Source organism: Garra rufa, chromosome 13, assembly GCF_049309525.1.
Source record: "Garra rufa chromosome 13, GarRuf1.0, whole genome shotgun sequence".
Taxonomy (NCBI): Eukaryota; Metazoa; Chordata; class Actinopteri; order Cypriniformes; family Cyprinidae; genus Garra; species Garra rufa.
This window is the reverse complement of record NC_133373.1, coordinates 36,559,111-36,624,118: the sequence shown is the minus strand read 5'-3', so window position 1 is coordinate 36,624,118 and position 65,008 is coordinate 36,559,111. Positions and strand designations below refer to the sequence as shown.

Genomic DNA, 65,008 nt, shown 5'->3' with positions numbered 1-65,008 from the left:
TGTCTGTCTGTCTGTCTGTCTATCTATCAATCAGCCAATGCATGTTTAATAGCTATTCAAATCTCTTTAAGCTCATTCCTGATTCACCTCCATGTAATCATAACATTATAAACAGCGATAACATGGTACTGAATGCTTGTTAATACAAATGGATTATTGTAATTGTCTCGCTCTCTGTCATTCGGCGGTGATTGAATTCTGACAGCTCATTGGCCAAGAGAAATAACCCCAGCAGTGTGTTAGTGCGTGCGTCTGTAACAGAGCTTTTGATTGGCTGTTAGGATAACAGACACTCCATCACTGTCTGTCGTTGCTATAGTGAGGAGCTCAGAGTGGTGGAGGATGAACGCTGGAGGGAGAGAGAGACACCGGGAGAGAGAGAAGAGGTTAAATGGTGTCTCATCAATCTTAATGAAATGCAATTATTTCTGCCCGTATTAATCATTTTTGCGCGTTTGCTGCTGGCCACTTCAGTTAGCCATCCATCTCTCTCTCGCTCGCTCTGTCTTTCTCCGGATAATTCTGTTTCTTCTGCTGCAGTTGTTTGTTTACTTGGGGTCGTTTTTAACTTGTGCAGTCCCATCAGTTCCCATTAATTTGGTCTGTGTGTGTGTGTGTGTGTGTGTGTGTGTGTGTGTGTGTGTGTGTGTGTGTGTGTGGGTGGGTGTGGATGTGGGTGCAGTTAAAGTGAGATCATTGCTGTCAAATGGCAAGTTGCGTTTCTGTGTGTGAGCTGCGGACATGACTGATGTTCATTGTAAGTCTGGTGGGTTTAATGTGTTGCTTGTGTATGTAACAATCTTGTTTATTTGTTATAGTTTTCTCTAGGTCACAGAACATCATAATATACTAAATTTATCCCTTCTGTCTTTCTCTCTAATCCAATAAAATCCACAGCAGAAATTGACTAGATTGACTGCGAGTTTGAAGATGGGCTGATTGTACAGCGACCTCTGCTGACAGATTAAAGTAAGTACACTTGATTGTATATAAACAGAACTATTAATGCACTACCAGTCCAAAGTTTTTGAACAGTAAGATTTTTAATGTTTTTTAAAAGTCTCTTCTGCTCACCAAGGCTGCATTTATTTGATCTAAAATACAGCAAAAGCAGTAATATTGTAAAGTATTTTTACTATTAAAAATAACTGCTTTATTCCTGTGATTCAAAGCTGAATTTTCAGCATCATTACTCCAGTCTTCAGTGTCACATTATCCTTCAGAAATCATTTTAATATGCTGATTTGTTTATTATTATTATTATTATTATTATTATTATTATTATCATCATCAATATTTAAAACATTTTAAAACAGTAAAACATTTTTTCAGGATTCTTTGATGAATAGAAATATCCAAAGATCATCTGAAATAAAAAGTTTTTGTAACATTATAAACTATACCATTCAAAAGCTTGGAATCAGTATCATTTTTATTTATTTATTTATTTATTGTGGAAAGAAATCATACTAATTAATACTTTTATTTAGCAAGGATGCTTTAAATTAATCAAAAGTGATGATAAAGACATTTATAATGTTACAGAAGATTTCTGCTGTTCTTCTGAACTTTCTATTCATCAACGAAACCTAAAAAAAGTATATTGTCTAGCTGTTTTCAAGATAACAATCATAATAATAAATGTTTTTAGAAGCAATTTAGAATATTGGAATGATTTCTGAAGGATCATGTGACTCGAGTAATGATGCTAAAAATTCAGCTTTGAAATCATAGGAATAAATTACATTTTAAATATATTATATATATTTATATATGTATATATAAAGCAGATATTTTAAATAGTGCAAATATTTCGAAATTGTACTGTCTTTGCTGTACTTTGGATCAAATAAATGCAGGCTTGGTGAACAGAAGAGGCTTCTTTAAAAAACATAAAAAATCTTACTGTTCAAAAATGTACATACAGCATATATTGCGAGTTAAAGTGATATACAAAATAATAACTTTTTTGTTGTTTAAAATAAATTAAAAATAGAAACACACTACTGTTCAAAATTTTGGGGTAAGTGAGATTTTTTTCTTTTTCTTTTTTAGGAAATTAATCTTTTTATTCACAAAGGATGCATTAACTTGATCAAAAGTGGCAGTAAAGATATTTATAATGTTAACAAATATTTACCTTTCAAATATATGTTTATTAAGATATTCATATAAAATATGAAGCAGCACAACTTTTTTTACATTGACAATGTTTCTAGAACAGCAAATCAGTACATTAGAATGATTTCTGAAGGATCATGTGACACTGAAGACTGGAGTAATGATGCTGAAAATTCAGCTTTGCATCAAAGGAATAAATTATATTTAAAAATATATTTAAATAGAAAACAGTTATAAATTTAAAAAAAGTTTACTGCATTTTTAATCCAATAAATATAGCCTTGGTGAGCATAAGAGACTTCTTTTAAAATATTTTGAATGAAAGTGCATATTAATTTTAGGTCTCTATTGTATTTGCACTATTGATTTTCTTTCACACAAATTCACATTAACAGCACAAATGTGCAGTTTTTGTCATTGCAACAAAGCACAATTAAATTCCATCTAAAATCATTAACTCATACCCATAGCAAACGAAGTAATCCCTACTAAGTGACAGGTTATTTTTGGCTAAATGCAATCCTGTCAACCATTCTGTCATCTTTTATGTTTGATTTTTATTTTATTTTTTTCCAGAAAATAGCATCTTGGATTTTAAACTCTAATTAATTAGCTTATGTCATAGACCAATTTCTTCATGAAAGATACCAGAGTTTCCCCATGTTTTCTTCTGAAATAACGACTTCAGTCGAGAACTTTTATGCAACATATTTAATGTTGATATAATAGGTTTAATATTAATCAAGTAAAACAGTTAAACATACTCAAAAGTCCTAAATTCACAGACAAAAAAGGCAAAATGCATATAAATGTGGTTACAATGAATGATATGCTCTTCAAATAATATCATAAGAGGCAATCAGTGCTTTAATGAAGTTAAAACTCATACATGACCGCCGCTCTGAATACATCTCGACAGCAGAACTGAGAACTAAAGTACGACACTGTTAAAAAATGAGGGTTAATATACCAAAGGACCCGCCGTCGCACCGCCGCGTCTCCCCCTCATATACAAGACATCACTGACTTCATGAGTCATAGTTTAAATACACACAGGGCATAAAACAAACCAGATATCACACATCTCTGAGAGACAAAGTTCAGCAGCCGCACGGCAGAGGTATGTGTCAAAATAAAATCAGACTCATCGGAACGTCATTCGATTGATTGTTAAGACTGCAGTGATTCATTAGGAGTTACAGACTGTTATGTTCATTAGTCCCGGGCTTTGGTCAGTTTCATACATTCAGTGCTAAAAGTGAGGCAAAATAAAACAAGCATTGCTTGATCAACAGCATTAAATCAGTAGTTATAACATCATATGGATATTTAATACTGCTGCCAAGTCCTTCTCTAGTACTGATGTTACAAATAAACACAACCGGAATGATATTATAGCAACTAATGCCCCACAATAATAACATAGTAAATAAAGGCACAAAACGCTAAACAATCTTTGCACTGAGCTGTCACGGAGAACATTTCGAGCGGGTTACGCCGGGCGAGTCTGTGTTAGAACCGTTACACATTCGTAAACTACTTGAGTTACTCTTTAAAAAAAAAAAAAAACTGAGAGAGAAACAAGCAGATGATTTCTATTTAACAACATAGAAATAAAATAACACGAGGTGTCCTATTTTCAGCAGAAGTGTTAGGAAACTCAAACTGACCCCAGACCAGCAGCTGGACCAGAGTGAGTTGAACTGGAGATGAAGAGAAGAGAAAATGAGGTAGACTTCTGTGTAAACATAAAGCAAATTATTACTTTTCTCAGACTAATAAAACAAACGAACGGAAATAGTGTGACTACGTGTAACCGAAGGAGGTAGTTCTAACGTACGAGAACGAGAGTCTTGAGTGAGTTTTGATGAGCAACAGTCGATAGGTTCGGTTAATGGTCAACGCTTCCCTACGGAATAACATCAAATACACTTATTTGGTTCGTTCCCTGAGAGAAGTTCATCCTGAGAAGAATTGTGGGTAGAAATGTACAAAAATACACTGTATAAATCTGCATGAGGTTTGGGATCTGAGTCTGTGCTATCGATGTCTGTTCATTTGGTCAGTTTTCTTTTCTCTCAGATTGTTTTTCTTCGTCTGTGCACTTGATTAAATAGGATGCGCGCACACATTCACACACACACATTCGCGCCTAACGCCGTCACACGTCTTATGCCTTCAAACTCAGCCGGTCTTTGGTATAAAGGTCTATACCAAAGTACAAACAGCCCTCCGATGAAACCACGGCTAGTTTGATTTGTCAAAAATCCAGCAGAGCCGACGGCCGGGAACAGTCATGTAAGCTCGCTTTCAATCTTTTACACATTCAGTATGGTCAGAGAGGCGTCGTCTTGTCTTTAGAGACCTCAAATGGAGGATGAGCGCCGGTTCAAGTCATAATGTGAGGCTGAAATCTCTGCCTGAGCGCACACACACATACATATACACACACACGTCTGCTCGTGGTATGGACATACAGAAACTTAAGACTGTTCAAAGCTTTAAATCGACAGAAGACGTTCATTTTTGATTGGTTCCCTGACGAATCTCATGCACATGCCATATTTTACCTTAGAAAGTCAAAATAAAAAACAGGGTTCGTGCAGATACTGTATAATGAAATACCAGAACTTGCACTACTTTTTTGATTTTCAAGGACTTCAATCAGAGATCTCACTTCTTTCAAATTCGAAATATACTAATATAACAAAATGCCTCCGAAAATGTTCCGAAATCTTGACCTGAAACAAATGCGATACATTTGCGATACGGGCTCCAAAGTCCCAAACTGAATCAAATGATTTTTTTGAAGTTCTTATCTGAAGCAAAAGGATTGCAAATGTGCTACGAAGTCCCGATCTGAATCAAATGATTTGTGAACCCGCACTGAAGTCCCGATCTGAATCAAATGATCCGCAATCTGCACTCCGAAGTCCCGATCTGAATCAAATGATTTGTGAACCCGCACTGAAGTCCTGATCTGAATCAAATGATTCGCAATCTGCACTCCGAAGTCCCGATCTGAATCAAATGATCCGCAATCTGCACTCCGAAGTCCCGATCTGAATCAAATGATTCGCAATCTGCACTCCGAAGTCCCGATCTGAATCAAATGATTCGCAATCTGCACTCCGAAGTCCCGATCTGAATCAAATGATTCGCAATCTGCACTCCGAAGTCCCGATCTGAATCAAATGATTCGCAATCTGCACTCCGAAGTCCCGATCTGAATCAAATGATCCGCAATCTGCACTCCGAAGTCCCGATCTGAATCAAATGATTCGCAATCTGCACTCCGAAGTCCCGATCTGAATCATATGATTCGCAATCTGCACTCCTAAGTCCCGATCTGAATCAAATGATTCGCAATCTGCACTCCGAAGTCCCGATCTGAATCATATGATTCGCAATCTGCACTCCGAAGTCCCGATCTGAATCATATGATTCGCAATCTGCACTCCGAAGTCCCGATCTGAATCAAATGATCCGCAATCTGCACTCCGAAGTCCCGATCTGAATCAAATGATTTGTGAACCCGCACTGAAGTCCCGATCTGAATCAAATGATTCGCAATCTGCACTCCGAAGTCCCGATCTGAATCAAATGATCCGCAATCTGCACTCCGAAGTCCCGATCTGAATCAAATGATTCGCAATCTGCACTCCGAAGTCCCGATCTGAATCATATGATTCGCAATCTGCACTCCTAAGTCCCGATCTGAATCAAATGATTCGCAATCTGCACTCCTAAGTCCCGATCTGAATCAAATGATTCGCAATCTGCACTCCGAAGTCCCGATCTGAATCAAATGATTCGCAATCTGCACTCCGAAGTCCCGATCTGAATCATATGATTCGCAATCTGCACTCCTAAGTCCCGATCTGAATCAAATGATTCGCAATCTGCACTCCGAAGTCCCGATCTGAATCAAATGATTCGCAATCTGCACTCCGAAGTCCCGATCTGAATCAAATGATCCGCAATCTGCACTCCGAAGTCCCGATCTGAATCAAATGATCCGCAATCTGCACTCCGAAGTCCCGATCTGAATCAAATGATTCGCAATCTGCACTCCGAAGTCCCGATCTGAATCAAATGATTTGTGAACCCGCACTGAAGTCCCGATCTGAATCAAATGATTCGCAATCTGCACTCCGAAGTCCCGATCTGAATCAAATGATTCGCAATCTGCACTCCGAAGTCCCGATCTGAATCAAATGATTCGCAATCTGCACTCCGAAGTCCCGATCTGAATCAAATGATTCGCAATCTGCACTCCGAAGTCCCGATCTGAATCAAATGATCCGCAATCTGCACTCCGAAGTCCCGTTCTGAATCAAATGATTCGCAATCTGCACTCCGAAGTCCCGATCTGAATCAAATGATTTGTGAACCCGCACTGAAGTCCCGATCTGAATCAAATGATTCGCAATCTGCACTCCGAAGTCCCGATCTGAATCAAATGATTCGCAATCTGCACTCCGAAGTCCCGATCTGAATCAAATGATTCGCAATCTGCACTCCGAAGTCCCGATCTGAATCAAATGATTCGCAATCTGCACTCCGAAGTCCCGATCTGAATCAAATGATTCGCAATCTGCACTCCGAAGTCCCGATCTGAATCAAATGATTCGCAATCTGCACTCCGAAGTCCCGATCTGAATCAAATGATTCGCAATCTGCACTCCGAAGTCCCGATCTGAATCAAATGATTCGCAATCTGCACTCCGAAGTCCCGATTTTCAGTTTTCAGGCCTTAAATTTCAAAAAGTCAAATTCAAATAATTCAAGCACTTTAAACACCTTGTAAGAACCCTGAAGAAATAGGATTTTATATATTGTAACAATATAGTCATGAAAAATAGGCATATTTTCACTTCAAATGGTCACCACCAAAAAATCTCATGTATTCACATTACTGTAATTCAATGTATTTTTTAATTACTGAAAAAGCAATGTATTACTCAAATCAGCACTACCATGAAGTATAAACACTTTAGAAATGTTATATTAAGTTTTATTTCAAATACTCACATTACAGTAATGAGAATAGAAGTGCTTAATTACAAAGAAAACAATGTTTTAAAATGGTCAAATATGCCTTTTTTCATTTCTCATTTAAAAATGTTGCTGGATTCTGAGGTAAAATATGACTCTGACATGTTTCATGAGATTCGTCCTCCCATTTCATCCAGATCAAGACAAAACGAGAGACGTCAAGGAGATGAAGCGCTGCCGTAACACTCTTTAAACCTTTTTGTGTTACTGGAAATCTTTTCTTAGATTTATAAAGCTCATCAGTACTTAAGGTCGACAGAATGAAAAGGGTCTGAAATTATTGCTGCCAGTCACTTCACTGGAGCTTTCAACGGCGTTAAGACGTGAAACAGCAAAACCTCCACAGCGTGGCATTCTGGGTAAACAATGCTTACTTTGTTCAAGTGCACTTTTGTTCAGTTTTTCACTGTTCAACAGATGATTGTAGCAGATTTGCTCTTAGCTTTCACATCTCCGCCAGCAGCTTTAAACAATCAGATCTATCTAAGGCTTCAGTTGATCTACATTCATTAGCTGAATGGAAAAAATAAAGGCAATGTGATTTTTATTTTTACTGGACCCTGTGACATAAAAATTTAGTATGGACTGCTTAAGGGTGCAACACCTTGTTTAGGAGTACATGAGCATGGCCTCAAAATGAATAGATATTGAACCATAAAACTCTGATCGTGAGTTCATAAAGGCAAGAATAGGCATTTAAAACAAAAAAAAAATAAGCCAAACTGGATTTTAGTAAAGGTCTACAACGCCCAACAGCTGTCATTGACAGACAAAATATTAATCAATGAAAACAATGCTGCAGATGATAAACAGTTTTGGATCAAATCTACCTGTCAATCGATTAGACTTAAATGTTGCTGTAGAGTTGTTGGTGTAATGCTGTGTGTACATTATGTTGGAATTACCGTGATGACGAAATGACAAGAGAAAGAAATTCCACATCTAAACACGTAGCTCTTAAGAGTCTTTGTACTCAAAAAAAATTCTTTAGACTTACACAAGCGCTGTCTATTGTTATTGCCGTCTCAAGTAGATTGTTGTTGTTCCGTCTCAGTGTTGCCACCTTGTGGACAAGCTAGTTAGTGCAAAACAAATGCTTCTGGTTTATTAGCCGCTATAGAGTGTTTTCACAATGCGTCATCAATCGGCCATATTGGCAGCACTGAATGTAAACAATGCCACTGAACCAAACAAAAAACTTGTATATTTTGCTGATTATTGCTGCTGGAAATGGTCAATTATTGTCATGTCAAACCAGGATTTCCAGGGCAAGAATCTTGACAACATTCATGTTTGTTCTTATCATTTTGGGTCAGAGAGGTGAACAACGTATTCAATGAAACATTAACCATGTAATCCATGCTGTTGTTTACAACAGAGTATCTCCAATATGGCCGCGCATCTGGGTACCCTGACCAAACTGTGACGCAAGTTCAAACCCTCTGTAGGGAAATATGGAGAAGAATAACAATGTGCAGTACAAACCAGTTTGTTCATAATTAAAATAATATGGAAAGACACCAATTTGCAATATCAAGCAGTAAAATAAGCGGTTTTGTACAGCTAAAAATAGCTGGACGTGGATGAAACCGGTAGCTTGACCTATAAAATTTAGAAATTGCAGTGTTCGCACTTATGGGAAAAATAAGGTGGGTAGGACTTTAGTCAGGGTAGATGCCATATTGAATTTCATTACAGTGCTGGATAGACTACAGTATCTTCACTGGTATGTACTGTTATAAAGGTACCAGATCGCAAACTTTTTAAAACTGTTCTGTACTGAAAGTTATTTGTAAATATTTTGTCAGCTAAACCATTGCCATGTTCTTAAACTCAAATACAAATCCACTATTTCTATCCCCCACAGCATTTTCATTCCTAGCACAAATGATATATGGTGCTACCCTGAAAAGGTCTATCAGTTGTTTCAGAAGAAACTTAAACCGTTTCCTCTGGCTAAAATACGAGCCCATAATCCATAATAATGCTTCCTCTGGTGAAAAAGTCCATCCAGATTATGCTGAAATCCAGCGAATACTTGTTTTATACTGTTTTCGCTTGTAAACGCTGTGCATATTCCTCTTCTGATTGAGACCAGATGACTTTTTCAGTAAAGGAAGTGTTATTATGGATTATGGAACAACAAACTACTTTACAACAAAACAATAGACAGCTGTGTTGATGATCAATTGTCGCAATAACCATCAAAAACACTACAATAATTCACTACTACACAGTCTCAAACATATCTGAGCACGAAGAAATCGCTTTTAAGGCTACTGTCATTTATAAATAGTATGACACACTTGAACAACTATTCTAAAGACAGAGTCTCATCATTATGAAAGCCTATTTCTGCCACAGAATAACAAAATAAAGGTACTTTGTGACTTCTTATCTCACAATTCAAACTTTCTCTCATTTCTGAGAAAATCTCACAATTCTGACTTTTTTCTCTCATTTCTGAGAAAATCTCACAATTTTGACTTTTTTTCCTCATTTCTGAGAAAATCCCACAATTTTGAATTTTTTCTCTCATTTCTAAGAAAATCTCACAATTTTGACTTTTTTCTCTCATTTCTGAGAAAATCTCACAATTCTGACTTTTTTCTCTCATTTCTGAGAAAATCTCACAATTCTGACTTTTTTCTCTCATTTCTGAGAAAATCTCACAATTTTGACTTTTTTTCTCTCATTTCTAAGAAAATCCCACAATTCTGACTTTTTCCTCATTTCTGGAAAAAAGCCAGATTTGTGAGATAAAAAGTAACAAATACCTTTTATTTTTTATCCCACGGTGAAAATAAGCTTTATCATTACGGTAATTCCGACACAGCGTTGAAAGCAGCATCACGTCATCCACGAGCTATTTGCTTTCAATGAAGCTGCACGGGATGCATGAGGGAGGATAGAGATCAAATCGAAACGGCATCAAAAAGAATCAACTTCATCTACCTATGTGCTCTATATAAATTACAATTTAACATTTATAATATTTCACCATATATTAATGCCTTAAATTACCACTGCGAGCTGTGGAACAGTCTGTGATAAAGCGAAAGACAGCTTCACACTGCAGCTAAACAATGGCAGCACGTTTAAATCAGTTAGTCAGTCCTCTCCGGCTGAAGGTAATGTAGCTCTTAGTCTTAAATTATTACAGTCTAAAATCTCTGGCTATCAGCACCTGATCCGAGAGCCGCATGTAAAAACCACCCACACGTGCATTAAAACTGATTCAGATTTCCTCTGTATCCCATAATAATGTTATTGATAAAATATAGTGAGCGTAACTATATCCACCTCCAGCCATAATAAATCTGTCCCGGGACCCGCGGGCCCTGATTGCGAGCAATTCATGCTCAAGAACAAGAAGTTTCTTGGTCATTATGTCTGAATCTTCTTTAAAGTTCATGTGAAATCAAACTTGATCATATTATATTTAATTTTCTTAATGCATGTTCCTGATCTTAAAGGAATAGTTCAGCCAAAAATTAAACTTTGCTGAGAATATACTCACCCTCAGTCCATAAAAGAACAGATTTGGAGAAAGTTAGCATTGCACATCACTTGCTCAGCAATGGATCCATTGCAGTGAATGGGTGCCGTCAGAATGAGAGTCCAAACAGCTGATAAAAACATCACAATAATTCACAAGTAATCCACACGACGCCAGTCCATTAATTAACAAATTGTGAGTGAAGAAGTGTTTGTAAGAAACAAATCCATCATTAAGACGTTTTTAACTTCAAACTGTTGCATAAAAACTTTCTCAAGTGAATAAATCCATCCAGATTATGTCAAAATCCGCTGAATGCTTGTTTTATAAATAGTTTTGAACAGTTTTTGCTTGTAAACATTGCTTGATCTGTGCATATTTCTCTCCTTATCCAGACAAGAAGCGACTTTTTCACTGAAGGAAGTGTTAGATTATGGACTTAACTTTACTTAAAAACATCTTAATTATGGATTTGTTTCTTAAAAACATGCATCTTTTCACATCACAAGATGTTAACTGATGGAATAGAGTGGATTATTTGTGAATTATTGTGATGTTTTTATCAGCTGTTTGGACTCTCATTCTGACGGCACCCATTCACATCCATTGGTGAGCGAGTGATGTAATGCTACATTTCTCCAAAATCAGATTAAAAATCGTCCTCGGATGGTTCACCCAAAATTTTAGATTTTGGTTGAACTATTCCTTCAAAGAGAATATTTTATCTTTGCATGTTATCATCAAGATAACATAACAACTTGGTTTTTCTTCTGAAACGAGTTCACACACATCACATATTGACATCTGTTCTTCATGTTTGAGTTTTAAAAACACTGGTTTATGTTTTTCTAATTTGCCTTGTAATTTTAGTACTTCAAACACACTTGCTTATTTACGCACACACACACACACACACACACACACACACACACACACACACACACACACACACGACAGTTGCAGAGTTTGTTGTGATTGCTCAGTGAGAACACGCATGACCCCCATCGGCTGATACCATAGCTGCACGGGAAGGGAGGGAGGGTCTCCTCGGTGACCCGGCCATGTGAGGTAGATGATTTCGGGTCCGGGCTTCATCTGGATGAGGAACCTTTCAGGTTGCTTTTTAGTCCCGGCTTTTCCTCCAGCGCTGGGAGTGACTCCCCCGTTGAGATGCTTCCTCCGGTGAGGACGACGGGCCCTCGCGGGGCGACGAGCCGGATCGGCTTCCCTCTTCCTGGGACTGAGCGGAGGTGGAGGGGCGTTGGGGGTCCTGAGACGTGGAGGGGGACAGCGCCCTCTTGTGGGGACACTGGGCCACCATGTGCGTGACACTCTGACAGTAGTGACACTTCTTTGGCTGGGGTGGAAGGCCACACTCTTTAGCGTGGTGGTCCAGACCTCCACAGTTATAACACCTACAGATGGAGACAAAATGCTTGGTTATATTGTATCATTATAGAAATGATACTCCTAAACTGTACAAATTAAATGGGAGATATAACACTGTTTTTTCATGCACCTGTTAAGTTTGAGATTTTGGGCTTTTTGGTTTTTCCTAAAGTGTTTTTTCAGACTAGTGGAAAGAAAACACCCAAAAGACACTGTTAAGTGTTTCTTTTATAGCACTTTATCTATTTGTGTCAATAGATTTCAATTACAATCTATATTTTTAAAGGCCGTTTTCTCAAAAAGAGTTTTTTTCTCCTGCACAGAGCGATAAATCTCCACTTCAGTAGCACTTACACACAACAAACTTTATATTTTTATTCCTGCCTATATCCTGAAGGTTTTTATAGAGGGATTTGTTCATATATGATTCCCTAGATTTTATACATTTTATTCCCCAAAATATATAAAAAATATACTGTTTCCTGTCTGTTCTGAAATGAGATACCAAAAAACTTTTTAATAAAAACCTTTATTTTACCTAACTTTTAACCATTTTGTATAATTGTTATGAAATTAATATGCAAAAAATAGTATTGTTTGTAAAAACAAGCGTTTTAATGCAAAACTTTTTTTTTATTTACCCAACTTTCAACTTTCAAGATAATTTTTCCAAAATTTTGAGACCAGAAATTATGCATAAAGAAAACCTATTTTAAAACCATTAAAATAACACTAACTAGATTCAGAATGCAAACAAATTAACAATATAATGTATTTTTAATAATAAAGTATGTATGCATCATGTTTGTACTTGTTGCAATACGCTTGTTGTTATGTTACTGATAATATAGAGGAAAAGGTGTTTAATTATGAAATTCATATGCAAAAAATAGTATTGTTTGTAAAAACAAGCTTTTTAATGTAAAACTTGTATTCTATGTTATTTTCTTTTTAAGATGACCTGGACATGTTTTCTTGAGATTTCCTCAAACCCAGTGTTGGTCACTAGAGGGCAGTACAGGATAAGACTTACTCCAATACCAAACATCCTTTATAGAAACGCTCAAAAATTGCCAGTATATTTGTTGTCATAGAAAATTGGCACTGCAGTATTTAATAATCATTGTTTTAATCATACAGGAGTCATAAATACACCCATCCCAGTAATTCCTACATCAAAATGTAATGATAAAGAACATGATTCATAGCCACAGCCAATACAAATAAGATGCAAGAATACAGTTTCCAGCTCTTTTGTAAGAGATGAGGAAACTGAGTCACTGTGATTATGAGAAATTCTCTAGTAGTTAACAGGAACCTTGTATGTTACCATGGAGCCATCGGTTGCCAAGGAAATTCCGGTGCATGGAAACGAGAGAGTAGGAAATGACATTACAGCTCTAAATATAGAGAATCAGATCTCTCAGTGCCACTAATGTGTGTGTGTGTGTGTGTGTGTGTGTGTGTGTGTGTGTGTAAGAGAGAGAGAGAGATACATGATTACACTGTTCTCCAGAATACTTGATTCTGATTGGTCGATCACAACATTGACATCATATACAGTATTTTTGTATAATAATGGACTGCTGTCACACTGCTGGCAAATGAGTGCTCTTTTAATATTCAATGAATATATTAATTTTGGAGAAAAATTTTACTATATATAGAAAAATAGTTATATATAGTTAAATATAAAATATCTATTATAGGTGAAACAATTTTAATTACAAAATAATAATAATAAATCATAAAACTGAATGGAAACTGAATGTTTTGGCAAAAATAAATCTAATTTCAAAAAATGTTTTTAAAAAAACATGGGACAACTTGCCCCAACCTGCATTTATGAAGGTTCTAATTATTTTAATAGGTTACAATGTATTTTAAGGTGATGTTTTTATAGTGTAATTAGACAAATGAGAACTAAGTAATGTTACTTAACTACATGTCCTAGAGGGTTAGAGCTGATTGATTGTAATTATGCATGATTTACTGTTATTACTATAGTAAGTACATGTGTAACTGTCATCTTAAAATAAAATAGGGTTTCAAACAGGTGCTTGAAACCAAGTATTTGGTTAAATTGGGTTTGACTTTATATTTGTCAGTATGTGCACTGACTATTTTCAGCCTGTAGATGGCGGAGTGGATTAACTACAGCATCACAGCTGCATTTGCTAGATATTAGATTAACAAACTTGAGAAAATAAAGCATCTAAAAACATAATAAAGATATTCAAGAAAAATGTAATGTTGCAATCTTTAAAAAAAAAACATATGCACACTATTTTGGCCATTTCATAAAAATCCGTAAATCTCAACAGCATCATTTTCCTTATTACACCCAGACTCTAGATACAAAGAAAGAATCATTAAACTACATTATTCGATATAAAAACTATTAACATGAAAATATTTATGAACCTAATGATTGCATTTGAGATGGTTATTACATGAGGACGTCCAGCTACAAAGCATCAGTATTCATTCAAAATACATGAAATAATTTTGTATTTCAACTGAAAAATGTGTTTTCTGAGGGATTTTAGTTAAATTTACGCCAAAAAATGACAGCATAATTTTCCTTTTGACATTCAGACTCCAGATACAAAGAAAGAACCATTAAATTAAACAATTCGTTTTCTATTAACTAAATAATTGCATTGAAGATGATTATTATTAGATCTTGAACTTTCAGCTACAAATCATCAGCATTTACTAAAAATACATGCAGTTAACTGCCATAAAATCAGTTGTTCAAAGGTTTTTAGGAAAATTTACACTGTAAACCTCAACAGCATTATTTTCCTTATGACTTCCAGACTTTAGATACAAAGAAAGAACTGTTAAAATAAATTATTTTATATCTACAGATTTATTAAACTCATGTATTTAAGATGATTATTAGACGAGCTTAAACATTTAGCTACAAATCATCAGTATTCACTCAAAACATACAATAAATTGACATAAAATCAGTTTTCTAGTTCAATTTACACCATAAAATGACACCATAGTTTTCCTTATGACATTCAGACTCGACATACAAAGAAAATTAGTTGAAAGAAAGAATTATGAATCGAAAGAGTTCTATTAACTCTATTTAAGATGATTTTTACATGATCTCGAAGTTTCAGCTACGAATCATCAGCATTTACTAAAAAATATGCAATTACCTGCCATAAAATCAGTTGTCCAAAGGTTTTTAGTTCAATTTACACCATAAAATGACAGCATAATTTTCCTTATGACATTCAGATTCTACATAAAAGAAAGAACCATTAAATTAAACAATTAGTTAAAATAAAGAATTATGAATCTGGAGTTCTGTTAACTGTATTTAAGACATGATACATGATCTCAAAGTTTCAGCTACAAATCATCATCATTTACTAAAAATGCATGCGATATTTCTGTACTTTGGACAGCTGATTTTATGCCAGTTTATCAGTTGAAGGTTTTTAGTAATATACAATTAGATACAATTAAAGAACCATTCAATTAACAAATAGTTGAAATAAAAAATTGTGAGTCGAAAGATTTCTATTAACTTAATAACTGTGTTCAGGATAATTACATGATCTTGAACTTCCAGCTACAAATCATCAGCATTTACTAAAATTGCATGCAACAAACTGGCATAAAGTAAATTTTAGTAAAATGTACACTGTGAATCTCAACGGAATCATTTTCCTTACAACATCCAGACTCTAGATACAGAACTGTTAAACTAAAAAATTAGTCAAAATACATAACTATTAATCTAAACTAAAGATTTACTAAACTCGTGTATTTAAGATGATTATTACATATCTTAAACTTTCAGCTACAAATCATCAGCCTTCACTGAAAATACATGCAATATTTACACTGTAAATAACATGACTTCCAGACTCATTCAATTAACAATTAGTTAAAATAAAAAATTGTGAGTCAAAAGATTTCTATTAACTTGAATAACTGTATTCAAGACAATAATTACATGATCTTGAACTTCAAGCTACAAATCATCAGCATTAACTAAAAATACATGCAACAAACACCTTAAATTTTCATCTCAACAGGATTATTTTCCTTACAACATCCAGACTCTAGATACAAAGAAGGAACTGGTAAACTAAACAATTAGTCAATACTGAAAACACATGCAATATGTCTGTACTTCAATTCATAAACTGGCATAAAGTTAGCTGTCTGATGGCTTTTTGATAATATTTACACTGTAAATCTCAAAAGTATAATTTTCCTTATGACTCCCAGAACTATTAAACTAAAGTATATCTAAACTAAAGATTTATTCAACTCGTGATTTTAAGATGATTATTACATGATCTTAAACATTTAGCTACAAATCATCAGTATTCCCTCAAAATACATACAATAATTTCAACTCATAAATTGACATGAAATATGTTTTCTGAGGGTTTTTTCATTCAGTTTACACCATGAAATGACAGCATAATTTTCATTAACATCCAGATTCTAGATACAATTAAAGAACTATTAAATTAGTTGAAATAAAAAATTATAAATCTAAAGAGTTACATGATCTTGAACTTCCAGCTACAAAACATCAGCATTTACTAAAAATACATGCAATAAACTAGCATAAAATCATCTGTCTGAAGGCTCACACCTTATATTTAAACCTTAAATCTTAACAGGATTATTTTCCTTACAACATCCAGACTCTAGATACAAAGGAGGAACTGGTAAACTGAACAATTAGTCAATACTGAAAACACATGCAATATGTCTGTACTTCAATTCATAAACTGGCATAAAGTTAGCTGTCTGAAGGCTTTTTGATAATATTTACACTGTAAATCTCAAAAGTATAACTCCCAGACTCTAGATACGAAGAAAGAACTATTAAACTAAATTATATCTAAACTTAGATTTATTAAACTCATAATTTTAAGATGATTATTACATGATCTTAAACATTTAGCTACAAATCATCAGTATTCGCTCGAAATACAATAATTTCAACTGATAAATTGACATAAAATGTTTTCTGAGTTTTTTTTTCGTTCAATTCACACCATGAAATGACAGCATAATTTTCCTTAACATCCAGATTCTAGATACAATTAAAGAACTGCTCATTTAGTTGATTTTTTTTTATAAAATATAAATATAAAATATTTATGAACCTAATGATTGCATTTGAGATGGTTATTACATGAGGACGTCCAGCTACAAAGCATCAGTATTCATTCAAAATACATGAAATAATTTTGTATTTGAAAAATGTGTTTTCTGAGGGATTTTAGTTAAATTTACGCCAAAAAAATGACAGCATCATTTTCCTTTTGACATTCAGACTCCAGATACAAAGAAAGAACCATTAAATTAAACAATTAGTTTTCTGTTAACTTAATACCTGAATTTAAGATGATAACTACATGATCTTGAACTTTCAGCTACAAATCATCAGCATTTACTAAAAATACATGCAGTTAACTGCCATACAACAAAAACTAAAGGCACTGTCTAAAGGCATTTTTGTAAAATGTACATTGTAAATCTCAACAGAATAATTTTCCTTTCAACATCCAGACTTTAGATACAAAGGAGAAACTGATAAACTAAACAATTAGTCGATTTACGTAACCATTCATCTAAATTAAAGATTTACTACACTCAAGTATTTAAGATGATTATTACATATCTTAAACTTTCAGCTACAGCATTTACTAAAAATACATTCAGTATTTCTGTACTTCAACTGATAAACGGAAATAAAATCAGCTGTCTGAAGGCTTTTTAGTAATATTTACGGAGTAAACCTCAAAAGTATAATTTCCTTATGACTTTCAGACTCTAGATACAAAGAAAGAACTGTTCAACGCAATTATTTTATATCTACAGATTTATTAAACTCGAGTATTTAACATGATTATAACATGATCTTAAACTTTCAGCGACAAATCATCAGTATTTACTAAAAATACAGGCAATATTAACCAACAAACTTACATCAAATCAGCTGTCCGAAGGTTTTTAGTTAAATTTACACTCACTGAGAGTGTAAAAGTGAACTAAATCATTTTATATCTAAACTAAAGATTTCTTACTCATGTAATGATTATTACATTTTCTGAAACTTAAGCTACAAATCATAAGTATTTACTAAAAATACAGCCAATAATAACTGATAAACTGACATAAAATCAGCTGTCTGGAGGCTTTTTAGTACTATTTAGGCTGTAAATCTCAAAAGTATAATTTTCCTTATGACTCCCAGACTTTAGATACAAACAAAGAACCATTAAATGCAATTATTTTATATCTACAGATTTATTAAACTCATGTATTTAAGATGATTTTTACATGATCTTAAACTTTTAGCTACAAATCATCAGTATTCACTACAAATACAGCCAATAATAACTGATAAACTGACATAAAATCAGCTGTCTGGAGGCTTTTTAGTACTATTTAGGCTGTAAATCTCAAAAGTATAATTTTCCTTACGTCTCCCAGACTTTAGATACAAAGAAAGAACCATTAAACGCAATTATTTTATATCTACAGATTTATTAAACTCATGTATTTAACATGATTTTTACATAATCTTAAACTTTTAGCTGCAAATCATCAGTATTCACTACAAATACAGCCAATAATAACTGATAAACTGACATAAAATCAGCTGTCTGAAGGCTTTTTAGAAATATTTACACCGTAAACCTCAAAAGTATAATTTTCCTTACGTCTCCCAGACTTTAGATACAAACAAAGAACCATTAAATGCAATTATTTTATATCTAAAGATTTATTAAAATCATGTATTTAACATGATTTTTACATGATCTTAAACTTTTAGCTACAAATCATCAGTATTCGCTACAAATACAGGCAATAATAACTGATAAACTGACATAAAATCAACTGTCCGAAAGCTTTTTAGAAATATTTACACCGTAAACCTCAAAAGTTTAATTTTTCTTACGACTCCCAGACTTTAGATACAAACAAAGAACCATTAAATGCAATTATTTTATATCTACAGATTTATTAAACTCATGTATTTAACATGATTTTTACATAATCTTAAACTTTTAGCTGCAAATCATCAGTATTCGCTACAAATACAGGCAATAATAACTGATAAACTGACATAAAATCAGCTGTCTGAAAGCTTTTTAGAAATATTTACACCGTAAACCTCAAAAGTTTAATTTTTCTTACGACTCCCAGACTTTAGATACAAACAAAGAACCATTAAATGCAATTATTTTATATCTACAGATTTATTAAACTCATGTATTTAACATGATTTTTACATAATCTTAAACTTTTAGCTGCAAATCATCAGTATTCGCTACAAATACAGGCAATAATAACTGATAAACTGACATAAAATCAGCTGTCTGAAAGCTTTTTAGAAATATTTACACCGTAAACCTCAAAAGTTTAATTTTTCTTACGTCTCCCAGACTTTAGATACAAAGAAAGAACCATTAAACGCAATTATTTTATATCTACAGATTTATTAAGCTCATGTATTTAACATGATTTTTACATAATCTTAAACTTTTAGCTGCAAATCATCAGTATTCACTACAAATACAGGCAATAATAACTGATAAACTGACATAAAATCAACTGTCCGAAGGTTTTTAGTTACATTTACACTGTCACTGACTAGCTACCTTGTTTAATAAATTTTTTAAAAGACTTTAGGGAATAAACTGATGAATCACATCTAGAAATTGAGCCAATTTCATAAGCTGTGTCCTTATGTACCTGTTCTATAATAATTCTTCAGAAACACATTTTTAATCATCATCTCAGGTCTGACAGTGTCACCCGATCTTCAACAAAACGTCCATCATCTCATGTCTGTTTTTTTGTTAGCGTGTCTATAGTGACGGACTATATGATACGCGTCTCACACACACACACACACACACACACACACACACACACGTATACATACTTATAAATAGCTTTAACACAACAGACTGAAAAGACTTATTCAGTTTTTTTTTGTGTTTTTTTTTTTTTTTTGCTCTGATCACCATGGCAACAGGAAGTAGAAGACAGACTCACAATCAATGCGAGTCGTGAAGAGAAAAGCGTTTGGCGAAACCGAACTATGAGGCACCTACATTGAAAAGTACGAGCCGTTATTCATGTGGCTGCACAGACTATTATCAATACTGGAATTGATTCTTTCATACAGAGAAAAGGAGAGCCGTGCGGTTTTAATTGATATGTGAGCATTGAGGATTTCATCCCCGACGCATGTCTACATCAAATCAAAAGCAGCGAGACTGATGAAAAATGCTTGTGTAAAACAGAAACACAAGATTTTAGATATAAAAACCTGCCTGCATATCAATTGTACACTATCAAATTAAGCACTAATTATAAATAAATCAATTATAGGAAAATTTAAAATTAATTAAATGCAGTATATAATTTTATAATTCCCCTGCTCTGTTTTAGATTTTTATTAATTATAATAATAATCATTATTATTATTATTATTATTATTATTTAAACTTAAATTTAGGTATATTTAGAATTACAAGACATTAAAATAAAATAAAGCATCAATTTTAAGCTTGTTAATGCATTCATTAACACAAAATATATTTTACAGCTAATATTTTAATAAGATTTGTTAATTAATAAAAATGTTCAGTAACATTTTACAAAAAGGTTACATTAGTTAATGTTAATGTATTGATGAACATGAACAAGGTGACAAGGTAAACAACTTGTGAATTTAAATGCTGAAATGAACATTAACTAAGATATTTTTTAGTCTTAGTTAATGTTAACTAATGATAAACCTTATTGTAAAGTGTTACTAAATGTTCATTTTAGTGCAACTTTTGATCATTTAAAAAATAACTAACATTATTAATAATTAATAAATGCTGTAGCAGTATTGATAATTTTTAGTTTATCTAATGTTAACAAATGAAACCTTAACAGAAAGTGTTTTCTAGATTATAAATGGATTCTTTCTGTTTTTGTGGCTAAACAAACAAACAACAGAATTTAACCAGATTAGCATTCAGTGATCAATAATTCTCTTAAAACTGCCTTGATAAATGTGCAGATCGAAAACAGAAAAAAATTTGACATGCATTTTAGGTTTTGATTATGATTATTATTAATTAAGGCGAGACACTGCAGGTGAATAAGGTAAAAAAAAATTAACTAATAGTTATCACCTTACTTATCCAGATGATTGATTACATTGATAATTGCATAATTTTTTTTGTATTACAAGTTTTCCAAAATGTTGTTTAAATATGCAAATGAGCCATTATTTAATGAAATATGAACTAATTTGCATACATTTCTAGTACAAGAATTTAAACACTGGATCAAGTCAGTTTTTAAATTCTTGTTTATTTTGTTTTTTTGACATATTAGAGTCAAATGTTTTTACAAAGGGGATTTTGTGTATCTCATTTTGTCACTCCATAATTCAGAAAAAAAACTTTGAACAGACAGAAAACCATGTATTTATTACTATTTTTGGGGGAGTAAAATGTAAAAAAAAAAAAAAAAAAATCAAGCTAATCGTATATGAACAAATCCCTCTGTAAAAACCTTCAGGATATAGACAGGAATAAAAATGTAATGTTCAGTGTGTGTAAGTGCTACTGAAGTGGTGATTTATGGCTCAGTGTAGGAGAAAAAACTCATTTTGAGAAAACTGCCTTTAAAAATATGGATTGTAATTGAAATCTATTGACACAAAGAGATAAAGTGCTATAAAAGAAAGACTTAACAGTGTCTTTTAGGTGTTTTCTTTCCACTAGTCTGAAAAAACACTTCATGAAAAAGCAAAAAGCCCAAAATCTCAAATTTGACAGGTTCATGAAAAAAAGCGTTTTTGCCTGCAGTGTCTCCCCTTAAGATTTTAAATCAGCTTTTACTAATTTACTAATAGTTCCAATTATTTCAGTTATTATTAAATCACTAAACAACACAAGTAGGTTAGTACTACTGTTATTATTATTATTATTAATATTAAAAGCAGACTTTTGTTCTGACTTCTAGGTTGCTGCTAAAGACAAGCTGTAAGTATAAAGAATAAACTGTAGAGTTGACCTTCAGTTTACCACACATGAAACCATACAATATTAGATTTATGCTGAATAAATACAGCACATTGTGCATTATAAATAAGAGAAAACAACCCAGTTTAGTCCAGCTTAGTTTCAAGACAGAAATGGCAACAAAACATATTAAACGCCATATCCCATCATGCTCAACGCACTTACCGGTCTCCCTTTGGTTTGCGTTTGAGGGGCGGGGCCTTCCCTTTGGGGCGTCGGTCACTCCCCGAGCATGGGCCCCCGCCGGGCCCCGTGACCCTGAGCGACTCCAGACCTTTACTCGACCTCTTGAAGGTAAACTCAACCTGCTCGCCCTCCCGTAAGCTCCTGAAGCCCTCCATCACCAGCTTACTCTGAACACACACACACACACATTTCAATTAATACAGATACAAATGAGCTTATATCATCTTATATGTAAATATAAATATCAAACAGACCAATCATATCAACAGAGAGTATTAAACATTTTATTGCATATTTAAATCTACCAGAGAGAGAAAGATACATAGATGTTAAAAAGAGAGAGATACAAGAAAAAACAACCAGCTACCAATCTCATTACAAGAGCATGTTTCAAAACACATTCGATCACTTTGCTTGCATGAAATGCACAATTTCTTGAGCCTCACTGCTACAATTATAAAAACTAATTTTCTAGGTAACACTTTACAATAAGGTGTGATTTGTTAACATTACACTCTTAACGATGCCATAGAAGAATCTTTTTGTCTAAATGGTTCTATAAAGAACCTTCAAGATCTGAAGAACCTTTCTGTTTCACAAAAGGTTCTTTGTGCCAAATAAGGTTCTTCAGATTATAAAAAGGTAAGCAAGAAATTACCTTTGACTAAATGGTTCTTTGTGAAACCAAAAATGGTTCTTCTATGGCATCGCTTGAAAAACCTTTTGAAGCACCTTTATTTTTAAGAGTGTAGTTAATGTATAAACTAAAATGAACGAACAACGAACAGTACATTTATTACACTATTTATTTATCTTTGTTAATGTTAATAAAAATACAGTCGTTCATTGTTTGTTCATGTTAGCTCACAGTGCATTAACAAATGTTAACAAACACACCTTTAAAGTCCCCCTGAAATCAAAATTAAAGTTTTTTGGCTTTTAGTATGAATATATTAGTTTTAAGATTATCTATAAGCTAGTGTGTTTCAAAGCAGTGACAAAATTCGCTTTTACAAGATATGGGCATTCAAAACTTACACTCTCGTCACTTCCGCCAATATGAATCAAGGATTTTGATGATATCACCGCGCACTTCAGTTTCAGATCAAACGTTCTGTCCAATAAAATGCTCTCTAGAGTCCGTAGTGTCCCGCCCCCTACACAGAGACGCGGAGCAGATCATATGCGCTCATATGCGCGGTCGGACTCGGCATGTGTTAAACTACACAGCCTCAGCATGATTATTATCACTATTTCGTTTTAGCAAGAGTTTCATATTGAATCTGTGGGGTAATTTATTAGTCTGTGGCTGTCATAAGCTTACAAATGCGGCTTTACCGAGCTCAACGGCTCTGCCCCGAGCAGATATAAATGGAACGCTATTGGCTGTTCAAAATTAGTGGGCGGGGCTTAGCGATATGTTTTTGTTTCAGTTAAAAGAACGTCACCACATAGAAGAACGCTGCGTGTTTCAAGGCACTTCAGTGGACCTTTAAATTTAATAATGCATTAGTAAATGCTGAAATTATTTGTGACCCTGGACCACAAAACCAGTCTTAAGTCGCTGGGGTATATTTGTAGCAATAGCCAAAAATACATTGTATGGGTCAAAATTATTGATTTTTCTTTTATGCCAAAAATCATTAGGAAATTAAGTAAAGATCATGTTCCATGAAGATTTTTTGTAAAATTCCTACTGTAAACATATCAAAATGTAATTTTTGATTAGTAATATGCATTGTTAAGAACCTAATTTGGAGAACTTTAAAGGTGATTTTCTCAGTATTTTGATTTTTTTGCACCCTCAGATTCCAGATTTTCAAATAGATGTATCTCGGCCAAATATTGTCCTATCCTAACAAACCATACATCAATAGAAAGCTTATTTTTTGAGTGTTCATATGATGTATACATCTCAGTTTTGTAAAATTTAACCTTATGACTGGTTTTGTGGTCCAGGGTCACATTTAAGATTGATAAATACTGTAGAAGTATTGTTCATTCTTAGTTCATGTTAACTAATGTAGTTAACTAATGAACCCTATTGTAAAGTGTTGCTGAAATATTTGTAGTAAAAGCCAAGTGATTGAGCCACAAAACCGTTTGCCAATGTAAGAACATTAAAGAATGAGCAAATAGCAACTAAAGTGTTGTATTAAACCACACCAAATATTAGTGTAATTGTCTTTACATTAACTGCTACCTGACAGAAACTAATACATTTATTACTTAGTTTAACATTTTAAACTAAAAGCCAAAATATAAATATTAAAAAGCATATGTAATTCTAATAATATTTATAGTTGTCAAACAGATCGCTCATATCTAAGATCCATCAGTTCTTGAACATTTCATGCCTAGCAGGGAGAGAAAGGTATATAGATATTTAATAGGAAAGATTTACTAGAAATAACAACAAATTGCAACGTCAATATCACATTAGCCTGTATTACCAAAGCAATGCACAATTTAACCTCACTGAAATCAGATTTAGCTTATTTACATATTTGTAGTAAAGGCAAGTTGAGGCACTAAACCATCTGCCAATGTCAGAATATTAAAGAATGAGCAAAAAAGCAACTGAGGTACATTTATTTAGTTTAATCACACCAAATATTGAAGTGTGTCGTTGTCTTTAGACTAACTGCTACCTGACAGAAACAAATGCATTTGGCTTCTAGTGTAACTTTTTAAACTAGGAGCCTAATTCTGAATATATATAAAAATGACATGATTATAAAAACATTTAGATTTGAATATTTTGAGGTACTAAACCATTTGGAATTGTAAAAATATTAAGAATAAGCAAAAAGCCACTGAAGTAAAATTACTTTGTTTAATCACACTCAATATTAGTCTAATTGTCTTTAGGCTAACTGCTACCTTAGAGAAACAAATATATTCATCACTTAGTTTAACATTTTAAACTAGAAGCCAAAATATAAATATTAAAATAACAGATCAGCCATATCTACAAAAAGATCCATCAGTTCTTGGACATTTCATATCTATCAGGGAGAGAATGATATGATGTTCAAGAGAGAGATTTACCAGAAAAAAACAACAGCTTGAAATCTGTCAATAACCACATTAACCTGCATTACAAAAAAGCAAGTTATTTAAATATTTGTAGTAAAGGCAAGTTGAGGCACTAAACCATCTGCCAATGTCAGAATATTAAAGAATGAGCAAAAAAGCAACTGAAGTAAATTTATTTAGTTTAATCACACCAAATATTAGTGTCATTGTCTTTAGACTAACTGCTCCTGACAGAAACAAATCCATTTGGCTTCTAGTGTAACTTTTTAAACTAGGAGCCAAATTCTAAATATATATAAAAAATTACATGATTATAAAAACATTTAGATATCAAACAGATCAGACCCTATCTACAGAAAGATCCATTAATTCTTAAAGATTTCATGTCCATCAGGGAGAGAAAGATATATAGATGTTCAAGAGAAAGATTTATTAGAAATAACAACAGATTGCAATCTGTCAATATCGCATTAGAAAAGCAATGGTTTAAAAACACATTTGATCTTGCATAAAATGCACAATTTTACCTCACTGAAATCAAAAACTCATTTTGAAAAACAGATTTTGCTTATTTAAATATTTGTAGTAAAGCTGACTTATTGAGTCACTAAATATTTGCCAGAATATTAAAGAATGAGCAAAAAAGCAACTGAAGTACATTTATTTTGTTTAATCACACTAAATATTAGTGTCATTGTCTTTAGACTAACTGCTACCGGACTGAATCTAATCTATTTGGGTCCTAGTGTAACTTTTTGGACTATAGGAGCCAAAATATAAATATAAAGAAATTATTTGATTAGATATCAGACAGACCGGTTATATCTACAGAAAGATTCATTGAGTTTCATGCTAGGGAGAGAAAGATATGTGAACATGTAGTGATCTGTCAATACCACATTAACCTGCATTACAAAGCCCGTGTTTAAAAGCACGATCTGATCTTGCATAAAATGCACAATTTAACCACACTGGAATCAAAAACTCATTTTGCTTATTTAAATATTTGCAGTAAAGCGAGAGATTGAGTCACTAAACCATTTGCCAATGTCAGAATATCAAAGAATGAGCAAAAAGTAACCAAAGTACATTTTCATCTATCTATCTATTTTTTTCTTTCTTCCTATTCTTTTTTATATCCATCTGTCTTTTTTCATCTATTTTTTACTTTTTCTGTCTTTCTTTCATCTCTATTTTTTGTCTTTTTAGAACTATCTTTTGTCTTTCTTTCCCTTTTATCTACCCTTTTCCTCTTTCATCTCTCTATTTTTCTTTTTTAACCTATTTGTCATTATCTATTTTCCTTTCTTTCTTTCTCTCTTTCATCTCATTTTTTTCTTTTTCTATCTATCTATCTTTTTTCTTATTTTCTTTCTTTCTATTTATCTTTATCTTTTCTTTTTCTATCTTTCTTCTTCATCTGTTTTTTTCTTTTTCTATCTTCCTATTTATTTCTTTTTATATCTTTATATTTTCATGTATTTTTTTCTTTCTTTTAAAATCCATTTTTGTCTTTATCAGTCTTTTGTCTTTATCTACCATTCTTTTTCTCTTTCATCTCACTATTTTTCTTTTTCTACCTATTTGTTATCTGTTTTCCCTTTCTTTTTCTTTCTTTCATCTACATTTGTTCTCTTTCTCTCTCATCTCATCTCATTTAATTTTTTCTTTTTCTATAGCTATCTATCTATCTATCTATCTATCTATCTATCTATCTATCTATCTATCTATCTACTAATGCATTATTAAAATCACAAGTTGTGTTTGTTAAATGTTAGTTAATGCACTGTAAACTAACATGAACAACTGTATTTTTATTAACTAACATTAACAAAGATTAATAAATGGTGCAATAAATGTACTGTTCATTGTTCGTTCATGTTAGTTAATACATTAATTAATGAAACCTTATTGTAAAGTGTTACCAAATAGTGCATATGACTTAGTTTTGAATGAGTAAAAATGCATTCAAAAATCCTCCACACAAAGCACAACGCCAGAAAAAACCCACAGATGTACATTTACATTTAATCGTTCGGCAGAAGCTTTTATCCAAATGAGGAACATCAAAAGCAATGCATCAAATGTATTATTCACAGTCAACACAATGTGACAAATGTGTTTATTAGTTTATTCAAATCCATTCTTCAATTAATAAGATTTCCTGGCATTATAAATGCAAAAGCAAAGACCCTGAAAAAAGCTCAGGAATTATAAAAGCAATGAAGTCAATTTAGCATGGATTTAAACGCGCAGGAATTGTTTCATCACAAATTAAAGCTGATTTACTGTGACGAATAAATTGTTCAAATACACTACAATTAAAGATTTAGTTTATGATTAAACCAAAAAACAACAACTGATTATGTTATTTAGGCATTTGTTTTTGAGCTTTCTAATACAAAACACAATCACACAACTTCAACCAACCAAACAAGTCTAGTTCATCAAGTAACGCTAATTTAAATCATGATTGTGTTTCATGAATACTAATGAAAACGGCTGATTATTTTGGATCCTGCAGCTAGAGAAAACTCTCTCTATGGTGTTGTCACAGAGGCAGTGCTACATGATCATACAAGATTTACATTTCAATTATTCATGTCATTAAAACAGCAGTAACTAATGCACGAGCCAAAGCGCATTCCTCTAGAAACAGAAAAGAAGTCGACAGATCAACACCGCAGCATCAGACAGATAAAATAACAAGCTCAAGTTCACATTTCTGACTTTTTAGAAAGAATTTCTGTCTGCACTGATGAATGGCATTTCCGGTAAATGCAGAGTGTCTTCAGCTCGACTTTTGTGTCGCATCAGCTCTCAGCCGTTGAAAAACGGAATTGTTTTTGTCACGGCATCACGTTTAATTAGCCGTGTGGGAAATTAATGCATTTAATTTCCCTTAATTGACATAATGGACACAAAAGCACTCTGATTTTACACTTACGAGAAATTAAAAATCCATAGCATGAGATAGAAATGCATTTATGCAAGAAGCCAGGAGCAAAAGCCTTCCCACGCACATTTATTAGATATTTTTTTTATTGAAATATCAATCTAAACAACACAAACACTTTAGTTAACGAGATTAGATCTTGGTGGAACGATAAAAAAAAAAAACACACACACAAATAAATTATTGTTCTTTCTTTTTCAGTTTTATCTATGGTTTCTTTTTTTCTTTTGTATATATTTTTTTCTTTTTCTTTCTTTCTATTATTTGTCTTTCTTTCTCTTTCTTTCATCTACCCTTTTTTCTTTTTCTATCTTTCTTCATCTATTTTTCCTTTTTCTTTCTTTCTTTCTCTCTATTTTTTCCTTGTTCTATCTACAAAGGATAGAAAGATCTATCATTTTTTCTTTTTATATCTTTCTTTTTAATCTATTCCTATCTTTTCCTTTCTGTCTTCCTATTTTTTCTATTTGTATCCATCTTTCTTTTTCATCTGTTTTTACTTTTTCTTTCTTCCTTTTTCATCTCTCTATTTTTTCTTTTTTCATCTATTTCTTTTTTTCTTTCATCTCTATTTTTGTCTTTTATATCTATCTTTTGTCTTTCTTATCTTTTTCCTCTTTCTTTTTCTCTTTCATCTCTCTATTTTTCTTTTTCTACCTATTTCTGATCTATTATCTTTTCTTTCTTTCTTTCTTTCTTGTCTCTCTTTTATCCTTCTTTTTCTCTTTCATCTCATTTCAATTTTTTTCTGTTTTTTATCTATTTTTTCTTTCTGTTTTTTATTTCTTTCTATCTTTTGTCTTTCTTTCTCTTTTATATACACTTTTTCTTTCTTTCTTTCTCTCTTTCATCTCATTTAATTTTTTTCTGTCTATGCGTTTCTTTTTCTATCTTTTATCCTTCATCTCATTTCATTTTTTTCTTTTTCCATCCATCTATCCATCTATCTATCTTTCTTCATCTATTTGTTTTTTTCTATCTTTCTAACTTTTTTCTTTCTCACTTTCATCTCTATTTTTTCTTTATCTATCATCTATCCATTTTCTTTTTCTTTCTTTCTTTATCTATTTTTTTCCTATCTACCTATCTATCTATCTGTTTTTCTTTCTTTCTGTCTGTCTTGTCTCTATTTTATCTTCCTTTTTCTCTTTCTTTCTCTCTTTCATCTCATTTAATTTTTTTCTGTCTATGCGTTTCTTTTTCTATCTTTTATCCTTCATCTCATTTCATTTTTTTTCTTTTTCCATCCATCTATCCATCTATCCATCTATCTTCATCTATTTGTTTTTTCTATCTTTCTTAACTTTTTCTTTCTCTCTTTCATCTCTATTTTTTCTTTCTATTTATCCATTTTCTTTTTCTTTCTTTCTTTATCTATTTTTTCCTATCTATCTACCTATCTCTTTTTCTCTCTTTCTGTCTTGTCTCTATTTTATCTTCCTTTTTCTCTTTCTTTCTCTCTTTCATCTCATTTAATTTTTTTTCTATGCGTTTCTTTTTCTATCTTTTATCCTTCTCTTTTATCTACCTTTTTTCTCTATCATCTCATTTAATTTTTCATCTCATTTTAATTTTTAACATGATTATTTTAGTCCTTCTACTTTAAAATTGCATGTGTAATTCAATGCGTTACTTTGCTGTTTGTAATTAACTGTGAGATTTACTAGCAATTCCTGAGTGAAAATGTCTTCTTTGGCTTTCTACACCAAGTGTGTGCTTTTATTTCCAGGTCAAAGTTCAGAGATAAGCAGTGCAAACAGAAAATTCAGGCAGCAGCAGACACATTTCTGATGTCTGAATTCATCCAAAACAGCACAATCAAGAAATGCAATCCATGAGCACAGGAGAAGATGTGTCACATTGTTCAGCTCACTGCAGGAAAAAAAAAAAAAAAAAAGCAGAAACACAAGAGACGGAAGACAGAAAGCAAGAGTGAGAAATACGGAGAGCGCCACCAAAGGGCCGGACGTATCGCACATCACCCCTCCTCCACATGTTTTCATCCTTCACTGTGACCTCTGACCTCTGCCCAACCCCCTTCAAACACACACACACACACACACACACACACACACACACACACACACACACACACATCCCGTTTCCCTGCGTTAAATTAACAACACACTTCTGCACTGACTATGAGACGCACACGCAGTATTTGATCTGCTGACACACACTACATCACTCCACACACACTCCTGATAGCAGCCGGATATGAGCTCTCTCTCTCTCTCTGTGTGTGTATAAAGTGCACACAGCCAAGCTACATCTGATAGAAATACATTTTTACATCTTAAAAATGCCTTTGAGAATGATTATATTGTTTAAAAATGTGTGTGAATGTACAGACTCAAAGAACAAAACAGAAACAGTTCGATCAGAAAGACATTTTATGTTTGTGTCTGTTTGAATTATGAAGCTTAAAAATAAAAAAAACACATGCACAGAAGTAAATAAAAACAACCAAAACTATAGTTTGTTTGTCATGATATGTTACAACGTTTCATGTGTTTATTCATTAGAATAAAACATACCAATGTAGTTTTTTATGAAAAGCAAACATAAACAGTTCTCTTAAAACATAAAAATCATAGATTTTGATTTGGTATATGGTTTACGTTGCCTTTTTCCTCTGTCAAAACTATTTAACATGAGATTTTAAACAATTCTAAAAATCCCAAGAACAACCAAATCTACAGTTTCTGTTTCTCATGATTTGTTTTGTAACTTTTCGTGTGTTTATTTATTATAGTAAAACATACCAATGTAGCTTTTTTGAAAAGCAAACATAAACAGTTCTCTAAAAAGGTAAAAGTCATAGATTATGGTTTATGTTGCCACTTTCTTCTGTCAAAACCATTTGACTTGAGATTTTGAACAATTCTAAAGAAAACCAACTTCTACGTTAAACATTTGTGACTTCATTTAACAAGGTAGATATGACTTATGAGACCACAAATCAATTCCTAAAATTAAACTAAGAAAATTATACACTTTTAACAATAAAGGTTCTTTACTAGCATCGATGGTTCCATAAAGAACCTTGAACATCCATGGAACCTTTTAAATGAAAAAAGGAGATTCTTTAGATTTTAAAGGTAAGACACTGTAGGTGAATAGGGTAAAAAAAAAAATAACTAATAGCTATCACTTTACTTACCCAGTTGATTGATTACTTTGATAATTGCTAAGATTTTTTGTATTACAAGTTTTCTAAAATGTTAAATTTTAAATATGCAAATGAGGCATTGTTCAATGAAATATGCACTAATTTGCATACATTTCTAGTACAAAAATCTAAACACTGAATGAAGTCAGTTTCAAAATTCTTGTTTAATTTGACATATTAGAGTCAGATGTTTTTACAGAGGGAATTTTGGGTATCTCATTTTGTCACTCCCTAATGCAGAAAAAACTTAGAACAGACGGAAAACAATGTAATTTTTTTTATCATTTTTGGGTGAATAAAATGTTGTATAAAATCAAGCAAATTATATATGAACAAATCCCTCTGTAAAAGCCTTCAGGATATAGACAGGAATAAAAATGTCAAGTTCAGTGTGTGTAAGTGCTACTGAAGTGGAGATTTATGGCTCAGTGTAGGAGAAAAATAGCATTTTGAGAAAACAGCCTTTAAAAATATGGATTGTAACTGAAATCGATTGACACAAATAGATAAAGTGCTATAAAAGAAAGACTTAACAGTGTTTTTTGGGTGTTTTCTTTCCACTAGTCTGAAAAAACACTTTATGAAAAACCAAAAAGCCCAAAATCTCAAACTTGACATGTGCATTTAAAAAAAAAAAAAAAAAAAAAAAAAAAAGTGTTTTTGCCTGCAGTGTCTCCCCTTAAGAATTCTTTGGCAAACCAAAAATTGTTCCTCTTTTGGAACCTTTATTTTTAAGAGTGTGATGTTTTTTTATTATTATTTAAGAACCAATTCAACCAGTTAGAAAGCATTAGTAAAATTATTACATTAGATGATTAAAAAAAATTATGAAATAAAAAATACAACATGCAAAATTATTATAGCCATTCGATTTCTGTGCTACAAAGCTGTGAGTGAACTCTTGGAAAGTGAGCATTTGTTTGTGTCAGATCAGCAGCTGGCTCCACCCACACACTCGCTCCATATATGGGCAGAGCTGAAGGAGGAAGTCATGTGACCCTGCAGCTTGTGTTGAGATGGACAAATGAAGAACTGAACAAATGGAGAAATGGAGAATAAAAGTGCAGGATGCAGAAGAGATTGCGCTCTGGAAGAAAAGAAAAGAAATGAAAGTGAACAAAACAAGGCAGAGAGAGCAAAAAAGAAGACAATAATGAAGAAAACAGAGAAAATGATAGCTTAAGCAAAAGCAGAACTAGTCTGGTAGTTTAGAAGTTTAAAAGAAAACAGAAAATCTATAAAAGATGATTAGAAATGACAGCAGCTGCTAATGAGAAAGAAATAAAAGCAGACAATGAACTACAGTCCAACCAAGATTTATTCAGACACCTTCAACATTTCTCACTTTATCACAGTATTCGCTATAGTTTCGAAAATGGTAAGAAAATATGACAAGAACTAAACTGTGTCTGAACAAAATCATCTAGATAATGTCAGATAACTTTGATAGAAAGGTATATACAGTATTACATTCAGACAACTGTTAGTATGACAATATTTACACAACTATCAATACTTTGTTGACCAATTACCAAACAATGCTTAATTTTGCTCAGTCTGTGGTGTAAAAAGGTTTCATTAGCAATTAAAGAAAAAAATAAATTTGGCTGATTTTCACAAAGATTTTGTGTGTATAATATGTCACAGTTTACTTTATTTTGCTATACTCACTTACATAAATCACTATAGTATCCTACACTCACTAGTAAAATAAATAAATAAAAAAATAAAATAAAATATATATATATATATCAAAAATAATTATATCTGGATTATATCTGGCAATATCTGGAATAATTTTAGGTTTGACTGTATATATTCAACTCAAACATTAAACTCGGTATAAACTTAACTTTAAAGATAAAACCATTCTAGTTTCTGTTTTGTCACAACAGGGAATAAAAAAAAATAAACAAAAATATATTTACATTTACTACTAAATATACAAATACAATATTACTATTAATATTAAATTAGATGTAGCAGATATTATTTTTGCATTGCGTTCTACACTTCTAAAATAAAAATTAAAAACATTCAAACAAATCCAAGTGTTGCTACTTTTTTTTTTGAACCAAACTTAAAATATTTCAAACTAAATTTGATGTTTACTTGAGAATATTGTTTAATTAATTTATAATTTTTCCTGAGCTGTAAATATCATTTTCTATCCTGTTAGGCTTTTGCAAATCCCTTTAACGTACAAAACCAGCAAGATTAAAAAAAAGTATTAACAAGGGATTTGACTGGTACTAGTTGGTTGTTGGTTAAATCATTGTCTTTATTGATGAAATTATAATATGATAATGTGAAAATATATATTTAAAAATATATATAAATTAACTTCAACTGAAACACACATGTACTCAAACTGTAACTGTTGCTATTGCATTAATCAAGCTATAATTAATGGTGCAAAGCATAGAAACACTTCCTTAAACAACACAAGCAAATTCATATTTTTACTTTGCAATGCACAAATGTTTTGCATAACAAGGACGAGCATAAATGTATGCATCCATCAGGTCTGATAATCCTGTGATTGTAAACCTAAATTATCAGATCAAAGATCAGTCATAAGTAGCACGGGTAAAAATACATTGTATGGGTCAAAATTATCCATTTATCTTTTATGCCAAAAATCATTAGGATATTAAGTAAAAATCATGTTCCATGAAGATATTTAGTACATTTTCTACCGTTCATATATCAAAGCTTATTTTTTGATTAGTTATATGCACTGCTAAGAACTTCATTTGGAAAACTTTAAAGGTGATTTTCTCAATATTTAGATTTTTTGCACCCTCAGATTCCAGATATTCAAATAGCTATAGTATCTCAGCCAAATATTGTCCTATCCTAACAAAACCATACATCAATGGAAGCTTATTTATTTCACTTTCAGATGATGTATAAATCTCAATTTCAAAAAATGGACCCTTACGACTGGTTTTGTGGTCCACGGTCACATAACATATTAATTTCTCCTTGAATCAGTTTCAAAATGTTCCAACCGTTTTGTCGACAGCTAATAAACATTTTCCACTTTCTTTTTTCGTTGTGTAAAACAACTGGAAGTTTCAGAAATTGTGCATCTCATCTGCCATCACATATTTCGTCCTGCACTCTAGATATCAGCATTGGCATCAGATCGATGGAGCACAGGATGAGGAGAAGAGCATGTATGTTAGAGGAGAAGTGAGATCTGTGCAGCAGTGAGAGAGGAGGAGTCTGGATGAGAGCTTAATCTCACTAGGGGCCCAGAGAAACCTCACACACACACATACACATACGTTTATAGCTATGTAAATAAGGACATACCGTCCCCATCCCTAAGAGAACACCATTTCTAGAATTGAAAAAATATAATGGACAAATCATTTTTTCAGCTAAACAGATGTCCAGGGAAACTGAAGAGACTTCTGGAGATACATTTGCCCTCAAACTAAAGCAAAGTGAGCAATAAGTGTAAATGCTGATTATATATTCAACAACCTCACCCTGTCAGTTTATTCATATAATTTAAAATAAAGGTTCTTTACTGGCATCAACAGTTCCAAAAAGAATCTTTGGAACCTTTTCATTACTCTAAAGGTTCTTTAAATTTTTAAAAAATAGTTATTTTTAAGAACTGCTCACTAAAAGGTTCTTTTGGGAACCTAAAATGGTTATTTTACGGCATTGCTGAAGCTTTATTGTAGCTCTCTATAATCAACCACTTTTAACCGACAACCTGGAGATTGATATACAAGATAAAATGTAGAAGTTCAAATTCAACGTAATAAAAATAAAACAATTTTTGTCTCAAAAACCCTTTTAATTAAACAAGTGAAAAGACAGATGGAGGCTTTATCAGATTTAGCTCGCTTCTGGAGATCGATTTGCATACAAACTACAGCGAAGTGAGCAACAAATGTGACCCTGGACCACAAAACCAGTCTTAGAAATAACCGAAAATAGATTGTATAGGGTAAAATTAACAATTTTTCTTTTATGCCAAAAATCATTTGGATATTAAGTACACTCTTAAAAATAAAGGTGCTTCACGATGCAATAGAAGAAAATTTTTTTATCTAAAATTCTAAATGGTTGCATAAGGTACTTGTAAAATCTGAAGAACCTTTCTGTTTCGCAAAAGAAGGTTCTTCAGATTATAAAAAGGTAGGAAAGAGATGGTTCTTTAAAGAACCTTTGACTGATTGTTTCTTTCTGGTACTAAAAAATGGTTCTACTATGGTATTGCTGTGAAGAATCTTTTGAAGCACCTTTATTTTTAAGAGTGTAAAGATCATGTTCCATGAAGATATTTTGTAAATTTCAAAACTTAATTTGTATGTAAATGTACATCAAAACTTAATTTTTGATTAGTAATATGCACTGCTAAGAACTTAATTTGGAAAAACTTTAAAAGCGATTTTCTCAATATTTCGATTTTTTTTTTTTCAAATAGTTATATCTCGGACAAATATCGTCCTATCATAACAAACCATACATCAATGGGAAAGCTTATTTATTCGTATTTATTCGAAAGAAATTGACACTTATGACTGGTTTTGTTGTCTTAGGTCACAAATGTAAATAGACAACATCACTACACAAACAAAAACTACACTTCAAAAATAAAAAATAGGTCAGTTGCTGCCTTACAAATCGAAAAGTATAATCAAACACACTCTTAAAAATAAAGGAACCTTTTTTAGTCTAAATGGTTCCATAAAGAACCTTTAACATCTAAAGAACCTTTCTGTTTTACAAAAGGTTCCTCGCGGTGAAAGAAGGTTCTTCAGATTATAAAAAGGAAAGAAAAAGCTGTTCTCTTAAGAACCTTTGACTGAATGATTCTTTGTGGAACCAAAAATGGTTCTTCTATGGCATCTCTGTGAAGAACCTTTTGAAGCACCTTTTTTTTAAGAGTGTCAAGATCATGTTCCATGAAGATATTTTGTAAATTTCCTACCATAAATATATAAACTTAAATGCATTGCTAAGAACTTCATTCAGGCAACTTTAAAGACGATTTTCTCAACATTTAGATTTATTCAAATAAATATATCTCAGACAAATATTGCCCGATCATAACAAACCATACAACAATGGAAAGCTTATTTATTCAGCTTTCAAAAACACACTGACACTTATGTCTGGTTTTGTTGTCCTAGGTCACAAATGTAAATGGACAACATCACTACACAAACAAAAACTACACTTAAAAATCAAAATGTATGAATCAAACACACTCTTAAAAATAAAGGGTCTTAGGTTATGGCATCGTAAAGCACCTTTAACATTTGAAGAACCTTTCTGTTTGACAAAAGGTTCTTTGCGGTGAAAGAAGGCTCTTCAGATTATAAAAAGGAAAGAAAAAGACAGTTCTTTAAAGAACCTTTGACTGAATGTTTTTTTGTGGAACCAAAAATGGTTCTTCTATGTCATCGCTGTGAAGAACCTTTTAAAGCTCCTTTATTTTTAAGAGTGCAGGCTCCACAAGTCATTTAAACTAATTTTTCAAAATCTTGCCAAGTATCTTATAAACCTTAAGAAATGACTGAACATTTCAAACAGTTCTTCAAAACAACCATTTTTATCTAACACTTTAAAAACGCTTTTCCAAAAGAACCCTTTTGTGCAATTTAAAGGTTTCAAGGATGTTAAACGTTCTTCATGGAACCATCAGTGCCAATAAAACCTTTATTTTTAAGAGTGTATAAACACCTAAAATGATGGAGTCATACACAGCGACACTTTATAAACATCAACATGCATTCAGCACTTCGACTCGCAAAAGCACACGATGCACACGCACAAACACTGCAGGAGGTGCAGCATTCGGAAAAATCAAACACAAAGCTCCTAATGAAACACACACACACACACACACACACACACACACACACACACACACTGCAGTGCGTTGATTCGGAGTGTGAGGGCCGGCCATAACCACGCCTCCTTTCCCTTTTTTGTCTTTAACGAAATTCCTCTTTTAAAGAATGTTAGAGGACCCCAACCCCCACCACACACACAACACACACACACGCACTGAAATCCTCTTTACACATACAAACAAAAACACACACACGCATGCATTCTCTTGTCTTCTGATTCACACTTTCCTGTCCTGGTTTGACACAAAAAGCATGGATTTGTAGGGGATCTGAAACACAGAATAAACACTGGTGTGTTTTAGTGACTGCTGCTACTATGACACTGTAGTGTATTGATGTACTGGTCGTATTAAGGGAGGCTAAAGTCTTTATATATAATGCATTATAAATGTATTTTAATGCATTAATTATGCCTTATAATGCATTGTGTGATAACTAACCACATTGTTATTCACTGTTACACCTTTTGAAAGTACAATGCATCAAAATGACAAACAAGCGATTGCAGATATAACAAGGAATATGCTAATGCATTTGAACTTCGGTCGCAATTTATGACAAAATAATGTGCATACATTTAATAAGTGCAGTCATAACAAAAATTATTCAGACACCAGATATAGTATTTGATATTGTTTTACTAGTGGGTGCAGGACACTATAATTCATTTATGCAAGTGAGGATAGCAAAATAATGTAAACTGGGACATATTATAGGCAAAAATTATTCCTAGTGGACTATCAGTGAAACTTTGAGTTGACACTTTGACCTGAACATGTTTTATAACATACCTTTCTATCGAAGTCACCTGACATTATCAAAATGAATTTGTTCTGACACGGTTTAACTATGAGTTCTTGTCATATTTTATTACCATTTTCTAAATTATAGTGAATAAACTATAACATGAGAAATTTTGAAGGTGTCTGAATACATTTTGGTTTGACTGTTATTTATTTGTGATTATCAAAATGAATTTGTTCTTACACAGTTTATCTATGAGTTCTTGTTATATTTTATTACCATTTTCTAAACTATAGCAAATAAATGTGAGAATATCAGAAATTCTGAAGGTGTCTGAATACATTATGGTTTGACTATAATTTATATGTGATTATCAAGATGAATTTGTTCTGAGACAGTTTAACTATGAGTTCTTGTCATATTTTATTACCATTTTCTAAACTATAGTGAATAAACTATGATAACGTGAGAAATTTTGAAGGTGTCTGAATACATTTTGGTTTGACTGCTATTTATTTGTGATTATCAAGATGAATTTGTTCTGACACTGTTTAACTGAGTTCTTGTCATATTTTATTACCATTTTCTAAGCTATAGAAAATAAACGTGATAGTGTAAGAAATTTTGAAGGTGTCTGAATACATTTAGGCTTGACTGTAGTGAGTTTAAGCATTTCTTTAACCCTCTTTTGATGTCTTTCGCCATCTTATTGGTTTGTAAAATATATAAATGCACCAAAGGCAAAAGTACAATTAAAATGCATGCACTAAGAAAGAGAGCTTCATTAACTTTAATGTATAACCATTTTAAAAAAAATTAAATTTAATATTGAAGTCAGAGAGATGGAATTGGTACCATCTGAAAAACAATAATCACCTATTTTATCTAAAATAATTCATATTAATTCCTTGATATGATACTAATTATGTTAACTGTTGTGAATAGAATCAGCAAAATGCTATACACAATTATTGTCAACTAAATGCTAATAAAATAATGCCGATTGCATATTCATATGCAATGCTGATTCATTCATACGATTTTATTTCAGCTACTTTTAATAATTTATCAACTAATTTTAACACCTACAGATCAATATGCATAATATATCTCAAAAACATTTTTGCCTAAAACATTTCTCATGAAAGGGAAAGACAGCAATGCATTTTTCGTAAGCAGACATTACGCAAACAGCAAAGCATAGCTACGTTAAGGTCATGGGTTCAATTCCCATGGTTGTATGAACTGATAAAAAAAACAATAACAATCTGGATAAAAGCGTCTGCCAAATGCACGCATGTATTGTGCTAAACCACACAGTTCATGCTTGGCGTTTTTTTGACCGACTGCCAAATGAAACACTCTGTTTCTATACATAATATCAGGTTTAGACACACACTGAGGGAATAATCAGCTGTACACACACTGCTTATCACACACACGCTGCACAACGGCCGCACATCCTTAACAACACACAAACACACACACACACCCTGCTCAGCATAAAAGCTTTTTCATTTCTAATGTAGCATGAAGGCACATGTACGTGCAGCATTCAGACACAAAGAAGCCAAATAACCTCTGCATAGCAGTGAAATGCAAATCTTTATCAGAGACGTTACGAATTACAGCCATTAGTCTGTCCAACACACACAAACCTGCCTCAACATCATGACCTGCGTGTGTGCATGATGCTAAAATTAGCTAGAGGGTTCAAAACATACAAATAATTAAGAAAATTAATGCTGCAACCAGTGAATATTCCAGCTAAATTGTGATTTGACATTAATTAAGAAAAGTATTAGCTAATAAAGTAAAAATGCAATATTTGTGAAAAGATATAAGTGTTAGGAGCCACAGTGTGTATGCTGGTCTCAGGATTTTCATATACAGTAAAGGATTGACTACATACAAAAATAAACCAAACAACACTTCCAGATAAAAAACACGACTCTAATCGATACACTTTCCCATGCTATGAGGAAAAAGCAGGCTTCGTTTTCCGAATGCATTCGGTAGAATTGTTTACTTCATGCTTATCAGAAGAGCTGTTTTATCAGTAGTACAAGACGCTCTTACAATAACTACTCATATGTATACGAGGCAGGAAATGTTCCATTGTTTAACCTATGTACACAGATTTAACAGAAAGACAGTATGGTTTAACCTGTGCTTTACAACATATAATAACTGGTGCTTAATCTGTTGAACTTGCAACTACAGATGTGGAGATTTCATTTGATTTCAACCAGCACTTTTCCAACCATTTGCCTTATTTTTTATAAATAAGACACCATCAGCTTTATTTGCTATAGCTTAGAAAATGGTATTCAAATATGACAAGAACTCAGAGTTAAACTGTGTCAGAATAAATTCATCTTGATAATCACAAATGACTTACAGTCAAAGCAAAATTCATTCAGACACCTTCAGCATTTCTTACATTATCACAGTTTATTCACTGTAGTTTTGAAAATGGTAATGAGATATGACAAGAACTCAGAGTTAAACTGTCTCAGAACAAATTACATCTTGATAATGTCAGATAACTTTGATAGAAAGGCAAGTAACAAAATATGGTCAGATTAAAGTGTCAAGTTTTACTGGTAGACCACTGTATGAATTTTTTTTTGTGTATAATATGTCACAGTTTATTTTGCTAACCTCACTTACATAAATGAGCTATAGCGTCTTGCACCCACTAGTAAAAAAATATAAAAAATGATATCTGGTGTTTGAATAATTTTTGGTTTGACCGTATATTAAAACGGCTATAAATACAACTGACTTAAACTGACTGTATTTCTGGGTGCTGTTTGTCTTTTTTGAGAACTGCATTTCCCAGAATGCACTCAGGTTTAGGGGCTTCTAGCACAAGAGGTTCATGTTTAAGCTCATGCACACACAAAAAATGTCTACACAAGGTTAAAATTTAAAAGAAAAATTTATGAAATTCACCTCAAGAAATATTGACTGTTTTAAATAATTTTTTAATCATTTGAAATAATTCTGTACATATTTAGAATGCATCTTTTTCTTTTCAAATGTTATACTATAATTCAACAAAATTCAATTTTTTAAACAAACAACAAGTCTAATATATCGATTGAAACACTAATCACAAGATGAATGCATAAAACAAAATCTCTGACTTCAAAATGGTTCAGCAATTTTACTTTGCAATAAACAATTATTAAAACATTACTCAGTTCAAGAAAAGACTGTACAAATGTGATCTTATTCAATCAAGGTGGTTTTAAATTCTTTAAAATAATACTAAGATAGATAGATAGATAGATAGATAGACACACACACACACGTGTTTCCTGTGCAAACTAGCTGTTATGTTATTGAATTTCAGATTTAAAGGATTATGCAGTCCCAGGGATCGTTTTAACATCTCATTAACATCCAGCAGTCAACATAACACTGCTTGACAATATTATCAACAGATTACAAGAACACAATGCATCAGAAAACAGCAAAGCTGACAGCAAACAGTGCAGCGAGCAGAAGAAACCTCTGCTTTTGTTCTTCAAATGTGCTAGTGCTATTTTAAGGTGCCGTGGAAGGCTTGGAAAATGATGAAAGGAGATAATTTCCGGTTTAGTACATGTGTCTGTATTGATTTAGCTCTGAACATCCACCAGAAGAAGACGAAATATTGTGAAAAGAGGGGCTGAAGTACACCCATGTAAACACGAGAGCACATGATGTTCAGTACAACAGTTCACGCCGAAATCGCCTGCCATTCTTCAAAAGTCTGCTTGTGAACGCGCTCTGATCATCGTATGCTCAGTGTGACACATTTTCCGACATGTTGGCAGGTTTATCCGTGAGCATGAGGCGAATAAACGCGAATGTCAAGGGCTACTCTCTCTCTTCTCTTCCTAATGAAGTGTTTTAAGGTTGCTTTAAGAGCTGCATCGTAAATACCTCCGTGTTTACTACTAATATCAATGGAGAGCAAAGATGTGTTTTGGGCGTTCTTAAAGTGACAGGGGATGAAAACACCAGCGCATGTTTACTTATGCTTTCCTCGAGCACATCTGCTGATGTCAATGAGATGCGACAGATAACGTGAAAGAGAGTCGGGAGAACGGCTTGAAACCCAAGCACATGCAGGGTTATTGGACTTACTTGGTGAACGAACACGTCTAGTGGAGGGTCCACTGGCTTCCCCTCGCTGCTGGTCATCGATATAAATCCAAACCCCATGCGGACATTAAACCACTTGCAGTAACCCGAGCCAACCAGAATCTGCGGCGGAGTCCTGGCGGGGTCCGACCCGCCACCTCTGCGCGGCCCTCCTGTGCGGTCAAGGGAGAAAAGCCCATGATGTTGTGTACGTTCGTGAGATGTAGCCTGTATACTTTGTTCTTGGTGTACACAATGACCGTGGGTTTGCGTGGGCAGCGATTCTGAGGGAAATCCCCCAAGTAGCTACTACTCAACAACACGCGTTTAGTGCAACGATGTAACTAACCAAGGCCGTAACCACCACCCCCGACGCCCCCTTATCTTTATTACCAATCAATATATTGTGTTTTTAGTGACAGACTCATAAAGTTTTACATTTAGCTCCCCATAACCTTGCATATTTTGTTACATCCTTGTCTACAACCACCCTCTGCAGAACTGCAGATACTCAATGAAAAGTAGAGCTACACTTAAGATGGGATGGTGCAGTGCATTGCGATTGTTCAACGTGTCTAGTTAGTACCTATACTATGTAACAACTTGTAGTAGCACCGTATGTGAACCGCCTGGCGTGGGGCAGGTGTGCACACGTTACCCGCCCCCCCGTATTCGCTCCCACCCCCACCACCGCTGGCTCAAACGGCTGTTCATCACGGATACAAACAACGTAAACAAAGCGGACAATACGAGTTCCCGTCTGAAGGTGAAAAGAGATGTTTAAAAAAAAAAGCATCGTAACCTTCGGCCATGTTTCCCCGCGGACCCTCCGTTCCAAAGTTCCAGCGAAATCGTTTCCTCCGTGAAATGGGGTGATGCGCGTCACCGTCGATCCGACATCCCGATTTCCAGCGGGCACAAATTTAGCGCGCATGGTACGGCGTGCGTCTCCTTTTTGGATATTTTGTCATGTCTCTTTTAACATCTCCTATCCCCTCTCTCTTTCCCTCCCTCGCACATTCGCTCGCTCTCTCTCTCTCGCTCCCACTCTCAGTTTCTCATTCGCTCGCTCGCAGCGCTGCACACGTGACTCCTCCGTGAGCCCGGGAGAGGGAGCGGACTCGGAACCGGGCTGGACTTCAAGCTCTACTGCTGCGTCACGTAAAAGCATCTTCGTTTGCACAGGTTTAGTTATTTAACACTTCTACAATCTGTTTTGTGCGTGTTCTGCAAGTCATTCGAGGGACCATAAAAAGTCCAGCATTTTATAGTTTTTTTTTCATTTATATGTAACAATTTTAATGATGCGTTATGTAACCAAATTCCAACCGCTGGTAACCACAGTCATTATACTTTATAGTCGTATGAAAGTAAACACTTGTACAACACTTCATTTTTTAATGTTCTCGCTTGTTGTAGCGAAAGGCAGCAACAAAAGTTTTCCAGAATCTATCTCTTCAGTGTAACTTACTATTCTATTGAATTGTAGCTTATTGTTTTCATTAAAGTTATACCTTCATGTCATTACCGAAAAAGACGAAAACGTTTCTTCTGCGTGCTGAAATTCACTAAAAATGTTTGCTGATCGCAAATGTTCGCTCTGCTTTTGTTTAACCGTTTCCAAAACATTATAGTTCGGGAGAAATGAGATCATCGCTAATTATCGTTTGTTGAAGCACACTGCAGTTTGCATTTGCCGTTTGCTGCAGTACAAACGTCAATGAGACTGAATCAGAATAAGAAGAGCTTTATTGATCATGTCCTCACACACATGGGTTTTTATTTTTTTGGGTTACAATAGCTTTGCGCATTTATAATATTATATATATATATATATATATATATATATATATATATATATATATATATATATATATACATGCGGATATCTACGTATAGACAGAGCAAACATAAAGACATAAAATAAACGTATGTTGTATGTATTGGACTTGTATCAACATAATTAGTCTTCAAACTAGCCTGCATGAAAAGAGAGCATGGATCCAAAACAACTAGCAGATCACCCTTTTTTTCTCCAAGTATATAAGGTGATAAAACATGGTAAACATAGTCTACACACTGGTATGAACTCAAAATGTAAGTCATATAATGGAATGTTCTAAAGTTAAAATATAGAACGGATTAAAGGAAATCCTATGGTGTTCTTTTAAATTGTATCTGAGTGTTTAAAAGAACTAGTGAAGTGTGCATTAAACCAACAAGTTCAAATGCCAAATTTAATTTAAGCTGATGACTGAAATAATTGCCTGCGTCATGTTTTCGTTTCTACACGAAATTCCTTCAGCGAACGTTTCTGACAACCTCACCATCAAACCTGATGCCTTGGCAGAGGATGTTTTTCTCTGTCTTTTGAGTCAGAGGAAAAACACGTTGAAGGAGTGAATCAACAACGACCCCCACCGCTTCAACGCTCCGCCCATTTTCACCCACCCCCACCCGCCCATCCATGCCGACCACCCTCCGGAATTCACCCCTGCCCCCATGCCTCCTCCCCCCACCCCCCTGCACCAGTTGAGATGCTGTGTGTGTGTTTGCTGGTGTGTGGAAGAGATGGATGGTGGTCGTGCCATTACGGCGCAGGTCACGGATCTGGTCACCGGTGTCAGATGTTATGGAGTTTCTCATTTCCTGCAAGAGGGTTTCCCATCCACCATTCATAAAACGGCCCCGCGAGTGCCGGGAAACACATCCCACAAGGTCAGGGACACACCCTTTATGTCCCCGTTTGATCCCGTTAAAGTTCGCAAGCACCGAATAAGTTCTAAGACGGACTGATAAATAAAGATGTAACCCGGTGGTTTACGTCGAATGGAAACGCTAAACGGCTTTAAGAAGTAATTTAAACCAATAGCACTTATATATATTGATCTGAGGTAAAAATGCGCATTTGATTGCAGAGTTTAGACAAATAAAACAAGCAAAAGCGAGGTGTAAATCATCAACAGGTTTTTCAAACTTATCAATTTTATTCCCGATGGATATTAAATTTAAAAGACCATTGGTTTGACCTGTTGAGTTTATTTCTAGATTGAGTAACAAGACTCTAAAACTTTCCTAAAATCCACACAGACATATCAGTTATGAAATAGCCCTTTTATAACGTTAGTTTAATTTTAATATCATTAAATCCATGACACAATACTTCTGTAATCCAAACTATATGTAAAATTGTACATGAAGGAGATTTAACAGTACATACTTAAGCAAAACATTGATTAATTGTTTAAATCCTCAATTGTTCATTAGAGTTAAGCTTGTTTTGATTAGCAAGAGTCAAACTTTTAAAGTTAAACGTTTGAAGGATTTCGTTTTCTTTCTGTTGAAACAAACTAAACATTTCTTCTGTCAGAGTAAAGTTTAGACACTGAAGACACTAAATCCAAACTAATAATCAAACACCAGAAGAATGTTTTCCACATGGGAAACTATCTTTTAAATCAGGACTATGCAAATACACACTTAAAAATAAAGGTTCCAAAAGGGTGTTTAGCAGTGATGCTGTAGAAATAAATAATAGTTTTTGGTTCTTCAAAGAACCTTTCAGTGAACAGTTTCTAAAAGAACTGTTCACTAAAAATTTAAAGAACCTTTTTTTTTTACAATAAAGATTTTTTTTCCGGCAATTAAAAGGTTCAATGGATGTTCAAGGTTCTTTTCAATTGATGCCAATAATTAAAAATAAACATTATTTTTTAAGAGTGTAGGTGCTTTTGAAATGCAACATGGTTCACCAAATGTCATTTTCATTCATAAGCTCAGTATTTAAATGTATATTTTTCACTTTAAAACTTTAAAACCAATACTGAAGAGAAGCACTCTAAAAACACTTCCTTGGGTGTTGAGAATGGTTATTTATTTAGACCTTCCCTCCAAATGAATTGGGAAAACAGGCTATTTGTTTAATCTTGAATTAAACTAATTCACTTTAAATTATTTTGTCAACATTGCTAGGGGGCAAGATCCCAGTTTAACTCATCCACAAAGTCAGTTTAAAGCAGAGGGTTTACAAAACCAACAGATTGGAGGGTCTGTTTGGATGTATTGAGCAGTTCGGATCCGCCATACCTTCACCTCACCCACCCCCACCCAGCCGAACCCCTGAGGAAACGCATAGTTGTCAATACAGTTCACAGAGTTATTCAGCTCTTCTCCTTTCTTTTGGTTTAACGCCGCATTCGTTCAATTCCTCCATTTCTCCGAAATTATCCGCCGAAGCCAACACGAACCCGATCGGTTTTTTGAAACCGAATTAAAACTAATCAAAGGTAAATATCGAGTATGAGAGGAGAATATTTTAAATGCCTCATTCTCTGTTTTACATGTGAAGACTGCTGCTGCATCAATTGTTCTTACAAAGATCATTACGTTTGTGGTTTCATTATAAGGTAAGGATTTAAATTTATTCAAAACACACATGATATTAGGATTAGTTCTCAAAACAGTTTTGACACTCACATATTTTTTAAATCAGTTTCAAGTGTACCAATGATAAACTGTAGAGTTAAAAACAGAGAACAGATGACAAAAACATTCCGATGCAGTTTCCTAATTATCACAGCTCAATCATAGTTTAAAAACATGAGCATTTATCATGATTTTGGCGCATTTTGTCACACAAAAAGATTTGAGACAGGGAGATAACCAGTTGTGTCTTTTGCCAGCTAGTCTTTGCATTTCAGATGCTGTTTCTATTTTTCGTTTCTATTAAATTGCAAAAACGTTTTAGAAACCGTATTAGATTTAAGAATTATTGTCTGTCTAATTTCTGTTTATAAACGCAGACTGCGTTTATATGATTTGCATAATAATTTTCTTAACAGCAGCAACAACAAAAAGTTACAATTTTGTCTGCTCGATTTGAGTACATTAAAATGATCCGTTGAACAAAACTGAAAGCTTGTGTTTATTAATTTGTGTGTATTTATTATGGATAATCTTCACAAAAAAAATCTAAATGAGCTGGCTGCATGTGTTAGCCTATGTACTTCAAAAAAGCTAATACACAACAGATAACAGTGAATACATTTAAAATGTTTCATATGCAGTATAATCATTTTTACAGCTCGTTTTATAATTCCACGTAAAACAGAGATATAACGTTGGTTATTTATGTTGGCGGCTGATTCAGCCTGAACGCTCCTTCCTTACGTCACAATTAAATCATGACGTCGAACGGAAGTATGAAAGGAGCTTTCAGGATTCCTTTCCTCTCCGTCTGTCTTTCAGTCGCCCACTGTACAAAGAACCCGACGACGTCTTTCCCGTGTTTAATTAGCGTAATCATATTATATGATGATGTTCTATGGTTTGACGACATGGTTTCATAAAGGTTCAACATTGTTGATTCAAACAGGTAGCTCTGTTGATCTGCTACTGGTCAGGCGCTCACCGAAAGGATATTATTGTTAGCTATTATATTAGTATTTATTTCTAGCATAGCCTACACACTTTATAAATATCTCACTCACCTGAAATGGAGTGCACAGCCATGCTGTAAGTGCTCCGTGTCTGACCCTGTGAAGGAGTCAAAAATAGTGCGATGGTTAGGCTATTTTTGATTGACATCTGACTTGAATAAACTTCTGTTGTAGGTTTTAGGCTCATGCACCGACCGAGGCTCGTTTGTTTTAGTTTTGTTTGCTCTGCTGGTGGCGCGTTCATTTGTGCAGAATGGAGGAAATTTCCAGCATGAATATTTCATAGCGCCTGTGAAATGTAAGAGGAGTTTAAATCGCTCCTTTAATACAAACCGCAAATAATGGGCGCACAAGAACGGGTTTTGATTTTACACACGGAGGAAGATAATTATTAGGCTATCATATTTAAATACAGGATGGATAATTAATTATTATTAATTATTATTTACGCGGGTGTTTTATTGTGATGCTTGTAAATTGAATTTAAGAGTTTACATAGCTAGAAATAAAAGATTAAAATCTATACCTGTATGTGATGTGAAGAGATCTTGGAGTTTCAAATCCAGACTGATGTGGGCAATAAAACGAAACCTTTTAGAAAACTCCCGACAATCTTTGTAAAGTTCATTCGCGTCAAAATATCCCGTCAAATACCTGTTGAAGAAAAAAACAGTCTGGTTATTCCCGCTCTTTTAAAAAAGGTTTTCAAAACTTCTCAACTCTCCTATAAACGTTTATTGAGCATCTATAAGTCAGCAGAACATTTAGTGTTGCTTGTAAACAAATTAAATTATGACATTTAGACAATTATTCTTGTGTTGTATAAACAATCAAACGGTTAGATGTGTTTAAAGTGGTCAAGTCAAATAACCGACCTGCATACTTATTAAAATAAAACATAAACCGCCAACCACCATTACGTTTTCATAACGCTTTTTCAGTGATTATACAGTACTGTCTGTAAGATGATTCTAACACACATGATTGAATGACGGGCTCTGATTGGCAGCCATTTTGTGTGACCGTGCCTTAAGTTCAAGACAAAATCCACACAAGAAAACTAACAAATAAACTAAAGGTCACTGGGTTTATATTTTAAGCGTAATAAAATTTCAAAATACTAGCTGGCGTGTTTACATCTTGTGAGGCCAAATAAAAACATCAAATTGGCAGGGGTTGATGTGGTTCAGGCCGCTTCAAGGTTACAGTAGAAAGAATTTGCGTTCAGGAGCGCCCTCTGGCTGACAATCAGCGCAATGAAGTCAGTGTGGGAAGCGGTGCTGCAGCAATTTTGGGAGCGGATGAGCTTCAGCTACAGGTGATGCTGACGTATAATTGAGACGTTTTAAAAAGCAGAATTAGGGCCTGTATAATTTTAAATACTGAAATGTACGAAAACGACATGGTCAGTATAGTTCAAAATAAAATTTTGTGCAAATGTGAAGCTGACATTGGAAGAGATGACTAAAACCTTGTGTGTAGTTACAAACTTGGTTTTAATTTTTAAATATTTTTTTTATATTTTTTTTTCTGAAACTGGCCATTAGGCCTTCCACAGGGTTCTCTTTTAGCCTCATGCGATACTTTGTGTTTCACTATCACACTCATGTAAATCCAAGATTCAGATAATAGGAATGAAAATGATTGTGAATTTGAATGTAAAGACACGATGATCAGATTTTACAGTCTTGCAGTTTCATCATATGCCGACATGCGCATTCTTACCTTTCATCCGCCATTACCGGGGCGTCAGGAACACTAGTGTGTATGTGTTTATTCCGCAGCTGTGTTGATGTCTGCAGGCCGAATTGTGCAGCAGCGGCGGGTGACGGCGGAGTTCTCCCGGTTCCGTTAAGCATCTCAGCTCGCCGCATCCTCCATAGAGAGCAGGCGAGTGTCGCTAGTTGCCATGCGCAGATCCCACATGAAACTTTACGGTTGTTAAAAAAACAAAACCAATTGTGTTTATGGTTAGATTTAGTTGAGTAGCGTTCTAGATCGTTATTCTATTTTATGTATTTAGTAGGCTTGTGTTCACTCAAATATTTATCACAGATGTTTGCGATTTGTGACTTTTTTATGTAATGCGTTTCAAGGAAAATAACTTAAAGATGTTTCTTTGGAGTTCACACTCACAGCAGCTAATCAATATGAATATTGGCAGCAGTCATCATTGCAGGGAAAATGTGGGGGGGAAATGTATTGCTCCATCTCCTGGTTATTATGAGGTAGTGCAGCATATGTCAGAATCATTTAAAGTTGATAAATACAAAAAATCCTACACGGTTTGCGTCAAACCAGTGTTCGCATAATTGAAGATTTATTCGTTTTTCATTATTTTTTTTTTAAAGCCAACACATATCGAAGGCTGATATTAAAGAGAAAGAGATATTAAAAGATATTTAAACAAATAAATCAATAAAGCCCATTGAACGGCAGAGATTTATCATTGAGGCGACATAAACACAGTTTAATTCTTTTTGCCGTCTTGGCAATTAATGATATATTGTGCTATTTTTTTAATTGAGGACAATATTTTGGATTTTACATTCATAGTTGTTCTAAAAAGCTGATTATTTAAAGTCATTATGTTTATAAAAGATATAAATATTTTACAGCGCTAAATATTCGAAGCTCAATACGATTTTTATTAATGTAATAAAGCTACTGATTATTTAAATATACGCACATTATTATTGCATACAATATATCTAGTTCAAGAAATTTTCTTTAGCAGTAGTTTTGCATGTTCACTATAAACAAAATCTTACAATAGAATATTTTTAGTGAATTCTATCCTCCGGACTAAAATTCCAGTACAATAATATTTCTGTTGGGTGAACAAGAGAACACAACAAAACTACCCTGATATGCTAAAAGTAATGCTAAAATAGTTGACAAAACTATTCAATGAAGTTGGATTTTAACTGAAATGCTGAACTCTATTTTTAGGTCAAGTGTATTTCTCATAAATGTAAGGTTGGGAAAAATCATCACATTTATATCGGGCATGTTTCTCATGTAGTATTTTATACAGTTTAATGATTAGTACATTATCCGTTGGCCAAAACAATTTTTAGAATTTTTGTACGTTACATTTTTGAGGTTTGAATGGTTCTGTTCGTCATAATTGTGCTACTGTTTGAATTTTGCTGCAAAGATTCCGAATATGACGTAGTGAGGCATTTGTTACAATATTAACTTGTTAAACGAAACGTTCTTTCTTATTTGTGAAGGCATTTTTGCTAATGCTTTGTTTTGTAATGAAATAATTGTTAATAATTTAATTAAAAAGTGCTGGACTAAAATGTTGATTTGTACTCAATCGAATAATTTTTACGGGCTCTATATGTATCTTCATATGTCATATCTATCATCTCTTAACCCTCTGGGGCCGACGGTCACGCCGGCGTGACCAACCTACTTTTTTTAAGATCAGCGCAAAAGACACTAAAAATGCTCTGTCGGTTTTAGTCATACAAATTAGAGATATACATCATTGGAAACTGTAAAGTGTGTACTTTTATTTGTGCACACTCACAGGAACAGCAGAAAGTTGTGCTTTTTTATTTAGAATAAAGAAAACAAACAGGGTGATTTCTGTTTTCTCTGTCTCCGCGAACTGCTTTTAGAAATGCGTCACTTAAATCATTCAAACTCGGTGAATACTCAGCACACAAACAGAAAAGTGGTATCTACTGAAAGCTTGAGATTTATGCTTTTAAACGAAGTAAGTTTGATCAAAAACAAATAATCTGTGATAAATTAATCTATATGAAACCAAGGAGATGTCTAGTCTATCCAGTTCCAACTAATTATCTCTAATGTGACCGCGCCCACTATCGCGAAATCTTTTGCCATGCAAATTAGCCATGTGCCACAAGCGCGGCAAGGACCGGAGTATCTGTATGCGAGGAAACTCCCACATCACCACAACAAAGCAACATGACTTCAAGTTCATCTTGGTTACAGTTTGTTCCTGAATTAAGATATGCTGTGAGGAATTAGACTTATATTTACCACGATCATAAGAAGGACGTGATGCGACGCAAACCCAGCAGGAGGAGACATTTACATGAGTAAGTATTACTTTCATTTTCCTACTAGCTTTCGCTGTTGTTTCCTTTGGCAAAACATGTACACATTTCACTAGTTAGACTTATTCCAAACTAAAATTCCTGACTTAATCAAATGAAACATTATGAAGTACGTTTGATTGCATCTCACACAATGGCAGGATATTTATAATGTTCTAGAAAAACGATGTGATTATGACTGTGAGATGCATTTATGACGATATCTTTATGACTGTACAATCATACTTATTAATTTATTTATTTTATTGTACAACAGTAGGGTGAAATATAATATATAATATAATATGAGTGCTTACACTGAATGTGTGTTTACATCACGTTTGTTAGTAAAATAGTGCTAAACGATAATTATTAGTTTCTCAGATATTACATGTCCTTTTTTACATTAGTATAAATGCTAGAGTATAGACTGTATTCTGACAGATGATCCTGATATGATTTTTGATTTGTTTTGTTTTTGTAGTGATCTCAAACCTGCTCAAAAGTGAATCCTGCCCTCTTTCCCTTGAGTCCCTTCAAACTGTTTTCCTGTGAGAGCACTAGAAACTTGAGATGTTCAACTACACTGATATTCTAGTGTAAAAAAAGTTTTTGACTTTTTTTGTGTATGCAAAATAGCAGGTAAGATTTTTCCTGTTTCATTTGTTGAACAGAATTCAGAAGAAGTTTTCAGAAATGCCACAAAGTCTGTGCACATCTGTGTGGTTAGATGAGGGAGCTCAATAATGTGTCTTTGACGTTCATTATGTATGTTTTGTTTATACAGTGTAGTAAATAAAATAAAAATAATCTAAAACTCCATTCTCTGAATCTTCTCACAGTTTCAAGTCAGTCATTGATGGGGCCATTAGGGAGGGCCCTTTTGTCTTTCAGGTGTGAATTGCTAAATATTCATGGGCCATTGCCACACCTATGAATAATCCCTTTCGATCACAAAACATGTTTTATAAAATTTAAATCAATATATTGTTTTCTCTGAACGAGTGAACGAGATGATTTTCACATCATTTGGTTGAAAAAATTCTAGCCTACGACATCCAATTATCTAAAGTCTTGTAAAGAAATGTCCTGTATGTGCTTCATGGCCTTATTTCAGTGACTTCAAAACTTTAGATTTTCAATAACCATGCATAAACATAGTTTTCTCAAAAACACAAACATGCACATTAATGTTGCTTGCATATTATTGTAGCCCAATATGTGCTGATTACAATGTAATCTGACTTTAACCATTCATATGTTTTTAAGATACTGAAAAAAGCACAAATGTCAGGGCATGTCAAAACTTCTTCAGGGCCCCAAAACACCTCAGACCCCAGACCCCAGTCACACACCGTTTTGGATGCTAGCATAAATATCTCTTGTGTCTTTATTTATGATCATACTTTTATTCCAGACAATAAAGGGAATTGGTTTCATTAAATGTTTTATTGTTGTCCTGTCTCTCATTAAAGCTTTCATGAAAATGAAAAGGTTGGTTGGCTGATTAGTTAATGGTAGACTTTACTCAGTATCATCTGAAAATTTAATCTATCATAAATCCAGTGCTGTTGATCAATAATCAATGAAAATGCACTTATAGTACGATGAAGGCTACTGTCAGTCAGCTGTATTCACTTACATCTGAATATAAACCCACTTTCTGCTCCATTTCAGATCCGCAGCAGCTCCCTTCATCAAAATCTTGACAAACGTGATTTTCTTTTCTGTGCTGCCATCGTGTGGTCTATGATCAAACTCTACAAACGACAAACCCCGAAAACTAATAATAAACACAAATGGTTAATTGATTTTCCGCATGTAATACACCGTTCATATTTTCTTTGTTTTTATATGTTATAATGCTTAATATATCATATATAAACATGACTTTGTCTGGCACTGTGAGCTTGATCCATGTTTTAGATGAGTTATTGAATCATTTAGGCTAATTTAAATTTAAAGTCTCTTTACAAACACTGCTGGTACCGCAACACAACACGACCGGAACCGGAAAATGTGCAACAGAAATGAACAAGAGTGTAAATAAATACAGTATACACACTGTAAAATAGATATATCGTAAACAGTTTGACTAAAATGAAACAAAACATAGTTTACATACCTTTTTAAAACCTTTATGACTTTCCAAACTGTTATAAAAGAGTGGGCGCAGCCATTTGTAAATTATATGAGCCGAGCTTCCGGTCTCATCCGTGCCCAGCTATTTTTAGCTGTACCAAACAGCTTGTTTTGCCGCTTGACGTCGCAAATTGGTGTGTCTTACCATGTCATTTAATTACTTAATTATGAACACACTGGTTTGTAGTGCGAACAGTTTTACCGTTTACTGGATGTTGTTATTCTTCTCGAACCGGAAGTCTCAACCATAGGCCTACTTCCGCGGTAAAGAAAAAGGGTGAGTAGGTCCTATGTATTTCAGAGTTATTAACTGCTATTTACAAACGTAAATTTTGTCGTATTTTATCTCAACATAATTTTAAGTACAGTACAATAAAAAGTGGTTGTTTTATCAGTGAAGCGCGAATTATTAGCAAAACAGTTCTAATAGTCACCCATTTTACACGTTTTTAATTTGCAATGGCAGACAAACTCAGGTCTGTGTATAATCGAACTGTACGGCTTGTTTTTACCCAAAAACACGACTAAAATATTAAAATCATTTGCTGACGATCGATATGAATTATAAACGACATTACAGACAGATTTACACTATAAAACAAAAGTTCCCTTAGAAATTTTCGTTCTGATGTGTAATTTTGCTATCAACCAACAGGAGGAGACAGAAATACACTTTTCAGATTCACTATAGCAATAGTAATATTCTCACGACAGAATTTTGCTTAATTACAAGTAATCTGTCCTAATTTTAAGAAATCGTTTAATCAGAGCTTTAACAGCAATACGTCTGACAAATTTTCCTCTTTATCATATTACCAAAACGCAATTCTGAAAGATTTATATTTCAAAAACTACTTGTGCAACATCATAATGGAATGTTACCAGACATGGAAGAAACAGCCTACACTTTAACTTCTCAAAACGTACCAATCAGTGTTTTTTTTTTTTTTTCAGGTGCTTACACCTCACAGTAACTATAAAATAAGGGTTTTTGCAGGTTATATGAAGGTACATTTAACACTTTTTTAAAAATTTAAGGAATAAGAATGAAACAATACGCCAGCAGTGTCTCTAAACGTATATGTCTTGGAAAATACAACTTCCAAAAATCCTTCCAGAAGATTAGCCTACATTATAATTCATTTTATACACACACACACACACACACACACACACACACACACACACACACACAGGTTTACATGTTTTATGGGGACATTCCATAGGCGTAATGGTTTTTATACTGTACAAACCGTACTTTCTATCGCCCTTTCTATACTTCCTCAAAAAAAACTCATTGTGCATGATTTATAAGCCTGTTTCCTCATGGGGACCTGAGAAATGTCCCCACAAGGTCAAAATCTACTGGTATTCCTATCCTTATGGGGACATTTGGTCCCCACAACGTGATGAATACCAGGTACACACACACACACACACACACAGCTTAAGGCTTGAATAGCTTTGCTCCCAAACACTAGAGTAACACTAGAGTATAGAAATAACTTTTACTGTACCTTCTGATCACACTGCAAAAAAGTGATGTTCTTCATCAATGTTTTTGTCGTTTTCTGGTGCAAATGTCTTAAGACGTTAAAAAAAGCAGCCTTTTTTCAGGTTTCTTTGAAACATAAATCTTTTGTAACATTATAGATGTCTTTAATCATCACTTTTGATAAATTTTAAAGCATCCTTGCTAATCCTTGCTAAATAACAATACTAATTTCTATAATTTCTTTCTTGTTTTTTCCAAGCTAGTGAATGGAATAGTGCATAATGTTACACAAGCTTTTTATTTCAGATAAATGCTGATCTTTGGACCTTTTTATTCAAAGAATCCTGAAAAAAAAAGTACTCAACTGTTTTAAATATTGATAAAAAACAATCATAAATGTTTCTTGAACAGAAAATCAGCATATTACAATGATTTCTGAAGGATCATGTGACACTGAAGACTGAAGTAATGATGCTGAAAATTTAGCAATAAACAGTAAAAATCTTTTGACTGGTATTGCACATAAAATAAGAAGTCTATCTGCCAATGGGCTCAGCAAAAAAAGGACAAAACTAATTTTCATTTCCCACTAACAAATATTTGTTCTTGTTTTAAGCATAAACTCACTTAAATTAGTTCAGTTTCTCAGAAAACCAGACTTCATGTCTTCATTTTTGCATCTCAAGTATGTATCTTGTTTAAGGATGTTTAGATGTATGAATCTGAAATCAAACAAAAAATCTGTGAAAAATTGTGTCTTGCAATGCATGCAACATCTAATGCCATGGCTTTATGAATTGAAGACTTTCTGCTTTTATTTATGACCTTTTAAGGCCTCAATTTTGTGGAAGAGTGAATTAAAACTTTTTATAAAACCCACAGAAACTCTAAAAAACACACACTTGACTGCAAACTCACCATGCTTGAATAAACAGGACCAACATGTAACTTAAACAAGCTTATTTTTAATGGATCTGCAAAATCGTTTGAATTTCCAAAGAGAACGCTCCCCTCCCTGACACGTATCTGGACTAGAAGAGATACTTCCTGTCAATTACAAACATGGCAAAAACTTACAAAAGACCCCAAAAAACCCAAAGAAACCAGCATGCAGGAGAGAATGATTAACTGAGTGTGGGGAAAACAAAACAAAAACATACAGAGGAGATTGATAAAACAAGTAATTCTGAAAAATAAACAACAAACTAAATTAAAAAAAAAAAAAGATAACCAAAAAATATATAATGCCATTCTCTTCTGAGCAAACAGGTTGAATCCGGATGGTTCCACTCAGGCGTGTTGGGTTGAGTTAGCGGGTCAAGCAGAGAGGAGAGGACCAGTGTGTGTGTGTGTGTGTGTGTAATTGTTACAGAAAAGTGATGTTTAAATGTGTGTTTGGGGGGGATGAGCTCTAAGGCTCTACATTAAGGCACCGGACGAAAGAAATCAAAATCAAAGAACAAAAAAACCCAGCTAGAGAAGATCTCTCACACTAACACACAACACTAACCCCAAAACACTGGACAAAAGTCTCGTCTAGGATGTCGTACTGAATGCGACGCCGCTCCTCTGTGCCCACGGACAGCGTCTCCAGGTCCACTGACGGTCTCTATGTAGTGGTGAATGCGCGTTTTGTTTAAATTCATTTCGTTCTTTCTTTCTTTAAACTTTAAAATAAGTAAGAAGAAACATGAAATGACTTTCTTTACATTTGTTTTTTTTTTTCGTTTCAGAAATAAAAATGATGTCAGCAAGCAGTCGTGAGTGTGAGAAACGTTAGAAATGTGTTTTACAGAGAATCCCGTGAGGAGAACGGAAGAGTGTTAGACAGAAACAAGGGATGAGTGAATGAGACAGACAGAAAGAGAGAGAAAGAGGGATATAGAAGAACAGATTGTGTGTGTGTGTGTGTGTGTGTGTGTGTGTGTGTGTGTGTGTGTGTGTGTGTGTGTGTGTGTGTGAGTGTGTGTAAAGTGTGAGTAACTGTGTGTGTCTGTTCAACTGCAGCACTTGGTCTTCCATCCTGTGACTCCGCCTCCAGTGCTGATGTCCACGTTTTCACTGTTGGGCTCTTTTACGGGCGTCTGCGAATAAAAAAAAAAACACACAAAATATATATTAAAAGAGAAGTTCACTTCCAGAACAAAAATTTACAGATTGTTTACTTATCCCCTTATCATCCAAGATATTCATGTCTTTCTTTCTTCAGTTCAATTATGTTTTTTTTTATATATATATAACCAATCGTTTCGCTAGATAAGACACTTCTTCCTCGGCTGGGATCGTTTAGAGCCCTTTAAAGCTGCATTTTAAAATGCATTTTGGAAGTTCAAACTCAGGGGCACCACAGAAGTCCACGATATGGAGATAATTCCTGAAATGTTTTCCTCAAAAATCAATTCCTTTACGAATGAAGACAGACCGATATGAACATCTTGACAAGGGTGTGAGTAAATTATCTGTACATTTTTGTTCTGGAAGTGAGTTTCTCTTTTAACAAGAGATTTTGCTTTTGCAAACTTGCATTTTGAGTTTTGGTGTGAACCCTAGTTTATTTTGATAGCTTGCTTCAATTTGGTTGGTTGGTTTCTAGTGCCAAACTCACAGCAGTTTTTTTTTTTTTTTTTTTTTTTTTTTGCCATTTCTGTCAATGAAGGAGTTTTGGTTCCTTTGGTTGATTTGGCTTGGGGCACTTAATTTTTGGCAACACTGTCGACTTGATTGCACAGACATTACTGGAAGAGAACTAGACAGTAGTGACATCACTGAATCAACAATGAACTGACTTTAGCTGGAAATTGAGTGTTCACTACTGTCATCTTGCATTATCCACACACTATTTTCCGGTTTAACGCTGTAATGCAGCTTTGACACAATCTGTATTGTATACAGTGCTATACAAATTAGTGTTGTCAAAAGTCCCGGTACTTCGGTACCAAGTCGGTACTAAAAAAATTAAAACGTTACGGTACCAGGTTTTCTTAAGTACCGGTGGTACCGACTATCCGGTCAACCCGGTTCTTAATACGCTATACAAAAGGTGCGCTCTCACGCATTGCACACAGTTGCGCTCTCTTCAGCGGTGCTGCTGATGCCGCGGCTCTGACTCCACTTGTTGACAAAGTAGAGCCAGGCTTGCTCCAAATAGTTTGGATTTGCGGCTGAACAAGGCGAATATCATAGATCATCAAAAAACTATTTGCAAAAGATGTCGTCTAGGTTCTCTCGAAAGGAGGAAACATCAAACTTAAAACACCTCAAAGATCGACTCCGGGATCAAATGAAAGAGTTCAAGTAAGGTAAGTTTCATTTTAATTTCATATTTAGAGCATTATTGCATATTTTAATTTGAATGTCAGACTGAAATAAACATCACCGTTTTATAGTGAATCGTTAGCATAAGCGCGGCTAACGCTAATTATGCTGGGCCTTAGAATGAATTTGAACCAACGCTCCTATAACTTTTGTTAAGAGTAAAAAAAAAATAAGGACATGATGTATTTACTATTTTTTACACAAATGACATGTGTATCCAAAATATATGTGTTAGAGAATGTACAAATGTATGTATAGTTAACAATGTCTATGTCCTTAATATTCGTCTGTCAAAAAACGTTTTAGGTTTATTCTTGACTGGATAAATATGAATGCAGTTTGGATTGAATAAAAGTACAATCAAATAAAACACGTTTTATCCCCTGTTTAGTTTGGTAATACTTTAAAATAAGATCAAATTCATGCATCATCTAACATAAACTTAAAGTAAGTGAAACATATTTTTACAACATTAATTCATGTTTGTGAATGTTATTTAATACAAAAAGACATGATCATGTTTGTTCATGTTTAACAGATTAATATGATTTTATGCATTAGTAAATGTTGAAATTAGCCTAACCTCACTAAGAATAATTGCCATGTAATGTTAACTACTGTTTATTGTTAGGCAATGTTATCTAACAAATGAAAATTGTAAAGTGTTTTTAATACTGCAGTTTTCATCTGTGATAGACACTTGTCTTAATATATGTAATCTTATCTTAATTTATTATAACAGCTGAGGTTAGTTTTTTACTGAAAATTCATATTTTGCTGGTGTCAATGATCTAATGTTGCATCTGGTCAGACTTAGGCCATGGCTTTACTTAAGTATATTATATTTCTTTTTACAGTTGCAGATTAAGGAAGATCATGAAAGACCCCAGCGAACTACAAAACAGACAACAGTGCAGATGTTTTTCAGCAACAGCAGCAGAAATATGACAAAAAGTTTTGGGTGAAGCTTGTTTACATTTGTTATGCCTGTAATTGATTTAGATGTTATTTCATTACTAAAATGTTTACAAATACTTTTTTAACCTGTGAAAAAAACTTTTAACAAAATTTTACATTAGTATAAAGAATGGCACTGTTTTTTGTACATTTTATTTTTTTATTAATAAAAAATAGTGTGTTGCTCAATTAATATGTTATTGTGTTTTGCTTTGGTACCGAAATTGGTACCGAGAACCGTGGATTTTCAATGGTATTGGTACCGAATACTAAAATTTTGGTACCGTGACAACACTAATACAAATAAAGGTCACTTGACTTGACCATTGCAGTCCGGCTGATCAGGATGCTCAGAGTCATGTTTTGATAGAGCCACAGTGTTCATTAGGGGTGTGCGATAAGATCATAATTGTTGTTTTAACCATATGTGAGCTTATGTTATCACTCACTTTGCAAAAAAACTTTCTTGAGAGTCTAAAAGCATTCACTGCATGTTGAAGCCCATTAAAATGCCTCTGTAATTCAAGTTATGAAAGCAAAAATATCCCTATATCCACCTTTTTTTTCCTGTAAGAGTGGGAGTGGCCATTTGTAAATGTTATGGGTCTGGCTTCCGGTCTCATCTGTGTTCAGCTATTTTTAGCTGTACAAAACAGCTTGTTTTGCTGCTTGATATTGCAAATTGGTGTGTCTTACCTTATTATTTTAATGCATTATCCTAATTATGAGCACACTGGTTTGCAGTGCAAACAGTTTACCATTTACTGCATGTTGTTATTCCTTTCGTTATTTATTTCCCTATAGCAGATAATGAACTGGAAGTCTCACCCATAGGCTCACTTCCACTGTGAAGAAAAGGTGGATGGGTTTTTGTTCTTTATATTTATATAGTTGTCATATCACACAAAAACAGTGCCGTTTTCATAAATATTAAGTGTTTGAGCATGATTGCAAATGAACAACTAATTTTATTCAACAGTTCAACCAACAAAAAGGTAATACTGAGTGAAAATAGCTCCAAAAAGCTGGATCAAAATTTGTGCATTTTAGACCAAGACTGCAGTGCTTCATTTCTGAATTAATCTGTTTTTGAATGAATCATTTGAGTCAATGATTCATTCATAAACAGTCACTCGATTTGTTTCTAAATGAATCAGCCATTTTAAATGAATCTCTCGAATGAGTGATTTAATTAATCACATGCACTTGCGCATAGTTGTTCAGGTAGCTTTGCAAGTAGGTTTCCTAAAGCATCTTGAAGTTGCCAAAGTTTTTCTGGCCACTTCATATGCAGCTTCTGTGCCACTCCAGCAGTACAAAGATAGATTTAATTGATACTGATTTAATCTGATTGGTAACAGACCTCTTATTTTTCTAATAGAAAAAATTTGACATAAAAAGATGATACATTTAATAATGTTGGGAGGACTGGAGACTCACATTGGACACCATCATTCAGAAATTCAAGACGTGGAAGACCTCTAAGAAGACCTCACAAATGTATTTGTGTACTAATTAGTTTCACTATCAAATTGAAATAATAAATGGAAATGGAATGTTATCATCTAGCAAAAGAAAAGGCCAAAATCAACGAACCAATCACTGAATGTACAAAAGAGATCAGCCGCTGCGTCTGTGTAGTTAGTCACTGTACTCACCTTTCTGAGAATGTCTTCTGCTAACGTGAGGAACGCCTTTTCGATGTTGATGTTGGCTTTTGCACTCGTCTCGAAGAAGCGAATCCCGTGTTCTCTCGCGATCTGAGGATCAGCACAAGGACAGATAACATTTATTGTGTTATTGTGGCGCAGGCCTGAACTAATATGCATGAACCCATATGATTACACAAGTTCTTAGAGATATGAACACTTAGCAAAGTGCTTCAATAGGATAACTGACAAACTTTCAACAAATAAACTTATTCACAGAATGCTGAAAAAAAAAAAAAAAAAAAACTGGTCAACCAAAATCTCAACTAGTAAACAAACTGTCCATCCTAGGTAGAGACAAACTTCACGATTCAATTCCTTTTTTGATTCAATTAAATTTCAATCTTGATTTATTTGTATATACAGACAATCAGTGAGAGTATGACAAAATGTTTTCCAAGAAAAAAATGTCTCAGCTAATGCTGTAAACTTGGGTTTAAAGAAGTTATTCACTTCCAAAACAAAAATGTACAGATAATCTACTCACCCCCTTTTCATTCAAGATGTTCATGTCTTTCTTTCTTCAGTTGTAAAGAAATTATGTTTGAGGAAAACAGTTCAGGATTTCTCTCCATATAATGGACTTCTATGGTGCCCCCGAGTTTGAACGTCCAGTTCAAATGCAGTTTAAAAGCAGCTTCGAAGGGCTCTAAACAATCCCAGCCAAGGAAGAAGGCTCTTATCTAGCGAAACGATCGGTTGTTTTCTAAAAGCATTTACAATCAACAAATGTTCATCGTGTCTAGCTCTGAGGAAGCTGTGTATTCCGGTTCAAAACAGTTAAGGTATGCCGAAAAAGTAACATGTCATTTTCTCCTACATCGGTGCTGAAGTACCGACCCAGTGTTTACAAAGTGAATGAGCAAAGATCATCAAACACCCTTTACAAAAAGTTCACACAGAGCTAGACAAGATGAGCATTTAAAGTTAAAAAGTATATAAATTGTAATTTTTTTTTTTTAAATAACCGATCGTTTCGCTAGATGACACTCTGATTCCTCAGCTGGGATCATTTAGAGCCCTTCGAAGCTGCATTTAAACAGCATTTTGGAAGTTCAAACTCAGGGGCACCATAGAAGTCTATTATATGGAGAGAAATCCTGAAACGTTTTCCTCAAAAAACGATTTCTTTTCGACTGAAGAAAGAAAGCCATGAACATCTTGGATGACAAGGGGGTGAGTAAAATATCTGTAAGTTTCTGTTCTGGAAGTGAACTTCTCCTTTAAGAATCAATTTCAGTTGATCAAATTGAAAATCAGTATTTTCAGCCCAGCCCTAATCCTAACTCATCCACAGTCTCACCTGTTCCCCCTTGGCTTTAGGTACGATACGTTTGTCCTCCATGTCACACTTGTTGCCTAGCAGCATCCTCTCCACATCCTCGTTAGCGTGCTGTAAAAAAAAAAAAACCACACATTTGAGACGATGCATTCGTACAAAATACTTATGTTCACACTGACAGCTGAAATTAAAGTGGCTTCAGAAATCTTTGAAGAAACAGTACTGAAGGACTGAGTTGCATCATTGGTGCACTTAACTAGTATTTGAACGAAAAGCCACCAAACACAACCACATCCCTCATGGAGTCTCATGTTATATGAATTCTGGTGAAAATGCTGATCGTTGGGAAATTCTGCATGAATCATCAGAGCGAAAATCAAACGGTCAGCAGTTTCACTACACGGCTATGTATCTTTAAGTTTTTTTTTGTTTTTTTTTACAGGACTGGAACTTCAAAAGTCCTACACCAGCTGTTCTCGACTCAAAAATGGGTCGCAGGGCTGTTCTATTTATAACAACACAACAATAAAAAGCAACTACCCATATGATCATGCATAGTCAGGCTAGTAAAATAAATGGGCATAATAACTTTCAAAAGGGAAGAGAAAACACTTCCCATATTGTTTTGCTGTTGACGTCAAAAGATGCTTGTCCAAACAAACGCTGTATTTAGGTACAGATTTATGGGTCTCAAAAACCATGAACAAAACTATGACAGATAAAGGAATACTAAACGCCAATATGGTTTCATTTGACCAGGATTGTGTTGTGTGCAGTCAGTCATATCTCAAAAATCACATTAATAAATTCACAAATCATTGAGCAAGAGTTAACTAAAACCAAAAACATTTTCAAACATTAACTGAAATAAAATAAGTTACAGATTTTATATTTTAATTCAATTAACATTTATTTCAAGCATTAAAAATTATTTCATGGCTTTAGTTTTAGTTGATTTAATTCTACTTATGCTAGTACTTCTAAAAATGAGAGATTTAAAATAAAGTATGTTTTTTTTAATTATTTCAGTTAGTTGCAAATGCAATTTTTCTTTAGGTTACAGTACTACAATAACTAAAGCTAATAAAAACAAATACATAGATATTTCAAGAAAAACTAATTAAAAACAAAAATGACAAATACACAAATGAAAACAGAAAAATAATAGTAATAATAATTCAAAATATTAACAGTATATCAACACTAAAATAACACTGCATTTTCATAGCAATAACACATTTGTAAACCTGGACCACAAAACCAGCCATAAGCGTCAATTTTTTTAGATTTATACATCATCCGAAAGCTGAATAAATACGCTTTCTATTGATGAATTGTTAGGATAGTACAATATTTGGCTGATATACTATTTTCTATTAATTCTATTAACGCTATTTAAAAATCTAGAAAAAAAAAATTGATTTAACATTGTCCAAATTAAGTTTTTAATGCATATTACTAATCAAAAATTAAGTTTTGATATATTTACGACAGGGAATTTACAAAATATATTAATGGAACATGATCTTTACTTAATATCCTAAGTATTGGGTATGTCATGTGTAAAAATGGGTCTTAGGCCAAAACTAGTTAAGAAAACTTATTACAATACTACAAATCACAACATTTTCTATTCAGACATACCCAAAAAATGTAAATTTCATATTTTTTTTGTCAACACTTAACATCATTTTTCATTTCTTTCTTCTGTTGAACACAAAAGACAATATTTTGAAGTATGTTTGTGACCAAACAGTTTTTGGTTTTGGTTCTGTTGAAGTCAATGGGAACCAGCAACACTTTGGTTACCCAAATTCTTCAAAATATCTTCTGTAATGTTCAACAGAAGGAAAGAACACATCAATTCCTGAATGGCTGTTGTCTGAGAGTTGGAGAAAGGTTGTGTGGAGACTGACCTCGTCAATATTTCTGAGCCATTTGCTGATGTTTTCGAAGCTCTTGGCGTTGGTGATGTCATATACGAGCATGATTCCCATGGCCCCTCTGTAGTAAGAGGTAGTGATGGTGTGAAACCGTTCCTGCCCCGCTGTATCCCTGCACAAACACAGACAACCACAATCAAACACTTCATTTCACTGCAGCAACCCAGACACTCATGGACCCAATGAATAACAGAATACAGAAGATCCGAATTTAACTTTGGCTGGCAATAGCTGGTGACCACAGCTGACTAGTTTAAGCGCCTCCAATTGTTACCAACCAATTCTATCTCAACAACTGTTGCCATCCACTATACTGAAAGACAAATGATTGTGTTTCAATAGGGTACAAGGCATTTTACAGAAAGTATAAA

General features: G+C 33.8%; 1 protein-coding gene and 1 pseudogene across 2 annotated transcripts in view; both read right to left on the bottom strand.

Annotated features, from left to right (window-relative positions):
- Window positions 1-11,801: 11,801 nt before the first annotated feature.
- LOC141283678 (protein lin-28 homolog A-like) lies at window positions 11,802-48,346 on the bottom strand (annotated as a pseudogene).
- Window positions 48,347-57,141: 8,795 nt separating this feature from the next.
- Window positions 57,142-65,008, bottom strand: part of LOC141348908 (ras-related protein Rab-10) — a 9,988-nt gene continuing 2,121 nt past the window's right edge. The window contains exons 2-6 of one of the 2 annotated variants that reach the window (XM_073853221.1): window positions 64,611-64,749; window positions 62,716-62,805; window positions 61,362-61,463; window positions 57,393-57,515; window positions 57,142-57,362 (exon numbers count right to left, since the gene is read on the bottom strand). In XM_073853221.1, the coding sequence (XP_073709322.1) occupies window positions 57,429-57,515; window positions 61,362-61,463; window positions 62,716-62,805; window positions 64,611-64,691 (360 nt within the window). In that variant the 5' untranslated portion in view covers window positions 64,692-64,749 and the 3' untranslated portion in view covers window positions 57,142-57,362; window positions 57,393-57,428. Of the gene's footprint in view, window positions 57,516-61,361; window positions 61,464-62,715; window positions 62,806-64,610; window positions 64,750-65,008 lie in introns of both variants that reach the window. The other variant, XM_073853220.1, reaches the window with a different exon arrangement.